The sequence below is a fragment of the Lontra canadensis genome, unplaced genomic scaffold (assembly GCF_010015895.1).
Source record: "Lontra canadensis isolate GAN:19392208 unplaced genomic scaffold, GSC_riverotter_1.0 scaffold62, whole genome shotgun sequence".
Taxonomy (NCBI): Eukaryota; Metazoa; Chordata; class Mammalia; order Carnivora; family Mustelidae; genus Lontra; species Lontra canadensis.
Genome location: NW_022631056.1, coordinates 3114447 through 3186535, shown reverse-complemented (window position 1 = coordinate 3186535; position 72089 = coordinate 3114447). Strand labels below are relative to the sequence as shown.

Genomic DNA, 72089 nt, shown 5'->3' with positions numbered 1-72089 from the left:
ATGAGATGTTTATTTGTTCATTTTGTACAAAATAGTGTTCTGGGTCATATTAAATTTCAAATCATCTTAGAATGACCTTGCCATGTTCCCGGAGCAGGTTGCACCCATTGCAATTGCTCAAAGTGGGCATTTGCACCTCTGCTCCCATTTAATTTTAGTGTTCGGTGCTGGTCTGACATCCTTACACTAGTTCAGTTTTGAATAGGCAAAATGTGTTGTTGGTGACATATCTAAGGTTGCTATGCATTGCAAAATAATTGGCATAGATTCTGAATTGTCATTTTTTCTGGCTCAAAGGTGCAGAGAAATCTGCATTTCAAGAATATGTATTTGAGCAAGACTGAAACTATAATAAGTCATTAAGACCGTGTTCCCCATATTTAACCCTGGATAGTTGTGGTAGATGGTAAGGCACTTCTATAAAAATTTATCACTTTATTTGTCCTTCCAGAGGAAAATGGTGAGATTGAGACTGGATTTCCCAAAAATTGTGTGTTTTGTTGTTTTTTTTTTCAGGGTGACTGATACATTTTTTTAAACTCCTCTAATGGAAGACATGTGGACATTGAAATTAGGGTACCAATTTGGTTCTATGAATTTGAGAGGTCACATGTTTCAGAAATTAAGTGAAATGAGAAAAAAGCCAAAGGCTATACTTCTTACTGATCAATCTGTAAAAATAAGTAAAGAGTGGTCTCTCTATTCATTGAAAGTGTTATCAAGCTCTTTTCTAAGATGAATCAGATCTTATTCTGAATGCTTTCTTTGTAAAGACAGTGCTCCATAATATATGGGCAGTTTGGGGGACATTCAGTCATTACTTCTTAAATGAAAATTGGATGAGCCAGCTACTATGTATACTAGCTTCTAGCAATACAAATTGAACAAGCTGGCCATGGAAACTGAAAAAGGGTACTAATAATCTTAAAGAAGAGATTGTATCTATGGAAAATAGGGTTCCCTCAGAGTAAGGGAAGAGTTTACTTATTCATAAGGCTGATATTTAGATATGTGGTCTCAGAGAAGGTTTCCAATTTTCACTTGAATTCTCAAGAAAATTATTTAGCATGAAGAAAATAAGGCTAGAGGAGACCATTCACAATTTGGGCTCATCCTCTATTTAGCTACAAAATCATTTAGTTAATCATTATCAGTCAATGACTTACTGATATGTCAAAGAACTCTCAAATCACATTATTGCTATCTTTTCTCAATCATTTAAAATTTTCCATCCTCCTCCAGGGAATTATTTCATTTTATAGTGTTCTAAAGAGCGATTTCAATCTTTGATCTGTGGGTCAAGCTGTATCTCTGTGGGAATCTGAGTCACTATTTGGAATATTTTGGTAAATGGGGTGCAAGGGTGGTTCAGTCAGTTAAGTGTCTCCCTTTGGCTCAGGTTGTGATCTCGGGGTCCTGGGATCAAGTCCCGCATCTGGCTTCCTGCTCAGTGGGGAGTCTGTTTCTCTCTTACCCTCCATCTCTCTCTCTCAAATAAATAAATAAAATCTTAAAACAATACATTTTGGTATCATTTTCCCTCAGTTGTTACCTAAAACAACTATGCTAGAAATGTTGACTGTTTCCCATCTGGCAAATGTGACAATGTGACCTCAGAGACGTAAGATTTAGATCTATTATGCTCTGATCTTATTTGTCAATTGTGGCACCCTTCACATTTGGCTGTTTCCTCTAGTCATAAGACAGCATTTCCCATTCATAGATCAATCAGTATTTTAAACTGTTGTAAGGTTTTATTTTAGTAAGCTAGAAGTAAATATGGTTGTCATGACTGGGCATAGTAGACATGAAATCCTGGACTGAGATTCGTTGCCAAGCTTTGAGTAAGATTCGAGAAGTGACACCATGAGTGGACATTGCTTTTGATGATACATATTTCCTTCCAGAGTCATGGCAACTACTTAGAATAATGCAGGAAAAGTGTTCCAGAAAAAGCCAAATTGAAAGCATGGTCACAGGCATGAACAGAGAAAAGAGCACAGGACATTTTTATTTTTATTTTTATTTTCTTAAATCTACAGGAAGTTCTGCTTACTGCTTAGTTCAACTTTTGATAGAACAGCCTCTTGCCCTTTTGTTTAAGGGCATCTTAAAAGCACAAAGCATCCTCTAATACCTTCATAACTTTTGTTTCTAAACATACATAACCGTGATTTTTTGGAAAAAATAATTTACCTTACTTAATATAGGGCATTTCTTTGCCATTTTATTTCAAACAATGCAAAGTTCTTTCAACTGCAACTGCTAGTTTTATTCAATGTTGTTACTCCCAGGTGTATTGTATTCCAAATGGGTTTTTCCTCTTGTTGATAAATGTCTTGGCTTTTAGTTTGATTGTGGAAATAGTGGAGAAGGTAGTCAATCAAAATGTACTTCTGTGCATTCAAATGAGCCTTTTGGAAAAATTAGTAAGATCAAAATCTTTAAAAATCCCTAGTATGTTCACTGACTGCAGAAGTGATTAATCTTTCTACCCTTATGTGGGCAGCAGTCATAAAGTGCATGCAATTAAAGTCTATAATGACATATTTCTATGGCATGTACTGTGAAGCTGTCCAAGAAATGATAGGCTAGAAAAAAATCGGATATATGCACAACGCTCCGCAAATAAGATTTCCTAATAAATGTGTTCAGCAGCATACAATTTGGACACATTCAATGATTTTGTCATATATTTGCTTGTAATAACTGTTTTCATGCCCCAAGACTGTGTTAACTTCTAGACTAATGAAAGGCAATACTTTTTTTAATCATCTTACTGATTTCTAGTTTAAGTGAGTAAACATCTGAAGCAGAATTTTAAATGTGGAGATGGGTGATGAGTAAGAAGCTATCAGTAAAAGGGACAATATTTTTGCTGTTTTGTACAAAAGAGAAAAGCTATTCCATAACATTTTATGTGATAAATATTTGGAAAATTATGCATGAAAAGATTCTTATTTAAGTCATTTACCGTTCTTTTTATCTTTCTATCTGTTTCATTTTGTACCTTTTGAAAAAACTGCTAGCCTTTGCCCAGTATCTATTCTACTTTTAGAGAGTATTAGAACACCCAGGGGTGCTGCCCTAAAGAGACGGCATTTCCCAATCTCCTTGGTGTTTGGCTGTGACCCTGCAATTAATTTCTGGCCAATGGGACATAAACAAATGGGCAAGCCATTTCTAAGAATGGGTAACCTTCTTTTCTCCTATCTTCCTTCTTGAAAGCTAAAATGTTAGCATAATGAGCAAAATGACTAGCATTAGAGCAGTCACTCTGGAACCTAGGAAGGGAGATAAAGATTGAGCATGACTGAGCAACAGCACACTCTGAGTCAGTGATGCTTGTGGAGCTGCACTATGAGCTCTAGACCACCATGTTTATGAGAAAGAGAACCAGTATTTCTAACATGTGTAAGACATTTTCTGCAGCTCACAGTTGAACTTAGCTAATTCAGTAAGGAAAACCTTGAAAAACTGTATCATGATAAAGAGACAGTTGGCATTACTTTCAAAGTAGCATTCTGTACTTGGCAAGTACCTTTCTGACAGAGAACATACACACTGAAAATGTTAAATTAAAGGTATGTTGTGAATTTACGACACTTATGTTCGAGAACGACTTTTCAACTCACTTTAACTAACATAATTATCTAGAATTTAGAGGAGGATAAAATATAAGGATATAGAAAAGTTGTTTCTTTTGCACTGAGAATAAACTTATCATAACTCAGACAAAAATGTGATAGCTATCAGCCTTGGAAATATGGTTTTATAATTCCAGATTACAATCTAACACAAAGATAGGAAGTAGGAGAGTGTATACGGCACTGAAAATGGAATAGAAATGTAGGCATATTACAGAAGGAGCAGGAGGTGGAAGTGGCCCAAGGCATTAGCGATATTGTCAGTAGAACTGGTTCTTCCAGGATCATGATACAAGAATAATTCAATTCCCTGGGATATTTTCTCCTTTTGTAGTTTCATTTCATATCAAATATTTTGCTTTTTATTTATTCTGTATTTTGAATTTCCATTTTGAAATAACTTTTGATGTATAGGAAAGAATATATACAAAGTAGAAACAGTTTAAAAAATTCCCAGACACATTTCATACTGCTTCTCCAAATGTTAACAATGTTGATAACCACAGTATAATGATCAGAAATGGATTATTAACACTGATGTAACAATATTCTCCACTCTATTGACCTTATTCAGAGGCAGCATTTGTCCTAATAAAGACCTTTCTATAGACCAGTATTTAACCCAGATTCATGCATTGCATTCGGTCATTATTTCTTCTCAGTCTCCTTCAATTTAGAATAGTTCCTTGTCTTTTGTTTTTATGATAGTAAAATGTTTGAAGAATATTGACTCAGTATTTAATAGAATATTCCTCCATGTCTGCTATTTGTTCATAATTAAATTCAAGTCATATATTTTTGACAAGAATACCACAGAAGAGATTCTGTGTCTTTTTTGGTATTTTATATCAGGAGGCACATGATATTGATACATTCTATTATTGATGATACTAATTTTGATCATTTGGTTAAGGTCAGGTATACTGGAAACTTATGTTGTAATTATCATTCCAAAATATGTTTCAGTGGGTTCATCTCTATATTTTTCCCCCATAAAACATTTAAAATAAGATGGCTGACTCCTGCAATTCAAGGTAAACTAACAGAGATAGGATTTTCCTGTCAAACTTAACTGACAACTGGACCAAATATATCAAACATTATTTTTTAATAAGTGGGCAATGGACGGTGCAACACTATAATTACTAAGGGAATGGAAACAATTGATGGAAGCCTTATGATTCCACCAGCTCAATTCCTGGAAAAATATTTCAGGTAACTTCAAAAACAGTGGAGAAAACAATTGGCCAGCTATTCTTATGTAATCAAGAAATAAATATTTACCGTTAGACACCAAAATATGGGGACTTATTTGTTAACCTGCAAAGATGACTAGCACATCAGGACATGTTTGTAGATAAGGATATCTTTTTAGCAAATTTGGAAATAGATTTTCACTTCTCATTTTGAAACCCCAAAGTATCATTTTGTCTGGAAAAATGGACCCTGAGTAGGATAATAACAGAATACAAAGAATCATGAAAGGTATGAAACAAGAAAGATATGCTAAAGGATGGCATGCTTGTCATTCCTTCTAGAAGGTATTCCTGAACGATTTAATGAATAAGTTACAATGAGGTTTATTGGAAATCTTGGGATCAATAGATTCTATGGCTCAGAAAACAATTCTGTCTAAACTTTTCCACATAGTTTCCTGCTGTTTCCCTCGCCACTTTCAATTGGCCATAAGATCTCCTACGATAACCATACTGTAGATTTTAAAACATGGCAGAGGTGTGTTGAAGTCTAATGAAACAACACACACACACACACACACACACACACACACACACACTGCTTTATCAACAATTGTCACTAACTAGCAGTGGGATTTAGTATATTTTTCAACTCTATGACAGTTTCCTTTAAAATATAGATACATTCAACAAGCGAATTTCAATACTCCACTTTACTTTAACATGAAATTTATTTTTCTTTTTATGAACTGGTTTTGATGGATAAATTGCTGTATTAAAGAAAGGAGTTGACATATGAAAAGGAAATATTGCACATTTCATTAGAGAAGTAAATTTCTAGTCTTCTTTGTGTTAATTCAAATATAACTGCCAGGAGTTATCTTCTCAGGCTGCATTGACTTTAAGGAAGTTAGAAAAACTCCCATCATGATAAATAACCCTTGACTTACCACTGAAAGATGATTTCTAAATAGTGCAATTAATGGCCAGCTGTAAAGACACACAAAATCATATGCAAAAGGGTTAAAAAATGAATTGTAAGCAATTAAAATAAAGCATTTTAATTACTAGAGAGAGCATAAAGTGTCTTAGGGAAAATTCTATGGTTTTGTTTGCTTCATTAAATTTTACATATAATAAAACCATTGATATATTACAATTTCCTATCTATCTTTTTTTAAAGACATAAAGCAGGTAATTTCCGGAGATTATAATAAAGTGCATACCCTTAGAAACCTTAAAACTGAAAGTATCTAAACTAACCTTCCTTCCTCCCAGTATTTAGGAAGAATGTAGGCTTTTATCCATCCTTCATTAAGGGTATAGAATGAAACCTTCTCTGCATTTAAATAAAACCCCAAAACCTTTCTGGGGATATGTATAGAAAGGTATCTGAGTGACAGTAGTTCAGGGGAACTTGCCAGACATACTTTAATGAGAAAAATTCAACATGAAGGGAGAAGCAGGGGATTCAATGGAAATTTCAATGTATACATACTCTCTAGCCAAGTTGAATTTAATCTCCTCTACTGATTTTTTTAATTAGCTCATTTACATATCAGTGGCTTCTTCTGCTGGCATTTTCTGGATATTTGTTTTTTACTCTATTAAACCACTTGCAGTAGCATCTCATTGAATGTAGTATATGAATCTTCTACGCTATCTTTTCAACTTAATTTAATGCTTTTTTTTTTCTTTCGCTAGTTTACAATTAAATATCCTTCAAGGGGTGCCTTGGTGGCTCAGTGGTTAAGCATCTGCCTTAGGCTCAGGTCATGGTTCCAGGGTACTGGGATGGAGCCCCTTGGGCTCCCTGCTCAGGGGGAAGTCTGCTTCTCCCTCTCCCACACCCCCTGCTTGTGTTCCCTTTCTTCTTGTGTCCCTTTCTATTGAATAAATAAATAAAATCTCTAAATAAATAAATAAGTAAATATCCTTCAAAATTTAGCTAAAGCATCACAGTTTTCAGGGATTCCTTCCAGAATAATTAATTTAATTTAAAATTGCTCTTTCATACTCTGATAGTAACCTGTATTTACCTAGGTGATGATCAGTATACTGTTGGTGGATGTTCCTTATTAAGCAAAGTTTAATTTACTCAGAATAAGAATTCTTAGACCCTCCAATTGTTATTTTCAGGAAAAAAATTAAAGTTTTATGTTCTAAAGTATTTACATAATTGAATATTATGGTAATAAAGCAAATCTTAATTTAGAGAATGACATTGTTTCTAGGCAAGATGGAGTAACAGAGGTGGATTTATACTCCTGCCCTGAATCAGTTATAAAATATATGTTAAAGCAGTTTTCAAGACATCAGATCTCATTAAACCTAGCATAGTGATCCTGAGAGACAGGAAACCAATCTGTGGAACCTAACAATTATGGTGTTCCTGCTTGATAGAGTTTCCAGAATGTTATAAAGAAGGACAAGAGAACTTAGAAGATATCCTGAATAGTTTTGGGTGCAGAGCTAGGGTACGAGAGAGACCATCTTGGGTAGAATTCATAAACCTGAGTGCTGGAGAGGAGAATTCAGCAGAGAGAGACAGAGAGAGAGAGAGAGAGAGAGAGGGAGAGAGAGAGAGAAGGGAGTGGAAGAGAGAACGGGAGAGAGAAAAAACACTGGAGACCTGAAGAGAGTCACCTGTTCACCTGTATTATTCAGGAGAGTACTGATTGTGATGTGCATGTGAGCAAGCTCCTCAAGGCTGGGAAGAAGGAGGGAGGGAAACACGTGAACAGATTACAGAGGATAGTACCCAGGGCTCCTGCAGAACAGGGAACAGTATCTGTCTCGATCACACGCACTGAGAACTGCATAATTCATGGATCATTGGTAGATTATTCAGTTCGTTAATGTAAAAAACTGGTGACAATGGAGTAAAGTCTGAGGTTTGGTTAACATTATTACGTCAATATTAATTTCTTCATTTTGATAAAGTTACCATGGTTATATAAGATGTTAATATTAGGGAAAGTTGAGGGAAAGGTGTAAGGAAACTCTTTGTTCTTTAGTTATTTTGAAATTGTTCTGTAAGTGTAAAATTATTTCCAAATATGATATCCAAAGGCTAATAAACATGCAAACGTACTCAATTTTATTAGTAATTACAGATATTCAATTTAATACTAGTATGTCTCCACTGGAATAGCTAAAATAAAAATTAATAATAATAATAGTAATGCAGATTTTAAAAAATTGACAATACCAAGTAAGGGCAAGGATGCAGAAACTGTTTTGGGGAATGTAAGTTGGTACAATTGTTTTGGAAAATTGCCTGTGATTATCTACCAAATTTGAACATAGGCTCTTACTATATAGTACTAGGTAAAGTCCTAGATGTACACAAGACATAAACAAATATGTAACCTATATGTTCTTTACAAGAATATGCATCCATGCATCAAAATTGCATGTATTCAAGAAAGTACCTGCACATGAGAATGTTGCTTGCATTCATACCCAAATAATACACAGCACTGTATTCAACTTTGATGGGATTCCAACAGGCAAAACAATTCCTTGGTGTTAAGTCAGGAGAGCGGCTATTATGAGCAGAAGGGTAAGAAATAAAGTGGAAAGGATTAGGAAGAGGGCTTGTAGGAGCTAGTAATGCTCTGAGTTTTACATTATGTGACAGTTACATGGCTCTGCCAGCTTCATGATCTCTTAACAAATATATATACATATATATATATATATATATATATATATATATTTATGTCTGTCCTTCTCTCTATGTATGCTATAATGAAAAAAAACTTAAATATACTTAATAAAAAACAAGTTTCTAAATTATTCAATCCCATCTTCAGTTTTTCTTTTTTGGTTTGTTTTCAAGAGTACCAATGTACTGCTTCAAAAGGGATGGATATTCTTGAATAATTATAGGCAATGATTTCTACAACTTCCTGGGATAAAAGATATTCTATTTGGCTTTATATAGATATCGCCTCTGATTACCTCCTATAGTTTAAAAATAAACAAACATCTACCTGCTTTAAATACATTCCTATCAGACTGTATTGGATACTGCCTATCAAACTAAGTTTAAATTAGAGCTAGATAAAAGTGGAAATGCCTCCTTCCCTGACTCATTAAAATGGTATTTTCATACATAAACCTAATTCTTTATTTCCATGAGACCATATTTCTGACTTGTTGACAAAAAGGGCAGGGCTAACCTTTTTATGTCTGCAGAAAGAAATAACATGTTGTGTAGGCAAACGATAACTCTATTTTATTTTTTTTTCAAATTCTTCTAGGAAAACATGGTGTCATTAATTTGTCAGATTTATCAAAGACTGTCTCCTGGGAGATTAAAAAAAAAAGCTGTCATTAGAAATTTTTACTCTATTCTGCCTGTAACTGTGATCAGAATTTCATTTTTACACAGCCAGTGTTGGATCCAGGTTTTGTGAGGACTGAAGCTTATGTAATTTTCCAGGGACCTTGTCAAAAAAGAAAAAAAAATAATCTAATTTTTGCAGATTTTAAGAAAAATAAGGTAATGTCAACACATTGCTAGAGCCCAGTCTGGGGAACCGGTCTAATTTGAAGGAAACTTCTGTTTAATAATATAAATATGCTTTTTTTTACTCAGCCTAGAAACTTGAGATGATCAGATGTCAAAGGGAGAACAGTTACAAGGAAGAAACAAGCCCTGTAAATAAATGAAGTGATCTATGTGTAGAAAAATAATGTAATAATGCAAGTGTGATTACAAATGGCAGCTTGCAGCCTCATTTCCACTGAAGTGATAATAAGGAGTGATGTGATTTGACACTCTGCCTAGGACAATGGAGAACTGCCAACATTCAAATACGCAGAAATTCTCATGCAGTTCATTTTTCCATATTGAACAAATCAAAAGAAATGTAGATTTTTCATTATGAAAGCTTCCATCTTTAAAAAAAATATTTAGCAACAAATTCAAATTAATTTTTCAAGAAAAGTATTTCCTTTTGAATGTAGAACATTGGACTTTCACCATGCCTAACACACTTGAAGCTAACTAGAACTCACCAAACATGACCCTATGACTAGTCCCAGACAAGGTTTGAGGCTAAAGTGGTGAGCTGGCACTGAAGATTTTACTTTTTATAATGATATATGAATATTAAGGTATGTACTGTTTTTGGTCTAAGCTTTCTCTCCCTTTGTTAGTTTTGTTTGTTTGTTTTCTTGTTTGTTTTCTAAAGAATCCAAAAATACTAAGTGGATTATGAATCCTTCTGTCTCAGTAGCAACCAAGAATGCATGGAGACACTAAAGATCCTAGGGCCATGTCTTGAGTTAGATGTGCCAAACTCAGTCAGCATGGTGACTTTAAATGGATAGGTACAACATTAGGAAAATGGAACAGCAACAGTATTTACAACATACTTCACAGGTGACGTTTATTCAGGGGTAAAAAATAGGGTAAGTGCAGGCAGATGGATTCCAAAGAAATCAAAAGCTTGTTTAAATGCAAATGTTTCCAAGAAGAAAAAGCATTCAGAGAAGAAATGATATATAAATAAATTTCCTCTCAGCAGAATGTTTTCTTCTTCAGGTTTACAAGAGGCAACCTCAGGTGTCTAATGGAGATACACTGAAGAGCTAAAAGTGGATACCTTTGCAAAAGGAGTTTTAGTGCCTTTAACAGCCTGCTGTCTGAGGCACTTTATCTACGGAATTGAACCTGCAACCAAATTACAATCTTCCGTCTCTGCATTTTGTATACCAATCTTGACTTCAAGATGAGTTGGCACTTCAAGGCATAAAAGTGTAATTTAGTCTCTTTTAATCCCCACTTAACTTCTGTGATAACAAGCAACTGCTTAGTGAGGTAATTAATGGGAGATTATGCTCTTCTATTGGCAACTTGGGATGTACTCTCTAGGACCAAAGCAGTAAGTGCTGAATCAAAAATTGTTATCAATTATTTTCTATCTCAGCTCTTTGGTCAGGCACTGATATTAATCAGTAACCTGACAGGCTGGAAAAGGACAACCTCTTGTCTATGAAGAGATTTTTTTTTTTTTTTAATTTTGGTTGGGGATGAGGAGGGAATAAGTGAAATGTATCCTTCTTATGAAGATATATGTTCAATGCAAATTTCTTATTTTTTGCATATGGTATTATTATTGCATGTGGTATGCATTTGTTAGATCATCTAATCTCATGGATTCTCATGCAGGAAAAATTGCTTAAGGAAAAAAATGATGAAATCTTCATACCTCACTCACTTTTCTGCAGTGGATAAAATGAATATTTAGCAAAGCGAGCTAGCAGTTTGCAAATGTGCAATTAAAATCCTGGCTCTTCTCTAATTATGTAACACTTAAGTTAAATGGTCTTAATAGACATATAATGATAGCTTTATAAACCTAGAGTTACTTATAATCAAATGTAATTTCTATTTCAATTTTAAAGCACCCATTAAATGTCTATTATGATTTTTAAGTAATTTGGCAGACATTTAATGAATACTTTACAAACCTAAATAGTAATTATTTCAAGAGACAACTGTTAACATATAGGAGTCACAGAGCTATTCATTCGAGTACACAGTTTAAAACTAATTAGTGAAGTATATATGCAACACCCAATGGATTTACTAAAGAAGAAAATCACAATTTTGAGCAATTTTTCTCTTAAAATAGAAACTGTGTTTTCTAATTTTGTTCTGTGTCCTGTGACATAACCTGTCACATTATGAAAATGTAACACTGGAAAGCCACATCTTCTCATAATTCCATGTATACTCTAGAAAACAATGATTTCTTTGCCAGGCAGAGTAAAAATGTATTTTATACATTAATTCACTGTTAAAATTTAGAGATGTTGCTAGGAAACGAAAAACTAATATAGACAGTTTTTTGCTGCAAGTCGTAGGTAAGGAGGCAATTTCCAATTTTTCAGAATATTCCTGCTAATTTTAACAGAAGATCACTATTTCTCACTATATATAACAACTATGAGTTGGCCACAACTTTTCACAGCTAAGATGCCTTAGATTCTTTGAAATGACAGAATAAAACTGTGTTATAGTAGTTATTGAAATCTCCTCATAAAAGAAATCAGTATTTTTTGGCCAGTGAAGCTTCATTCATAAGCGTTATAGAAGAATTTAAGGCCCATTTCATAGATGATGCACTTTAATTTATAAAAACTGAAATTCCTTTATTGTTTCCATGAGATATTGACATTTCAATAGTCCAAATTTCATATTCTGAATGATATAATTACATATATACAGATAATTATTTGAAGGTGAGACTCAAGTTTTAGTGTTAATGCTCTTTAATAAGTAATATATTTTCATTATGATTATAGAATTACAAGTTAATTTCATAATCTGATTGTTTCTTATATACATGCTTTCACAGCATTGAGGTCATTTGTGACATTTCCTGCCCTAATCCTCCTTAACTTATATGATAAGAAAAACTAATGTAAACATCTTCCCTCTGTACTGGCACTCATGCTTTTTATAAAATGAAATGTTTAATTATTAGAAACTACTACAATATGAAGTAACACACACATATATATAAGCATACACTTACATATGAATACATATAATATGTAAATATATATTTATTTATACATGAATATATCACATATATAAGCATGCATCCACCACACAAGGGAATATATAACTACAAATATGTGTATTAACATATTTCTATTACAGATTCAGGAAAATCTATAAAATTTATCCTAAATTATATGTAAAATATTGTTAAACAGTTTATAATTTTGTGTTAATCCTTATATGAAGAATATTATATGAAGTAGTACCAGTGTGGCATTTAGACACAGAGCTAAACATTAAACTACTATTTTATCCTTTTTTATTAATTACAATGTTGCAGATTAATAGACATCACATTTGTGATAAGCCTGGTAGTTAGATGGATTCTCTCAGCACAGAGATCTGCACGTGGATATATCAATCTGCCAGTCATTTGGCATCTAGATCATGATTAAACCCATACAATTACGTGAGATTAAATAGAAGTTATATAGCTAGAGAAAAGAAGAAGAAGACTGAGTTCTGTGGTATTCAACATTAAAAGGTCAGGAAGTAAGGATAAACCTTCTACCCAGACGAGTAGAGGGGACATCAGACAGAAATAGGAAACTGGAAGCCAAATGAAGCCACTCTTCCAAGACACAGGGGTTACATTATATGCTATCAATATATAAATAGTAAAAAGAATATGTTGATATGTGTTATATGCTGTTTTGTTATAAAAGCACAAAAAATGTGCTTATATGCTATTGATAGTTCAAGTTAAGAGATTGTGCATTAATCATTAGCTTCAACTTGACAAAAGGATTGCAGAGGGGTGAACATAAACAATTGATGGAGGTGTCTCAGGAGATAAAGGGAAATTAAGAAACTTTGGCACAAACAGCTCTTCCAAAGCATGTTCTTACAAAAGAAAGTTAAAAAAATGGGATAGTAGCTGAAGGTAGAATTGGAATTGAAGGAATTTTCTTAAGAATAGAGATACAATGATATATTTACATGCTGATGGTAAAGATCCACTAGATTGGGAAAATTTTAAAGTACATTAGAGGAAGAAGTAAAATATTGGAGCTAAATTTTTGCATAGGTAAAGGAGAGGGGATACTGTGCACAGATGGAAGTGAAAATTTTAGCTAGGAGTTTCGTAGTTTATCCATATGAAACAGAGAGAAAGAATAGAATTTAGACATAATTGCTGAGAGTTGGAATGATGTAGTGGGAAGATCTTGTAGAAGTTCTTTTGTTACCAATTCAATTTTCTTAGTGAAATGAAAAACAAGATCATTAGGTGAGAATGAAGATGATTGAGGTGGCTCTGGATATTTTTGGGAAAAGGAGGAAGTATGGGATAGCTTTCTAGTAGAATGAGATGAAAAATGAATTGAAAAGTATAGTTTGATTTCTGAGTAACAATAATGTCCAACTGTTCATAAGTTAGCAATTGCATATTTAAACTGAAAGCAATCAGTGCAATGTGTGTGTGTGTGTGTGTGTGTGTGTGTGTTTGTGCTTTCCAGTAACATTCAGCTGCACAGGCACTTTGGAAAAAGCAGACAGGGAATTCAATATTAAGATGGGATACTCACCGAACTTATGAGATAATGCAAAAAACTGTGTGTGTGTGTGTGTGTGTGTGTGTGTGTGTGTGTGTATTACATGCTTTATAATACTTTAGGTTGTCAAATGTTTAGTATATTTATAATAAGCATGGTCTCTCAGATTGATCAACCCTTGCTCACTCATTCATAGATCTAATTTGTGTAACTTGTACTTGCTTGAGTCTTATGGAACTGTCATGCCTTATGGATATACTGGGATTCTGTGCTCAGGGGACACTGCAAACAGTATATGTGAATCAAACAGCAAGAACAGCAGATGGGCATATCATACAAATCTCCTCTGCTCATTGTCATGCTCCAGTGGCCCAACAGAACTTCACTTACAAATCACAGCTGCAAAGGTCAAATTATTAAGAATTTCAAAGCAGTGACAGAAGAGCATTAAACCAAAAATAGGGCTCTTCTGAGCATGGAATCCTGTGTGACTGGGTCACAAGGGCAGGAAGTTGGCCCAAGATGAAACAGAATCATTTCCCCTTAAGTTCTAGAACAAAGCAGAGACATCTATTCCTATAACTGCAACTCAATATCATATGGAAGTTGTAGCCAGTACAATATGAAAAGAAAATAAGTTTACTTAGGTTACAACCCATGGCATTAATAATACCATCAAAAATATGAACACTTGGGGCACCTGGGTGGCTCAGTGGGTTAAAGCCTCTGCCTTCAGCTCAGGGCTCAGGTCATGATCTCAGGGTCCTGGGATCAAACCCCGAATTGGGCTCTCTGCTCAGCAGGGAGCCTGCTTTGCCCTCTCTCTCTGCCTGCCTCTCTGCCTACTTGTGATCTCTCTCTGTCAAATAAATAAAATAAAAAAAAAATGAACACTTAAGAATAAATTGAGCATAATATATGCTATACCTGCGTATGGAAATCTTCACCACTTGGCTGAGAGAAAGGTCAAAAGGAATTAAGATCTATAGCATGCTCTGATCGGGAGACTCATGTTATTATAATATTAACTCTCCCCAAATTGATCTATTGATTCAATGCAAAGTCAATAAAAATCCAAGCAGGTTTCCTTATAGATATTATGAAGATAACTCTGAATTTTATATAGAAATTCAAAGAACTATTATATTCAAAATGATTAGAAAGAAGAGCAAAGCCAGAGGAGTAAACATCTTTTTATTTCAAGGTCTATATATAGTCATGTTAAGCACCAGTCATCAAAACAGTATGGAATAGATGGACATACACATTTGTGTATAAGAGGACATATAGATAATGGAAAAGAAAAGGAAATCCAGAAATAGGTCCTGAGTTATATGCTTAGTTTGTGGGTTTTTCTTGACAGTGATGTCATGGTCATTCAATAAGAAAATAATGTTTTCAACAATGTGTCCTGGAAACAATGTAAACATATTTGGGGATGGAGGAAAAAGAGTGCTTACCTTACAGTATACATACACATGCACACAGAAGGACACACAAGAATAAATGGAAGGTAAGGATGAAGGAATGATCAACTCTGGCTTACAGAACAGTTATAGCAGTAGGGGTTACATTTCTTCCCACGTATTCTTCCCTTGTAGATATTTTCCGCCTGGAAGTTGTAACGAGCTATAATTTGAAGAATAGAGAAACTTATGGTGAATCCCCCTTAAATGGGAAACTTAGCATGTTGTCAGCACTCCACTTACATTCTTTGGGATCCCTCTACTATATGTTTGCATGAAGCCTCCATCTAGGTTGCCATTCCCAGGAATCAGCACCTGCAACTGTATCAGGTAACTATGCACAGGTGGCCAGAACCCATTATGTCCGCAGAAGCAGAGAACAACAATTGGCTCAGAGATTTTGTCCTGTGAACAGCTCTTACACAATGATAATGCGCACAGAGGCACAAATATTCCAAGCGCTTATCAGTCTTCACATTAGGAAAAATGCTGAGGTTTTGCCCATACTTTCTACAGATTGTTTTTGAAGGACTGAGCTAAAGCCATTCGTTGTGAGCTTTTTCAAATATCTGCTCTTTTTGGACACCTCTCATTTCCTGTCTCATTTCCTTATCTATCTGTGAATTTTTCCTGAAACCATGTAATAATAAATCACACTCAAGTCTGAATAAAACCCCACCAATCCTGATTCATGTAGGGCAGTCAGATTTTATGCTTATGATCTTGGTATAACTACTATACCAGTATATTTTCCCATTTCACTCTTAAAACTGCTCCAGTTTGTATGATAAATTTTACATGGTCACCATTTTATAATGTAAAGTTGTCACAGCCACAACCACATTCCACTCAGAAGAGTATAGGAAAATCAGTAAGATACTCTAGGACAGAAAGTATGAGGCAAGGCATGTTGACCTTGACATTTAAAAACAGGAACACACAAAAAAGCCTAGTAAATATTCCTTGTAAGAGCCTTCCTGATTACATTAAGAAAGGATGAACTCCAGATAGAAAGGGTAATTGTCAATCAAACAGATAAATAAAAAGAAGAATAGAGCTGATAGATTGGACCATGAATTGTACATGTTCTGACAATGTGGAAATCATCCATATAACACAAAATGGGAACAGATGGATTTGGTACATAGCTAGGAAGTAAAAATAGTTTGCAGATGGTCTCATTATAATTCCTAGGTGTCAAAGAGTATTATTTAAGGGTAGCAAATCAAATAGTGAAATATGAAACATATATATATAAACAAACATAAATTAAAATGATTAATATTGACTAAATGTGGGTGATTGTGTAATTTTAGGGGAGGGGAAAGAAAAGGATACAACTTCATTTTAGTTGGGTTTAAAATACGGAGTCAAAAAAGAAAGAGCATATTTCATTACCATAGAGTTATTAAAATAACTTCTAGAGCAAAATTACAAACTTCCCTAAACATTGGAAACACAGTAAAAGAAAACAGGAAACAGATCCATACTGAATGCTTTATATATCATGACTCTAGATTTGATGCATCAGCTTGACTAGCTATAATCCAGTAGTTTGGTCAAACCCTAGTCTAGATGTTACTTCACAATGAGATTAACTCTAATAATCAGCAAACTTAAAATAAAGCAGGTTACCCTCCATAATGTGGGTGGGCCTTTCAATTCAATCTCTTGAAGGCCTTAAGAACAAAGATTGGAGTTTCCTGAAGAAGGAATTCTGCCTCAAGATGGTGACATAGAAACCCTGCCTGAGTTCCACCTTGCTAACCTGCCCCACAGATTTCAGAACTACAAGACCCAACAATCACATGAGTCAATTCCTTGAAATAAATCATCCTCTTTCATTCTGTCTCATATTCTCTCTGTCTGTTGCTCTGAATTTATATCTCCCACAAATCCATATGTTGAAATGCCAACCCTCAATTTGATGTGCGAATGTGGGGTCTTTAGGAGGTAATTAGGTTTAAATGAGGTCATAAAGGTAGGGCCCTCATGATGGGATTAGTATTATAAGAAGAGGAAGAGAAAACAGAGCGTTCTCTCCCTCTCTCTCTCTCTCTGCCACAGAAGGATACAACCAGAAGCTTACCGTCTGCAAGGCAGAGAGAGGGCTCTTAACAGGATCCAAATCCACTGGCATCTGGATCTTGGACTTCCCAGCCTCCATAACCATGATACACAAATGTTTATTGTTGAAGCCACTCAGTCTATGTTTTTTGTTTTTGTTTTGTTTTTATAGTGGTCTTAGCTAAGACATGTATTTTCATTTTTGCTGGTGAAATTACACTGTGGTTAGCAGCTTTTCTTATTAACTATTAAAGAATGTAGGCACTTAACTTTAAGGTTCCCAAGAGAACTATGGGGATACTCTACCAACACTTTTTGCTGGGACACTTCAAAAGAGAGCACATAGAAATAAGTACTATGAAAATTAAAGTAGCCTGAAACCTTGAGATCAAGAAAAAAGAAACATAGAGCCCATGGGGAGCCAGCCAGAAACTGGGAAACAGTTTAATAAGCAGTCTAGATTTTCAAACAATAAGGAGCAGATAAAAACACCTGTGTGTTGAGGAAACAAAGTTTTCCACTGAGATATCAAGTTATTGAATACAGGATTTACAACAACATTTTCTTTTCGAGTTTCTGTGTGTACACGCCAATGTTTTTATTCAGCTTCCCTGTTTCTCAAAAGAATTGCCTCAGTTCTTCCAACAAGTGTTTATCTTTAATTGACCTTGATCCTTGTTCTTCTGAAGATGACCACACCCAATGAATAGAAATTCCATGAAAGCTCAAGCTTCTCTTCACCTATAGTTCAACCCTTGCAACTAGTAAAGAAAATGTAAGACTTTTATTCTCCACTTTTCATAGTTGATCTGGATTAATAACTAGAAAATGAACATTCTGCTCTCTTTCACACATGATATGCATTTAATGGGATAATTAGATCAACATCCCTCATATTCTCCTCTGTCATTGTGACTGCATTTGGTAGAAGTAAATGTACCATTATTAAACCATATTTTAGTAGATAAATGCCGTTTTTTATTTACATACTAGTTATGGAGCTATGAAACATATCCACTGTCAAGGAAATGCTAATGAACATGACAGTTATTCCTGACTCCATGTTCATGCAGATGTATGCAATCATTTACTGTTATTTTAAATGTTTTCCTTATAATAATTGTTGATTGATGTCTTTCTACAAAAGTTATGTTTTATTAGATTTATCTTGTAGTTTACCTTCCACATGTATTGTTAATATTCACTTTGAAAATATTTATGTTTTAAGATATATGTATACAAGAATAATAAATCTTCCATTATATATCAACTCCATATAAATAAATAAAACACAAACAATATGGCTGAAGCTTATTGGCTACTTATTTTTAATTTAAGAATTTCCATATTTCATTTCATGTGTTTCATTATACTTTTAAATATATTTGTTGTTAATTGATATGTTTTGATATTTTATGTGTTGTGCTAATGTCATCATACTGTGTGAATTCCTTGGTGACTTTATTTCCCTCAAAACTGTGAGTATAATATTCATAGTTAGAGCCCTAGTTCATTCTTTTATACACCTGTTTTTTTTTTTAAGATTTTATTTATTTATTTGACAGAGAGAGATCACAAGTAGAGCAGCAGACAGAGAGAGAGGGGGAAGCAGGCTCCCTGCTGAGCAGAGAGCCCGATGTGGGGCTCAATCCCAGGACCCGGAGATCCTGACCTGAGCTGAAGGCAGAGGCTTAACCCACTGAGCCACCCAGGTGCCCCTTATATACCTGTTTTATATTGTATATGTTTCATATTGTACATGTGAAAATGCCATAATTTATGTGGATATTTTTCAGTTCATGGAATTTTAAGTTATTTCCAGTGTTTGGCTATCCCAAACAACGTTGGTTTAGACATTATAATATATGTATGCTAGTGTTCTAAATTTGACATTTCTCTAAGGTTATCTGGAATTGCTGAGTCTTTAGGACTAGAATATCTTTTTTTTCCTCAGATTTTGTGACATTGTTCTTTAGAGCATTTGGGCAAATTTTCACCCTACCACCAATCATACAAATAATTCTATTATATGAAGTATTTGACATTTCATTAGTTTTTGTAATAATTTAAGCATTTTACTTTAAAATAAAATAATTTTTGTTTATTTTTATTAATAATTGATGACAGTAAATTTGGAGTTAAATGCAAAAAACTTGGTAGTTCAAATGTATATGTATGTATATGTATTGGGGTATAATTGTGTGTATGTGTGTTTAAGTTCCACCCAGATTAAATTATTGCACACTTCTAACATTACAGAAAAATTCGCTCATTCTCTCAACTTGGAGACTTTAATAACAATTCCAAGTTGAAGCAACCCTTATTCAGATTTATACCATTGATACAATGTTGCACATTTTAAAATTTATTAGAAATGAAATCATATAGTTGGTGATAATCTATGTTATTGCATGTAGTAGTTTACTTGAAATGGTGTTTAGTTGTGTTATATCCCGTCACATGAAAATTCTAAACATATTTAATTCAGTATATTGGTGAAGGATATTTATATTATTTCCACTTATGGATATTATAAATAATGCTGCTATGAACATTTTTGCATGTGTTTTGGTACAAATGAAAATATTTACTCATTTCTCTTCAGTTTATCTACAAATACTAGTTTGTGGGTTAGATTTATTCTTATGGTTTAGCTTTAGGGTTTTAGCAAAAATCCTATTGCAGATTTGGGGATAGCTTGTTCTATATTCATATTCTATATTCATATTTTTAAAATACTTTTTTTTAGAGCAGTTTTAGGTTTACAATAAAATTGAGAAGAAAGTATAGAGGTTTTCCGTATGTTCTCTGTCTTATAGCTGCATAGCTTCCCATATTATTAACATCACGAACTATACCAAGTATGAACATATACTGACACACTATAATCACCAAAAGTCTCCACAATTTATCTTAGGGTTCACTCCTGGTATTTGCATCCTATTGGAGTTCATTAAAGTATAATAACATTATATATATGTGTGTGTGTGTGTGTATGTGTGTGTGTGTGTATAAAACATTATCATATAGGGTATTTTACTGGGCTAAAAATCCTCTATCCTCTCCCCATTCATGTCTCCCCATCTATCCCCTGGTAACCACTGGTGTTTTTGCTGTCTTTATAGTTTTGCCTACTCCAGAAAGTCATATATTTGGAATCACACAGAATGTAGCCTTTGTTGATTGACTGTTTTTACTCACATGCATGTAAGTTTCATTAATGTCCTTCCATGACTTGATAGTTTATTTATTTATTTATTTTTTAAGATTTTATTTATTTAACAGAGGGAGAGACACAGCGGGAGAGGGAACACAAGCGTGGGGTGTGGGAGAGGGAGAAGCAGGCTTCCTGCCCAGCAGGGAGCCCAGATGCCATGCAGGCTTGATCTCAGGACTCCCAGATCATGACCTGAGTCAAAGGCAGATGCTTAATGACTGAGTCACCCAGGTGCCCCAATAGCTTATTCCTTTTTAGCACCAAATAATGGTCTATTGTCTGGATATAACTTAATTCATTTATCCATTCATATGCCAAAGGACATCTTGGTTGCTTCCAAGTTTTGGCAATTAAGAAAAAAGCTGCTATAAACATCTGTGTGAAGGTTTTTATGCAAACATGTTTTCAACCCTTGTGGGTAAATACCAAGGAAAATTACAAGATTGTATAGTGACAGTGTGTTCAATATTGTAAGGAACCACCAAACTGTCTTCTAAAGTGGCTGTTCTTTCTGCATTCTAGGCAGCAATGGATGAATCTTTATTGCTCTACATCCTTGCTTACATTTGGTGTTGTCAGAGTTCAGATTTTGACTCTTAATATTTTAGTGTAAAATTCTATATTGTATTTTACTTATTTTTAATTTTTAATTATTATTTTTTTAACTAAGCTCTATGCCTAACATGGGGTTTGAACTCAGGAGCCTAAGATCAAGAGTCACCTGCCCCACAGACTAAACCAGCCAGCTGCCCCTTCAGTGTAAAATTTTCATATTATTTCATGTTATTTCTTTATGTATATGTAACAATTTTAACAGGAAAAGAAATATACTGTACAAATTATTTTAAAAGATTTTTTAGAATTAATATTCACTAATACCTTCTCATTCTGTTAATGACTTGATAATACCAGTTCTCCTTTAAAAATTTTAAGATGTTATTTCCATATAATATGTTTAATCAATTAAAAAATTGCCAACAATTTCACAAATTTGGTGGAAAAATCAACTTATAAATCCAAGAAGCTCAGCTGAACCAAGTAGCGTAACACAAGAAAACTAAAATATATAATGTCATAGTCAAAATTCTGAAACCCACAAAGAAAGGAATTAAAAAAAACAAAAAAACAAAACAAAATATATAGCAACCAGAGAAAATGTTTATATTTGGGGCAAATTGTGATGAATAAAATTCAATCAAAAATAAAACAAAAAATGTGATGAATGACATTTTTTCATAAACCATAAAGCCAGAGGACAATGTCAGAATATCATTAATGAAGTAAAAGATATATAATTCTAAATCTATCAAAATATCCTTCAAAAATAAAAGTTAATTAAAGTCATTTTCAGAAGAATGAAACCAAGAGAATTGGTCACCAACAGCATTGAACTATGTGATTTATTCAGTCTCAAGAGAAATAACATGAAATGAAAACTGGAACCTACAATAAGGAGTGGAGAACATTAGAAATCATAAAAATAGGTGTGGGTTTGTGTGCATGTATACTCATGTGTGTGTTTCTTCTCAATTTCTTTAAAGTAAGACTATTCATAAAGCTTTAATAATAACAACTGGAGATATCAACTTTAGTAACATCATTTATGAAGAAAAACTAATAGGAAAAGAACTATAAACAAAATTTTATTGCTTTAAGGTTTGGGGTTTTGTGTGCTTTGTTTTTAAGTGAAGTGCTACAGTATTATGTTTAAATAGACTTTGATAAGTTAAAGATACATATGATTGGTGGTGATTCCCAAGTGGGACTTTTAAAACTAAAGAGAGATATGACCACAAAACCAACAGAGAAATTACATGGCAGAAAAACAAGAATAAAATAACAAAATGAAAATGTGACAAAAAGTGAAATGGTCAACTTAAACAAAAACATATTAGTAAAATATATCTTACTATTTATATATATATATATATATAAAGTTTTAAATATATATGGATTAAGCATGCATATTAAAAGCAATGATTGTCAGAATAAGTATTTACACTCAAAAACATGTCTACAAAGAACACATTTTAAATATAAATATCCAGATAAGCTGAAAAGCAAACCTAAGTAAAAGATATGTCTTGAAAAAATAGGAAAAAAAAAGGTGGATTGGTTATAAAATGATCATAAAAAATATACTTTAAATATAATAATGGTATATTATCTACTATGCAGAACTTTATTGAATTATGATAAAATACTATTTCAATAGAATTAAATATATCATAAATCTAAGATACCTAGCAACTAAACTTCAATATATGGAGAAAAAAATGGCAGCACTGAAAAAAATAATTTAAAAAATCATAATTTAGAGTTAGAGATTTTAACACAGTTTACCAAAAATTGATAAATCACCTAGACAAAAATTCAGTAACAACAGAGAAGATTTGAACAATGAGTACTAGAATGTGATTGATAAAGAACACTAATTCTCAGACTGAAGAATACACATTCCTTTCTAGAATGTTTGGAACACTTTGAAATAGAGACTGCATGCTAAGCCATAAAATAATTATCAATAAATTTCAATACTATGACTTCATATTGAGTATGATTTCTGGCCACACCATCATTAAATTAGAAATCAATGAGAGAAAGATACTTAGAATGTCACCAAAATTATAAACAAAATTTCAAAGAATCTATGAGTCAAAAATGTGACATGACTATTTAAATATATTTCAAACTGATTAATACTGAAAGTATAGCACATTAATATTTGTGAATTCCAGGTCAAAAAGTGATTGCAAGTTTGCAGAAAGAGAGAATTAATATAATAATCTTAAGTTTCAAACTTAAAAAAAATAGAAAATAGAAGAAGTGAAAGACAAAGTATGAAGGAATAAAATAATACATATGAGAATAGATGCAGGGAAAAAGAAAACAAACAATAGATAAAAATTAAAATAGCACTTTTTTTGTTTTTAAATGATTAATAGAAGTTACTTTTATATAGAATGATGAAAAAAAGAAAAAACTCTATCAATATCAATATGTAAGGGTGTGAATATCACAATGAATACTAAAAATTAAAGGAATAATAAAAAGTATTATGATTAACTTATGCTTATAAATTTGATAACATAAAATTTGAGTATTTCTTTAATAGGAACAAATTAAAACTGACAGAAGAAGGAAAGTATAATCTAGACAGCTTAATATCTATTAAAAACAAGATCTTGTAATTCAATACATTCTTACAAGGAAATATAGACACTCTGATGAATTTACTGAGGACTCTTCTCAAATTTTAAGTAAAACAATACCAATCCCATGAAACTCCCTCAGAAGTTAGAAGAGGAGGTATGACTTTCTAGCTTTTTATAAGACATTTTATTTCTGGTCCCCAAACTAGTATAAAAACGCTTGAAAAAAGAAAGAAAAACAAACAAAAAAACCCAAAACAACAAAAATCAATGGAATCCAACAGTATATGGAAATAATAGTATGTATGACTTGGTGTGGATTATTTGTAGGAGTAAAAGGTTGATATTATGAGAATAAAGGAAGATAATAAACAATGGCAGATAATAAAAACATTTGACAAACTTAAACAGTTATGACAAAAACTCTGACAAAACCAGGAAAATAAGAGCATCTGTGAAAAACCTACAGATAATATTATATACCAAATGCTATTCTCCAAGATTGGGAATAAAAAAAAGTTGTCTCCATGTATCATTCTGTTTACTGTTAAACGGTACTGGTCTTATATAGTGTGATAAGAGAAGAAAAATAAATAAAAGTCATGATGATTAAAAAGAAAGAAGCAAAACTGCCTTTATTTGCAGACATGATTATATATGTAAGCTTTTTTTTTTAAATGTACATAAAATAAAACTAGAACTAGTAAGTGTATTTAGCAAGATCCAGAGAAACAAAGTAAACATTATTTTTAAAAATCATCCACACTTCTAGGGGTGCCTGGGTGGTTGAGTCAGTTGAGCACTTGACTCTTGATTTTTGTTTGAGTCATGATCTCATGGATCCTGGGATCCAGCCCTGTGTGGGCTCCTTGTTCAACAGGGAGTCTGCTTGAAGGTTTTCTCCCTCTGCCCCTACCCCTATACACACACATGCATGTTCGTGCTCTTTCTCTCTCAATAAATAAATAATTTTTTTTAAAGTCATGTATATTTCTAGGCATTGGTGATGCATAAATAAAAAGTGAAAATAAGTAAGTATCAAAAATGGGATACCCAGGGGTGCTTGGGTGGCTCAGTGGGTTAAAGTCTCTTCCTTCAGCTCAGGTCATGATCCCAGGGTCCTGGGATCAAGCCCTGCATCAGGCTCTCTGCTCAGTGGGGAGCCTGCTTCCTCCAATCTCTCTCTCTGCCTACTTGTGATCTCTGTCTGTCAAATAAATAAATAAAAATCTTAAAAAAAATGGGATACCTAAAATACCCTTAATAAAAAGATTTGACAAATCTCTGTGCTAGAATTATAATTATTATAAAATATTGTGGGATAAATAAAAATATGTACATAATAATAATAGTTTTATATATTTTATAATCTGTCTAAGAGAGGGGATGATAAATAAATGAAAAATAAAAGTGCACAAGAGGTTCTCGAAATAAATCCTAACTTACCTGGTCAAATTACTCTAACAAGTTCAATGCAATGAAGAGTAGAAAGTCTTTAACAGATGCTACTGAACCAATTGGATATATATGTAATAATTTCATAAATAGATACATGTGTATCTATATCTAACATGTATCTAGTAATGATTTAAACCACTACTTTACATAATAAACAAAATAAGAGAAATCCTAGACTTAAAGTTTAAATCTACAAGGCTTCTTAATAAATTTAGTAAGTTACCTTCAATATCTTGATGTTATAAAGTTTTCCTAGAGAGTATACAGAAAGCAATAATCATAAAAGGACAGTTGCCAAACTATGTTTTGCCCTACCTCAAATTTCTATCCATTAAAAAAATGAATTGGCAAGGCACAGACTAGGAGAAAACATTCATAAAATATATATCTGAAAAAAGGACTTATATATAGAATCGATAAAGAATTTTATAACTCAATAAAAAAATTATAAAGATTCCAAGAAAGTGCAGGTAAAATAATTGAACACTTTCCAAAGAAGATGATTAAATAGCAAACAATAACAACAAAACCAAAATAGATAAAAGAATTCATAACATCATTAGTTATCACAGAAATGCAAATTAAAACCACAAGGAGATATCACTACACACCTACTAGAAGGGCTAAAATTTAAGTCTAACAGTATCGACTGTTGGTGATGATATGGAACAATCAAACTCACACATTTCTTGTGGAAATATTAAATGGTACAGCCGTTTTGAAAAAAAAGTTTTGCAAAAAAAAAAAAAAAAAAGTTTTGCAATTTCTTTAAAAGTGAAACATAAACCTACCTTATGACCCAGTGATATCCTTCCAAAACATTAAATCATGTATCCACAAATGATTGTGTACCATGTTAATGATGCTTTAATTTATTATAGACAAAACTGGAAGCAATTTAAATGTCCATTAGCAGGAGAATTATTAAACAAATTATGACATAGTTATACAATTGAAAAAAAACTCAGTGATTAAAAAAAGCAACATGGACGGGACTGGAAGAGATTATGCTGAGTGAAATAAGTCAGGCAGAGAGAGTCAATTATCATATGGTTTCACTTATTTGTGGAGCATAACAAATAGCATGGTGGACAAGGGGAGTTAGAGAGGAGAAGGGAGTTGGGGGAAATTGGAAGGGGAGGTGAACCATGAGAGACTATGGACTCTGAAAAACAATCTGAGGGTTTTGAAGGGGCAGGAGGTGGAAGGTTGGGGGAACCAGGTGGTGGTATTGGAGAGGGCATGGATTGCATGGAGCACTGGGTATGGTGCAAAAACAAGGAATACTGTTATGCTGAAAAAAAAAAAAGTCAAAAAAAATTAAATAAAATGAAGTGTCAAAAAATGATAAAAAAGAAAAGAAATTATTGTAACATATAGCAGTATGGATTAATGACATATTGTGTTGAATGAAAAAAATAAAAAAAGAAAAAGTGCATTCTGATTGTATGATCACATTTGGATAAGATTCTAAAACCAGGGTTGGGTATGGACTAGAGGGAGCCATGAGGGAAACTTCTGGGATGATGAAATTTATACTTTAATCTAGGTAATGTTTACATTAATGGATACTTTTGCCAAGAGTCACCATATTTTACAATTAAAATCTGTGCATTTTTTGTATGTAACTTTTAATTGAATAAAAAGTAAATCAAGCAAACAAAAATTTGTTAGAAAAGGAAATAAGATAGTGAGGATATAGAGTCATAAATTTGTGGAGTTGGGCTCCAGAGCCCGGACCTCTATTCTATAAATTCAATCAGTTCCTCCTAATTTACACACTGAGAATTAGACCAACAATGCCCTTATTCTAGAACATTAGATAGAGTCAAGAATTCTTAAAGGATAGGAAATAAGGAATTGATCTTGAAAAAAATGTACTTGGAATTAATATAAACTTTGCATGCTGGGGAACATTAGCCACTGGTATAAGTGGAAATGAAGCTCATTATTTTTTGCATATTAAAATGAATGCCTTTGCTACAATTATATCTCACTTTTGTCTATACCCATCCTATTTTTATTTTTTTTTTAAGATTTTATTTATTTGTCAGAGAGGGAAAGAGAGTGAGACAGTGCACAAGCAGGGGGAGCGGTAGGCAGAGGGAGAGGAGAAGCAGGCTCATGAAGGCGAGGCAGCCCAATGAAGAGCTCCATATGGGGATGGCTCCATCCTAGGACCCTGGGATGATGCCTGAGCCGAAGGCAGATGTTTAATTGACTAAATCCCCAGGCACCCCTACACCCACCCTGTTTTTAAATGACTTTAGTAATAATTGGAGGAAAGATATGAGCTTTACCAATTTTCTTTAATTTGAGACTTCATTTGATCAAAAAGACTCTACTTGAATTCCTCACAGTTAATATGGTAATAGGAGGAGCGCCTAGGTGGCTCAGTGGGTTAAAGCCTCTGCCTTTGGCTCAGGTCATGATCCCAGGGTCCTGGAATCGAGCCCTGCATCAGGCTCTCTGCTCAGCAGGGAGCCTGCTTCCTCGTCTCTCTCTGCCTGCCTCTCTGCCTACTTGTGATCTCTGTCTGTCAAATAAATAAATAAAATCTTAAAAAAATATATGGTAATAGAGGAGAAGTACCTTCCTAGGTATCTTCTTTTACTATTTCAGTATTCTAAATGTTTTACTGAAATGTATTTATCATTCCAACTTTAAAAACTGTATTATGAGCTCCTTGCAGAACAATTTTTAAAATAATATATAAGGAATGAATATACAATCCATGACATATTTTATCTTAAAATTAAAATTCAGTTATAATTTAACAACGAAGTTGCATTTTTTTTAACCTTACTGTGTGTGAAAGGTAAAAACACAGAGAAAGAAATGTGTTCATGACTTTGAGAACAATTTTGCATTAGGAGGAAACTGTTGTTTACCTTCTTCCAGACATTTATGTGTAGTCAATAAATCATTTAATCTATTTTAAATTATTTTGCACAATATGCCTAACTAAGGTAGGGATAAGGTTAAGCCTTCTATTGATAAGTAGTAAGTCTGCTTATTAAACTTAATCTATTGTACTGTAAATGTCACTCCCCCAAGCTCTTCTCCTAATCAATAGCCTCTACTATCTTTCCCTGTCAGATGAGGTAAAGTCCACCTATGTAAGAATTGACTCCATTCCTACTGTAAGATGATAACATGCAGTTTGAGCATTTTGTACTCTTTTAACCCTGATGGATGACTGTATCTTATAATTATTTTTTAATTAAAGATTTACAAGTTTTAAAAATAACAATGGATTATTTTTGCCATTTTAACATACTGACACTTTTTGAGAAGGGTACTGTTTATGTGTGTGTGTGTGTGTGTGATTCCTTTCAAAACATTTTCATTTTATTCAAAAGATATTTATATTGTCAATATATTGTCAATTAAGATAGCATATTATAGCTTTCATATATTTAAGAATGTAAGTATTGTGAGTTTGACTTTTGGCACATGGAAGAAATCAGACTTAGTATAAAAATATCAATATTAGCTGTAATAATCAATATGTAAAAGGACCTCTAGGTCCCCTGCTTTTCCCATTAAGAAGTAGTCTGAGAAATTTGTTTGTCTACCAAGAAGAGTATAATTTCCAAAGCCCTCTTCAGAAATGGTCAATGAGAGAAATGGAAACATATACCAGGGATGGAATAAAGAGCCCAGGGAATCAATGGATAGGGACTCACTCTCAGAAAAGAGAACACAGGCTTAGTAAAAAGCCATCCTCACCCTTAGAATGGGGCAGAGAGTTTCTTACTCTTAGTGCTATTGATATTCTGGAATTGATAACTTTTTGTTGAGGGCAACTGTTCTATTCACTACAGGACGTTGATCAGCATCCTGTCTTCTACACACTGTATATCTGTAGCACATACCCCCGATTTTTAACAACTAAGAATATTCACTCTCATAAGTCCCCTGAGAGCAAACCATCCCCAGCTAAGAAAAACTCAAATAGCAGAGTTGAGTGAGTGATATTTTCCCTGAATATAGTTATGTGAAAACATGAGACAACTCAAAGCATATTGCTGTTTTTCATTCTTCCTCTTTTTAAATAGGATTACTTATTGCACTTCTGGTTTTGTTGCTCCATGGTATGTTGGGAATAAAAGGACCACATAACTTGTCTTCATTTCATGTCTTTCAGGACCAGGAAACGATTGAATTAAACTTCTGAGATCCTGGGATGAGATTCCAGGTGATCATATCTTACACACAGGAGGAAACTATGGCCAAGATGGCACACTCTAGTACCTTCCATTATTGGCCTGAATATGCTGCAGATATTCTTTGCCATATGATGGCAGTTCTTCCAGGTATAGATATATATTTCTCATTCCTTCAGCTTTGGCCTGTTTTGGCCAGTTAAAACATGGCAGAGGAGACCATGTGCCAGTTGTATTTCATGTATTTAAAAGGGATTCTATGTTTCCTCTTTTGCTTCCTTGTGCCTTCTATTGGAGAGGAATATGACTAGACAATTCTAGTAATTCCAGAGGGGACATGAGAGACATTTGAAATGATTACTGCAACTGAGTTACCCCAGCAAAGACAACACTGACTGGCCAAATTGCAGGTGTATTACCAATGCTGTCATGATCTACAAAACTACCCCAGAGAAAGGAGTTAGGCGCCAACAGCCCATGCTATTGATTCCAGTTTAGATTAAGTTCGAAGGCAAATTTGTTTTATGGTGTCACAAATCTGAATAGTGGTAGGTGGATGGAATTGATTGAAAGAGAAGACAAGGGAGGTCAGTGGATGATTGGAATGCTTGATATATTAACCCTAATTTTGCTAACATATTATATCTATTTATTAACTCATTAGATTACAATCTTTGTAAAAAATCTTTGTAAAAAAATTACTTATTTGAGAAAGAAAAAGAGCACAAGCAGGAGGAATAGAAGAGGGAGATGGAGAAGCAGGCTCCCTGCTATACAGGGAACCCCAAAGCAGGGCTCCATCCCAAGACCCTGGGATCATGACCTGAGCCAAAGGCAGAGGCTTAACTGATGGAGCCACCCAGGCGCCCATAGGTTACAATCTTAAGACCTATTTGTTTCACTGAATTTTATCTCAATTAGTTTTCTTAATTATAATAATAAAGCATTATATATGAGGTTTCCAAGTCATAGAAATTTGGGAAAAAGAAAACAAATTGATTAGTAAAACACAAAGATATTAGGAGACAAAATAATAATGAAACATAAAAGTAAATTGAAAGAAAAATGACATGATAGAAATAATTCCTGGTATACCTGTAATTCTGATAGATATCTGTAAATACGTTAAATGTAAAGATTAAAGCAAGAGAGACTCTAATATTGTATAAAGATACAATTCAGTTCTTCTCTCTGTCCTTTTATTTTCCTGATCAATTCAGTTCTATAGCATTTAGGTGTAGGAGAATATTGGAGGTGTCTTTATGGAAAGGCGTCCTGCATGGAATGTTGGAGAAGTTCCATAGACAGGAAGGATTTGTAGGAAGAATTTGTTTGGCATGGGCTTTCAGAGACTGAGTGGTATGGAGAGGGCATCAAATGATGACGGATACCTGTCAGGGGATGCCACAGACAAAGCAAGGTGAAAAGGGAAAGTGAGAGAAAGCTCTTTGTGGGCTATCGAAATCCTACAGGGTGAAGAGGATATTAAATTCAGTCAGAATCCATCCATTGTTGGAGTCCTGTGCACAGATTCACAAGGACTTAATCTGGGCTGCCGTGGGACCCTGTCAGATGAGCATGCCGGGGTGATATCCGTTCTAGCCCAGCAAGCAGCTAAGCTGACCTCAGACCCCACTGATATCCCTGTGGTGTGTCTAGAATCAGATAATGGGAACATCATGATCCAGAAACACGACGGCATCACGGTGGCGGTGCACGAGATGGCCTCCTGACGGCTCATGGTGGCTCTCTAGCAGCCTGTCGTTGGGGCTTGATCCCGCCTGTGTAAATTATCTTAGACAACTACACCAGTCCCAATAGTCAGGCCATTTATTTCATGTGCATTGGGCACTTTTCTCTTAATTTTAGAGTAAGCTTCTTTCGTACACTCAATGGACTGACTTATCCAAATATTAGTAAGAAAGGATCATGTTTTGAAGCAGCAGGTCCCAGTCACTTTGTACATAGAATTTTCTTACATTCAATAAATCTGGTCAGAGGAAAAAAAAAAAAAAAAAAAAAAAAGCTTAGAATGCAAATTGAGAGCCTCAGCAGAGGGAAGATGGGAGATACTGGGGAGCCTCAACAGGGTGTGTCAGCCCAAGCAGAGAGTACAGGGGTAAACATGGCTAGAAGCCCCCAAGCAGGTTTTCAAAATCTAATCAGAATGAGGGATGGAACCTAGAGTGGATATTAGAGTCTAACCAGGAAGCAGACTAACAGACATCACCTTCATCAAGTATCATAGTGAACGTTATTGGCAATGGGGGGAAAAAACACTATGTAATGTAAATAGAAAATAGAGAAAAAAATACGGCATCACTGTTTCTGCTAATGATACGTAACTTGAATCTGGGTGTGAGAAAACATGAGACAACTCAAATTAAAGCATATTCTTCAACATATCTAGCTGTAAACTTCAAAGGATCAAGGCTATGAAGGTTAAATTAAGACTGAGACATTGTTTCAGACCGTTCAAGGCATGGTTTACAACTGGATCCTTTTGCCTCTAAAAGACATTATTGTCAAAACTTAAATGCGGTTCCAGAATCAGATAGTGGTAGTGTATCTATACCAATTTCCTGGTTTTCATAGTTGTATTATGGTTCTGTAGGAGAAAATCACATTGTAGTAATGGAATTAACCGATGGAGTAGTAATTCACAAGTAATGGAACATCAGAATAGACTAGAATAAAATAAGCAAAAGGTCAAAGAGAGCTCAGATCTCAGGAAAAATTTTCAGTATAAATGAGAAAAAGGCAATTTCATCTATTGTAATAGGAGTATTTGCATTCCGTTTAGAAAAGACATTTCCTTAGGAAATTTTGGTACATAATTAACTAAGTATACAGCAAAAAAATAAATAAATCCAAGACACTAAGTTGCATCATAAGCACAAATAAATTCCCAATGCATTACCATTTCAGTACTACCTGGGCATCATTAATTCAGGCCTCAGAACATGGGCAACCCAGAGATAGCCATGCTTTCTCATCCTTTCTCATCTTTTTTCCTGACTTCACTACTTTGGAGGATTTATAACAAATATACTTGCTGTTTTCCTAAACTTATCTGAAGAAGCTTTTCCTACTCCTTAGTGACTTTCTGCTATTTGGGGTAGCTTTGTTCTATTAGCCTAAGTACTAGAGAATAAGCTCTTCCCTACAGACTTAATCTGCATACTTCGGGTTTTAATCATAAACTTGTACATGTGTCTGTGCCTCCCTTATGAGTCCTTAGACTTTAGTCCTTATTGATTGTTACCATTTCAAATTTCTCTTTGTTTCTTTCATTGAGGTGCTCCCTTTGTTTTTTACAAGTTTAACTTTTTCTTAAAAACTATGCACGAGTGTGTGTGTTTGTGTATGTGTGCATATGTGTGTGTGCCTGAAGTCAGTCGAAGATTCCTGTAACACCTCAGTCCATATTAGTAAGAAATCAGTTATGTATTAAATTGTTTCTCATATTGTTTCTGTAATTTCTGTTTATTTGAAAGAGAGAGTTTGCAGTGTGTTCTAAGTCTGTCAATTTCAAAGCATCCTATTAATTTTTAGTCATTTATTTGGATTATGTAGAGGTGGCAATTGCCAACTGTGTAAGAAAAAAAATGACTTAAAAAGCTGAAAATGGAGAACATTTTATTGGCTGATTATTTCTGAGAATTGGGGAAATATTACCCTGATGCTATTTTAGTGAAGTAGCAGCTCACTTTGGCTCACAGGATACCTGCATTTTCTGGAAGCAGTGGTTGAGAATTGCTGCATAGCCATTTATGTTTATAGAATATATGTATATGTATGTATATATATAATATGTTACATATAATATATGAATATATATACACATATATGTATGTATATATATATATAATTATTATTTCTTTTGCTCTTTACAAGAATCTGTTGATGTATTATTTCTGCAAATTCTCACTATAAAAGAATGTGGCACAAAAGAAAATGGCTTATCTCAAATTGTTTTTCCCAACGAATGGTAGAGAAATCATTCAGAGCTGAGAGAAAGATGCCATGATATTTCTACCCAACCGCATGTCTTTCAAGCATAAACTATAGTCAGGCTTCCTTCCCTCCTCCTTCTTTTCTTTGTCGTTCATTTTTTTTTTTTCCTTAATTTAGGTAACTTTCCTTTTAAGGAAGTTAAATGACTTTCTAATGCAAACAGAAGAGGCATTTAGTAGTTTACTAAGCTGATTGTAAATTAAAAGCCAGTCCTACTGCCCTGAGACTTAACTGGTTATAAATGAGTACAAAGTAGATCCATTCAATAGAGTATTGAAAAGCAACCACATTTTCATTCTTCTTCAATCAATATATAACACAAAAATATTATCTGCCAGTAAGAATGGACTTAGTCTATTTGTTTTCTGTTTAATAACCATCCTTTAGGCATTGTACAAGCCAAAAGCTACATCTTTCTTCTTAATTTCTATTCTTTACGATAGGATGTTTTAATTTTTAAGAGAGAAAGTGTCCGTACAGATGAAAACTAATCACTACACAACATTTGCAAGGGAGAAAAGAATAGTAAATGTTTAAATGACTAAACAGTGTTCTTGGTCTTTTCTGAATAATTATCTCTGCTCTTTTCTGTGGTTGACTAACTATATAAAACATGATTACGTCTAATGCTCTATTGATGTATTGCAGTCTTAGGCAGAGTTAATGGTATACTTAGCTTGGGCCTGCTTTTCTTTCTTTTCTCATTTTCCAAACTGCATTGTGGCATAGCCCTTAGTCAATACAGCAGCTCCCTCCTGAGCAAGCATTAAATTGAACAGATGAATGGCAGCATTTTAAAGTAGATCTGATAACCCAAACAGGCTTGTGGGTTTTAAAGAGGCCAGATCAGATAAAAGGAACTACTAGACACTTGAGAGCTGACATATTCCTTCTAAAAAAGAAAGGATCTTGAGAAATCAATTGGGCCATAGAGAATATTCTCCAAAAGATCAAATAGGGCAAACGAATCTTTCTATGTCTCTAAAGAAACATATAATGGTTAGTGGAAATATGCTTTCGAATAGTCAAACAGATTCATTGTATTGTAATTTTACATAAAAGGAGTTGAGCCTAATACTTTTAAAAATGATTTTAAAATCTCTTATATTTTGTCAACAATCTAAAACCTTGATTTAAAAAAAAAAAAGGATCTTGAAATATTTTCCATTGCAGTAGGTGCCCAGAGAAAAAATACACTCCTCAAAAAGTCCGTTCATAAATCATTTACTTTCTCAGTACTAATAAAATGGAATAGCATTTCCTGAAATCTATAGGAGAGGTATGTGTATGGATGAATGTTTTAGAATGTGTGTGTATGTGTGTGCAAGAGAGAACAGAGAATTTCAGCAGAGTATTGTATATTTGAAGTTCAACAATATATTAACAGTCATCAGTTTTCAAAAGGAAATTGAAAAAAAAACCTCTTTAATGATACTGATCTTTTAAATCTAGCATTTTGTGTGAAAACTACTCCAAATTAGAGCCATATTTGTCATTATCTAAACAAACTGTCAATCAGTGGACTGCATCTCTTTATTAACTTAAACCATTTATGTGATTCCTTTTATGATTAAAAATCTATGTTAATTTGAGGAACTAATTAAATGCAGTAAGACTTTAAACAAATTGAAAGAAGGAAGGAAGGAAGGACAGATGGAATGAAAGAAGGAAAGAAGGACCTTCAAATGTTTAGTTCATTGTGAAGCTAAAGAAAACCCCACAATTTCCAGGAAACAAAACTAAATAGAGTTGAGGTTAAGTTGAACCAGTATTTTGGGTGAGAACCATCACGTACCAAGTCAGAGGTATACAAAAATTTCACATTAGTGTCAGGAGATATGGCCTAATTTGGTACAACTCTGTGTATTTTTTAAATGGGTACAAGCAAACAAGTGCTGTATGACATTTAACCAATTAAATAGGAAATTGGAAATTTGTAATTACTCAAGGGAAATGAGTAATTAACAACTGAGCACATATGCTGATTCTTGTGAGTATAAGATAATAAAAGTCTATGCTCCTAGAGGGCAAGAACTGTTTTAAAATTATTTTTCTCCCCCAGACATTAAGATCAGTGGGGTGTGGGCAGTTGATAATAGATGGCCAATAAACATAATTTAAATGAATGAACTGATATTTAAAAAAAAAATAATTACATGAAAACTACAGTAATGATAGAGAAAATGTTCTTTCACTTTTTGAAGTATTTTTGTCTATTCTTTCTTCTCCCATGCACTTACTAACAATATATGATGAAATTGTTAGCCCTGATACAGTTTCTCTCTCCGGACAGTCCTATTAATACTCTACCTCTTTTCTTTCCCAGCTTTCCTCATTCTCTCTCTGACACCTCTGTCCCAGTCCCTAACATAGAGCTCCCTTGAAATTTCCTAAGTGATAAGAAAGATAAAGGCATCTTTTGTTAATTATTAAGGTCTTTTTCAACCACTCTTGAGTTTTTGTTAATGAAGTGACTCTTGTAAAGACCCTAAGGATGAGAGTGTTTTGTGCCTGAGGTAACACCCCTATGATTACAGGGTTAGAACTTTCAGCCTCACCCATACCCCCTGACCCCCAGGCATGGAAAATGAACTGCAAATTGACTTAATCAGTAGTGGTCAATGAATTAATCAAATATGCCTGTGAAATGAAGCCTGTATAAAAACCCTTGAGTAATCAGAGACCTTTGAGGGTGGTCAGTCAGTCCTTGGAGGTCCCAGTGATGGTGGTTCACCTGTAGAGGGCATGAGTGCTCTGAGCCTGTTCCCATATACCTTACCCTCTGTATATCTTCTAACCAACACTTCCTGAGTTGTATCTTTTTATAATAACTTGTCATCCAGTAAGTAAACTGTTTTCCTGAATTCTGTGAGAAACTCTAGCAAATTAATTGAACGCAGTAAAGAGGTCCTGGGGACCTCTAATTTATATCTGATTGTCAGAGGCACAGATAAAAACAACCTGGGCAATTGCAATCACAAGATTGACATCTGAAGTGTGTGTGTGTGTGTGTGTGTGTGTGTGTGTGTGTGTGTTTGTATGGGGGGTAGTCTTGTGGGGCTTTATATTTAACCCATGGAATCTAATGTTAACTCCATGTAGATAGTCAGAACCGAATTGACTTGAAGGATACCCAGCTGGAGTCAAAGAATTGCTTGGTGTGAGAAAAAACAACCAAAAAAAGACATCACACAAAATATCAGAAATAAGATTCTGTGAGTAGAATGAGAGTAGAGAAGTAAAACAGGAGTTTTTTCTTTTCACATCTTTTAGTAAAAATCTATCTATTCTACTCAAATTCCACCCCTGATCCCAAAATAAAATCTCAGGAATTTAGTATAAAGAGAATTTAATATAAAGAGAATTCTATTTAATATTAAGAGAATTCCAATTAGTAACTCAAAATAGCTCATAGAATGTTGCCATCTTTTCTTTTGCTTATTCTATGATGGGTATATTATTTGGAATTTTTCATCTAGATAGACCACTCATATTTGCCATTGTAGCTTTTGGACAGAATTATTGTCTCTTTAATATGTTGCATGTTGGTTTAAACTTCTGGAGTCTACTTTCTTAGTTTAAAAGGCCTACATTTACATGACAGTCATGTATGTCAGTCATAAGTATGTGTTGTTAATTCTTCCTTCCTTTGCAGGCAATTAAGGTACTCCATCCTCCCCCAACCACGTAGGGACCTGATAACTTCTTCTTTTATTTGTTATAAATTAAATAGTATCATGATTTTGTTCAATAGTGAAAGATCATAATTTGTTTTCCATAAAAAGATAAGCACAGCATATAGAAAATACTGATTGAAATGTTCCCTCGTAAGTAGGTAAGAAGCAGTGGTTATGATATATTGCTAAGTTCAAATATTTTGTTTGTGATTTCCTATACTTAAAAGACAACAAATTGAGTGGCTAGAAACAAAAGGCTGCAGATAGTATTAGTAGACTAAATATGATGCTAATTAAAAATGTTATTTTTCATTTCTTTCCTATGACAATTATTCCAAAATCTAGCATAGAAATCAAAAGATAGAGTTGCTATTTATTTTAATGATTATCATAATAAGGAAACTAATAGAGAAGGAAAGGACCAAAGAAAAATATTGAAAACATTGCATACATCAAAATGTTGCTCTGGTTGTATTGATCTTACCCATTCTTCTAGGCTTGACAGAGAACATTCAATAATCAGAATTATCCATCTATCATTTTGACATTGCCCTTTGGAGAGTAATTAACAGTACTAATTTATGTAATTTATTTAGCCCATCAGGAGGTTTCAGAACTCACATATGCTGTTGAACATCTGTGTATTTAAACTTTACATCTATGGATGCATTTTATTTACATTTTAGGCAATGTGATATGACTGGCATAATATTTTAAGAAGTTATTTTTTCAAAATGGAAATGAGTTTCTTCTCCAGTAACATTTTTTTGAAGAAGCTTGGGAAAGGATTTTCAGATTTTAAGTGAAATGAGCAATTTTTTTTCCTTTCTGTTATAGCATGCATAAGGTTATCTTTGCAAGGAATGGAATCGGATAATTTAACAAGAAATGATGTGCTGAAAAAAATCTTTAGAAAATCTAGAATAGTGTTATCCAATAGAAATATGATGTGAGCTACACATAATTTTTTAAAGTTTGCAATCTAGGTTGTCAGAAACCATTTGAAATTTCAAGAATTTGCTTTTATTTGAATTCTTATTTCATTTATATCATGCTTCTTAGAAATAATTTTGCTAATTTTTTTGGATAAGATTGCTTTCCTTAGAAAATTAAATTTGTTGAAAAAGTAAATCTGTTCTGAACCATTATATGTTTCTTACCCTTTTGAAATCTTGTTTATACTCTTTTATTTTACCATTCCCTTTAATGCTCCTACCTCTGAAATTGTGCCTTTTCTTTTATGGCACTTTATAACTTTACAAGACAAAATTCCAAATAGCCAGAGGAGGGCTGGCCACCCTATTTCAGTCCATGGATATGATTAGCTGTAGATGTTCCATACAGAAAAATTCCCACAAGTTTATTGAAGCAAAGTCCCAAATCCTAAAAATTGAATGAGCTAAATTCATTCCAGATAACACAGATGGCCCACAAGAAAAGGGGAACAGACATGCCTTTGAGCAGATTTCTTTCAATGATTTGTTTCTCGAAGGTTATACTCCTCTGGTAGGCAGAGTAGAAGATATTACCCTAGGCATACCTAAAAGTCAATATGTGGTTCAATACTCTTTCACTTTGAGGTTTGAAGTACTCAAGTTTGAAGTACTCATAAATCTGAAGATTTGGTGATGAAATTTTTGAATTACTTAATCTATGATTATTATTGTTCTCAAAATACATTGCTGGTATCCTAAAGAAAGTTGATAATTATGCAGACTTTTCTTTTCTACCTATCCATCTTATTATCTAAGTAAAATGTATGCTCTCTGTCTTAGTTTGTTTGGAAGCTATAACAATACTACAGATTTGGTGGCTTATAAACAACAGAATTTCCTTTCTCACAGTTTTGAAGCCTGTAAGTCTGAGATCAGGGTGCCAACATGGTTGTGTTCTGGTGAGAGCCCTCTTCTAGGTTACAAAGAGCCAACTTGTCGTGTCCTCAGCCGAAAGAGGGAGAAATAGCTCTCCAGCTTGTTTGATAAGGCAACTAATTCCATTTATGAGGACTCCAGCCTCCTGACTAATTATCTCCCAAAGTCCCCACTTCCGAATGCCATCATATTAGGATTCAATTTCAACATATGAAATTGGGACGGACACAAACATTCAGTCCATAACACTGCCCAAACATCAATTTATTTGGTGGTTGTTGTTTGGGTGTTATATCAACATCAATCACCTCCACCAATTTTTGATTCTTGTTTTCACAATCAGGCTGCAGCAAGTACTAATCTCTTACAAACTCAGCTGTACCTAAAAAACAAAAGAAACAAAAACAAAGCCTACCACCATCACCGCAACAAAAAACAGGTGTGGCCCCAAGTAACTTCTTGCTTTAGGGAAGTTTCACTTAGCAAAGAAATATTGGTCCAACCACCTTGAAAAATATATCTGAAAGGAAAATGAAATTGTTATAGCAGATTTACTACATAAAAAATGTTCCTGGATAATGTTTTAGATATTCATGGTACTTTTTTATGTGTTTTCCTATATCTCATTATAGGGATTTCGATTACGTTACATAGATAGCATCCTAACTGGGCAACTAGGGAAAGGCCTCTAGGTCAGGTTTTCACAGTAGTCCTGCTTCCTGGAAGCTCCCAAGAAAGATGACAAGTGCTCTGAAAAAGAGAGGTATGTGATCTGGTTGGAAGCAGAATCATAGCCAGAATCTAGAAATTTTTAGATTCCTGATTATGGGCCAGAAACTAGATAAAGGTGGAAGCATTAAAAATATTGTGCAAAGGTGCAAAATCAGTTGTCACTATACAATTGGATGACAGATGACAAGAGAGCCATCTCTTCAAATGCCTTGGAGCTTTGTAAATGACACTGCTGCTTACACTCACGGGTTGGGGAGGGAATTCCCCCAAATTTTCTGTGATTCCAGCAGGATAGGGCTGCCAAATGTTAGAAGATAAAGACAGATGATATTTCTTGCACACCTGGTTTGGGGGCCTGGGAGTCACACCTATTAAAAATAAATAGTGGACAGAAGAGAGAATTCTATTGCAAAACAGAAATATGGTGAAACTTCTTTTCCACAGAGTCTCATCATTTTTCTTGTGAATATCGGCTCTTTTGCAGCTCTGTAGGAGTCAGTCCATTCTAGCTCAGCATGAAAGGTCTCTTGAGTCTTCTTATAAATAAAAGCCCAGGGCAGAACCAGTTCCTGAAAAGAGGTTCAAAGTTTTTTAAATTATTTAGTACTTCCTTCCTATACCACTCAGTAAGACAGAGCACATAAAAAGTATGTTTTACCCATATTGTGGATTTAACTCCCAAATTTCTAGATTTTTACTCCTGAATTTTCAAACTGTCAGCAGAACTCTGTACAGGGTTGCCCAGTCCTCCTTGTAAATATATGCAAAGAATTGAAGTCTTCATAATTACAGGACTAAAATCTTTATGTCCAGTGGTTTTCTTTAAATTAGGGTAAGGTGTAGTCATAGAGCTGGAAAGGGTACATTGAGCCACGTGTGTCTGAAGGTGGCCCAAGCATATTCAACTCTTTCATTTAATATATAAATGAGAGAAGTAACTTTGACTAATTAAGAGTACAGAGTCTCTCTGAATCTGTCTTTGGTAAGATACCCTGAATCAAATAACTTACTCAATGAAATGAAAATGCTGCAGTGTCCCCTGCTCTTTGTATTAAAGTCTCTTTTTTATTCTTATTTATTTTATTTTGTTTTATTTTATTATAATTTTTTAGAGATTGAGATAGTTGAAGAGTAGGGGCAGAGGGAGAGGGAGAAAGAGAATCCTAAGTCAGTTCTATGCCCAGTGTGGAATCCAATGCAGGGCTTAATTCCAGGACCCTGAGTTCATGACCTGAGCTGAAATCAAGAGTCAACCACTTAATTGACTGAACCACCCAGTGCTCCATAAAGCCTTCTTTTTAATTATAATAAAGGAATATATATATTTCAGTTTTGTCTGTGACCACTAGACCATTAAGCATATCACTATTCTGTTTCAACAACACATACTTAAATGTGCTATTAAAGACACATTTTCTCATTCTGGATTTAGAATTATCAAGGTTTTCTCAGTGTCTCTATTTTTTTAAAGCAATTATATCAGTACCAACTTTGTAGGGCTGGTGCAAATAGTAAATGAGCAAATAGAGGCCCAGTAAGTAGAATTGAGATGTGCACATTATAAGGGCTCCAGTTGCTTTTATTATTATAAGTATTGCTGTGATTATTATCCCATTTACAAAAATGATCCAGCTAATAATTATTAGAAAGGAAACACTAAGTAAAGTTAAAACAAACTTCATAAAATGACTTTATAATAGTAAGAGTTTCAAACTTGTATTGTTTGAATAGATTAAGACAATGAAATTGTAATTATCTATTTTCCATTTTTTCAATTAATAAAGATTTATTTATATGGAAAATTTTAATTAAAAAACCAACAAGATTTATGATTGTTGATATGCAGATGTCTTGATTTAAAATGATAGCTCACTTTAATGCACTAATATACATCCCCATATTCTTGCTTGGAAAATATAACTCTGAGTCCTTCAAATACATACTGATAAGAATGTGTTATTTTCATATATTGCCAATAAACAATCTTATTTTATATCCTCTAATTAAGAAAAAAAATACAGTAAACATTTCTTATCCAGGGGAATTCTTATCCTCTTAAGGTAAAAAATTTTATTAGAATCACTTGAAATCCATTAAAAAAGCACTCTGTTTTCTGTAACTCATGTTCAAAGTCAAATGATAAACATATGTGCCAACCAAACAAAGACAAAAATTTTGGCTTTTTTTCCTGGATAAACTTGTTTACAAACATGTCACCTATTACTTATATACATATGCAGACAGTCACTGGTGGAGCTGGACAATCACAGGCTTATTGAAAAACTTTATAGATTCAATGGTGTCAGCAAGAAAGGCCACGCTTGCTCTAGGAAGATCATCAAAAAATAGAGAGAAGGAGCTAATCTGCCCAAGTTCAGCTCCTTCCCACCATCAGGGAAGTCATATATTGGCCCCTGGGTAAGAATGACAGAGAATAGCAAAAGGGAAGAGATGTGGGTTCTTTAAAGTCATTTAAAGGGTTCTGGGCAGAAAACATTAAGCAGAGGAAAGCTATACAATCTAATAAAAATATATATACAATGAGGGTGCCTGGGTGGCTCAGTCATTTAAGCAAATGACTCAATTTCAGCTCAGGCTATCTTGATCTCAGGATCATGAATTCAAGCCCTGTATTGGGTTCCATGCTAGGTGTTAATCCTATAAGTACAACGAAATACATGTATATATAATGAATACAATCAAATAGTTTTATTAAAATAGGTACCATCCTTATTTAGGTATTTTGATTTATGTTTTGTGAAGTTGCTAGTAACTGTTTCCTTAAAAAGCTATTTCAAGTCACAGTGTAAAAAAATTAGCACTGATAATCACTAATTTTCACTCTGAAACACAATCTTGCCTCAAATTTTTGGAACATTGTTTTTTATAAAGTATATCACTTTATAGCTAGCCACAACTCTCAAACAAGTGGACTCAGGAAAGGAAGATTTAAAAATCAATAATTCCTCTGAACCTTTATAAGATTTTTTTTTTCAATGACAGGAAATAAGACAAGACACTGGCTTTCACTTTCACTAATCAGAAAATAATAGCATAAATTATGTAAGTAACCTCTGATTTAACAGGGTTATGTCATCTTCTCAATGTCCTTGTTTAGGAAGGCAAAACTTTATTTCCCATATTAATGGCTTTCAAAGGGTGTGATTTCTCCCCAGAAGACATATGGCAATGTCTGGAGATAGTTATGGTTGTCATAAGGGGTTGGAGGGTTTGCTACTGGCATCTAGAAGGTTAAAGCCATGTATATAAACCATACATCCCCCATTCACACAGTAACCCTTGTACTAAATAATCATCTGTCAAAAATGTCAATAATGCTGAGTTTGAGAAATCCTATTCTAGATGAATGTTACTTGACATCAAGGTTTGTGTTGGGAGGGATTTGCAGCTTTAACAAAAATGTTTATTTTATTTTAAGTTTTTCTTGAGGAGTTCTCTTTATTTTCTTTCCTCTTTTTCTTAATGTAACTTCTACAGCAAATGTGGTGCTTCAATTCACAACCCTGAGATCAAGAATCACATGCTCTACTGACTGAGCCCGCCAGGCACCCCAAAGTGTTTATTTTTAATTCCAGTTGATCATTTACTGATTTGTACTTTCACCTTTTTCTTTATCGGGTGAAAAAATATTCAAAGATTATTACCAGCCAATGAATCAATGCACTACATACAGTTAATTTGTGCTCAACAGAGGCATGCTAGCTTAGAAAGATTAAATAATATACGTCTAGGATGGCCAAACTAGCAAGTGGCAAGTTCATGTTTAAAATGTAAATTTATCTGGCTACAACATCCATATACTTTTCATGATGCTGCACTTTTGAAAGTTGCTAGGTGCACAAATTTAGTGCTTTTCATTAGTGTGTTCATTATATACTATCAATATTTTACATTCCATCAAATAAAATTCCAGAGAAAATAATAGACTAAGCTTTCAAATAGAAAAATGAATAAGAACAAACAGACCTTAGCTCATTTAAGATAAATTTCTCCTTAAGATGTTTTCATAGAGTTAGGAAATACCTAGGGCTATTTTAAAATGGAAAATATTTTTCTAAAGTTTTTTTATAGTTATTTTCATTAGGTGACAGTAAAACAATTTTCTGATATATGGCATCATTTAGACCAAGGTACACAATGATTCTTTTTCTAGCAAGAGCAACATCCCACCCCCCTTATAAAATATGTTCTTAACTTAAAAAGAAAAATTATTAAAATGAAACCTATAGGTAATCTACAAAGTTTTTTGTGTTAGTGAAAGGACAAGATTTTAAAAAATTCCTTGCCAGTTTAACCAAAATACATCTATTTGCTTATACATATTCATTCCCCTTGAAATATATATATTTTATATTCCACCTAAAATATTAAGGTGATTAAGGTTTGTAATTATATGCATTAATAAGAACATCCAGAAAATAGCTTAATATAAGATAAAATATAGGGATGCCTGGGTGGCTCAGCTGGTTAAGTGGCCGACTCTTTGATTTCAGCTCAGGTCACAGTCACAATGTCCTTGGATAGATCCTTGCCTCCAGCTCCACTTTCAACAAGGCATCTGTTTGAGATTCTCTCTTTCTTGTCCCCCCTCTCACCCTCTGCCCTTCCCTTTACCCCCACTCCCTCTCAAATAAATAAATAAGTAAATAAGATAAAGCATAAGAATTCATATTTCTCTATATACTATCAAGGATTTAGAAATTAAAAGGAAGAAATACATACTTTAAGGATGAAACTATAACACATCTAAGAATAAATGGTTGAAAGGTACACATTATAAATATGACAGCTAAGAACTTTTACTAAAGAACATGAAGAAGCTCAGAGCAATGGAAAGAAGTACTGTGACATGGGACAGGCAGAGGTAATGTTTTGAAGAGCCTAATCTGAATATTAGTTGGGAGTCACATCAACAAGATGGCAGGATAGGAGTTTCTAGCTCTCATCCCCTCACAGAGACACTGATTCTGACAATCACCCATAGATGAAAGTACCTTTCTGAGAACCCATGGGTTCAGTGGAGAGATCCCAACAGGGTTGTTGAAGGAAAAAAGACAAACAAGGTTGGACACTTTGAAGAGGACAAGACGATCAGTTTTACTTCTTTTTGTCACTTCTCCTCTAAGGCTGCACAGCTCAGTTCTGAGATAGACTTTGTTGGCCTGTGACTTCTCCCACTGGGTAAAGAGTGCTCAGATGAATGGATACAGATTTGGTACATATACGTGAAATATTATTCAGCTTTAAGAAATAAGGAAATCCTGTTAATTTGGGACAACATGGATGAAACTAGAGATCATTATGGTAAACAAAGTAAGCCAGGCACAGATAAATACTGCATGATCTCACTTATATGTGGAACCTAAAAAAGTTGAACTCATAAAATCAGAAAATGGATTGACGGTTGCCAGGTTTTAGGGATTGGAAGAAATGTGGAGATGTTGGTCAAAGGGTACAAAGGTAAATAATGTGAATGCGTTCAAATTTTTAAAAAGCATTTAGAAAAAAATATTAAAATTAGAAAAGCATATATAAATTTTTACCTATCAATTGTATTCTATTACTTGATCCTTTGAAAGCAAATTCACTTTTATTTGAGACTCTATGTGTAAGGATATGTATTACTGCATTTTCCATAAAATCCAAAAAGAAAAAAAAAATACAAATACAGTATATATCCAAATATAAAATATCAAGGAATTTCCTAATAAATTGTTTTATCTACATCATGGAGTAATATGCAAATGACCAAATGATCATCAATGTGTTTTGTTTTCTTCTTTTAGACCTGATAATTGGTCTGTTTTTTTCCCCTGAATCTTTATCTTAAAAAAATATAAACTAACTTTAATTTTCTCAGCTCCACTTCTCAACATTCTTTGCCAGAATCCAGCTTTATTATTGTTATCATTTGTTGTTTTTTCTCCCCCAAAATGCTCTCCCACTATTGCTGCTTGTCATAAACCTTCCCCAAACTTATGTTTCCTTTATCAAAAAAAAAAAAAAAAAGTTGTCAAAACAACAAGTAAAACAATAAAACTTCCCTCTACTATTTTGTTACATTAAAGTGAGTTTCTCCCTCTCTCCATTACCTTAGAGCCATGCTGGATTTCTTGAACTTAAAAAAATAAATTTCCAGGGATTGGTCCCAACTTTGCTAAGAGTAATATTTCCATATACCCATGGAGTTCTCCACGGCACCAAATCCAGTGATTCTGCCAATCTTCATGATCTTTGACCACTATGCCTATAACACGATTGACCATATAATCCTTCTGGAAAAGAAGGCATATGGACCAGGGCCTTGGTAGTAGAGATAGAAAAGAGGAAACACATTTTAGAAATATTTAAGTGCTAAGCCATGACTGGTTAATTGCTTGGATAAAGGAAATTGATACCTGCCTGAATATCAAATATTAAGAAGAAGAGTTATGTGTATCTTTTCTTATGGCAGCAACAGAATTATACCTTACAAAAGAAGAATAATATTTGTAGGGAAATGATGAGGCATTTGCAAAGCCAGCTTTGGGATAATTATGACACGTTTTATCTGTAGGACGCAAGTTCAAAGATCATTACAAAATATGATAACATCTATAAAATGTCTAATAGAGTGAGGTGAAAATCACCAGGGGTAGTCTCTGGGAATACCAAAGTTGTAGAAATATATAGATGAAAAGAAACCCATGGGAAGAGGGAAGATGAATGGAGAAGTTGAGCTGAATAATTTTACTTGCTTCTCCCTAGCCACTTATCACACAAATCTACACCATCTTATGCCCAGTATCAAAATCTGAGGCCCAGTTTATGTCCTTGCTCTCTGGCCTCCCTTTGACTTTGCCCAAAGGAGATTAGATAGCAAGAGAATAATGAGGTCCAGAAGTTTGTTTCTGTGGCATCCTTTCTGACTTTCTGACTTGTTTCCTCAGTCTCCCCAGCTGATAGTAGTCAATGGTGGGACAAGTAAGGTCCCTTCCATTTCCTGCTGTTTTGCCTTTCCTTTTTAATGGAAACTTTATTAAATTATTCTCAGTTGTACCATTGAAATGTACCATGTGTTTTTGGCAAGACACAGATTGGTGCAGGGATATGGGAAGAACAAAGTCTGTGGTATAATGAGAGGCAAGAAAGCATTTTCAAAAAGGTTTGTGTGTTGTGTATGACTGTGGGTAGGGGTCGGTGGAAGGAATGCCCCAGAGTGATCCACCTAGACTTGGAAAAGATGGTAAAAATAATGAGAAGAATGCAGGATGACATTTTACGCTGGTTAAGGACAGAAATAAACATATATTGGCAAAAAAGTGTCCATTTTCTACTTAATTTAGTTCAGCAATCATTAATAAACTCTTATTTTTGTTCTAGAAAACAGAGGACATCATCTGACATATACTTGGGGGAGAAATTATAGAAAGAAGAGACTAGGGACATCACAATATGATGTACTATATTTTACTTGAGCTTGGCTGTGTCTGTACTTAATCATGTTTGAGAAAAACAGAAGCATTGGAAAGAGAATTTTTATTGGTTTATTATTCTGACCAAGCATACTTTGGTTAAGCTTATAAAGCCTTCAGTTTCATTAAGGCCATACAAATACTTTAGCATCGACAGACTATCTACAGACATAGTAGGTAAGAAATGGTTTGTCTACGGTTAAATCCTGCCCTTGATGTGCTTGTTGACTTATTAACTGAGGTAGCAAATATTCAAAGTGAAATGGACTTTATATGGTTATTAGAAACAATACCAATAACTCCTGGAAAGCTAAGACAGGAAAAAAATACCTAAGAATATGGCAAATTTCCAGAGGATGATGAGTGTAAAGTTAAATAAGCAGAGTGTAATAAGCCTGACATTCTCAGAAATTTAGAAGCTAGAGTAATTAGCCAGTCAGAGAAAGAGTTAGTTGCTGCCACCTTCCTGCAAGTGCCCACCATTTTTCAAGGGTTTTGTACATCTGTGGATTCTGATAGCTGAGCCCAGTATCCAATTTAGAAAGAGCATCCCTAATGTTAGCTGAAGGCAGTGGAGTAGAAATTTATCACTAAGGAATGGAATACATGCCTTTTGGCCAAAAGCTGCTTAGAGAAATAGAATTTGTGCAATATAAAAGTGCATGGAAATCCTAGTTGCATTTTTCTTTAAAATTGTGAAAAACTTTCTATGCCTTTAGGGACAGAAACCCTAAGCCATTCTTAGAAAAATGGGAGTCATCTTAAAGAAAAACAAACATTTCACAGGAAGATTTACAAAATTGCTCACTGTTCTGTTTTTTATTTTATAGGCTAGACCACCTGGAATTTTGTAACTCAACCAAACTTCAGGATCCCTGTATTTCTACCCAGGTTTCCATGGCAGCATGTTCTTTCTTACTAAAGTTCAAATTCAGGAGTATCTGCTATGCAGAAGCTATTCTTTTGGGAAACAAGCAGAAGCAAGGACTGTAGTAGATATTGTGCTAATCAAAATACATTTAACATAATTTTGAAGAGACCTCTATACCACTCAGTCTTTTGGCTTTGAATTAGAATACACAGCCCATGAATGAAGAGAGCAAGAATGGAAAGAGAACAATGTCTGGCACTTAAAGTTCATGTACGCAGCAGAGTGTTTCCTTTCTAAATAAAATGGATTAAGTTTCAGATTAGCAAAAATAGTTTCAAACATACAATTTCACTGTGCCAAAATGAAAATTTTATCCCTTGATTAACAAATATAATTAGTGGCTACTCTTCTATATTTTTGAGAGAGGAAAGAAGTGTATAAGAAATGGTTAAATAGGTAATAGGGTAATGGTGAAAATTCTGGTAGAATGCTCCGTGTTTAGAAGAGCAGGGAGCTTTCCACGTGTCCCTAAAGTTACAGACATACACAATAAACTTTTCTTTTCTTTTTCTTTTTCTTAGAGGGTTTGAGCATACCATTGTGGTCCACTCTTGCGGAGGGAAAGATACGGGAAGAACATTTCCATTTTCTGTTCACAAGTCACTCACTTGCCACTCATTCCTTGTTAGAGAACTTCTTCTTTTATCTGGGAGAGAGGACTGAACATGTACCACATGCCCATTGCAGATTGTCCTTTGCAGAGAACTTGGCTCAGGGCTCAACCACTAATGCAATGCAGGGGCCTTTCAGGGGTCCAGACTTCCTGTTACTCAGAGAATGAGCAAAATTTGGAGAAAGGAAAAGAACAGGTCATTTTGAAGTCCAATACTCCTCAAATATAAGACATGTTTTATATTATTTCTTTAGTAATGGATATGATATTTAATCTCTACCCATCTGATTTCCAAATTTTATCTGTCAATTTGTGTGGAAGTTGTCACAGATTTTAGGGTCTGAACAAATTATCACTCCTAAAATTCTAGCACTTTGCACTTGGTGTCAATCACATGTTTTGTGCTCTTTTTTTCCCCCTATAATTTCTAAAAGATATTCATGCCACTTTTCTGGGGGGCATGTTGGTGGCTCAATCAGTTAAGCTTCTGCCTCTGGCTAAGGTCATGATCTCAGGGTCCTAGGATGGAGTCCCCGTGGGGAGTCTCTGCTCAGTGGGAAGTCTGCTTCTCCCTCTGCCCCTCCCCAGGCGTTCCTGCTCTCCTCTCTCTCTTTTTCTCTCAAATAAATAAAACCTTAAAAAAAATCATGCCACTTGCCCAATTTAATCAATATCTATTAAGAATAGAAATGCTAATTTCATAAAGTTCCATCACTAGAAATCAGGCTATTTCATAGAGTTGATCACTTCATTTATTTTGTTTTCCTCATGCTGGATAGTCCTTTCTCGATTATGTAGAATGATCCACCACAAATAAAAGCTCAATAAGTTTTGCTGATTTATTTTAACAAGTGCAGGATATTTTCCTTTTGCCACCAAAACTATTTATTTAGATAAAATATTGATACAAGGAGGAAGTTACTACTTATGATCCAAGCATTTCCATTATTAATGTGCCTAAGAGAATACAAAATACAAACAACTAAATTATAAAATGATTTTGTCTTACCCTGATCAGGAAAAACTACCATAAAATGTAGTAAAAACAAATGTGTAAACTGAGTAAGCATATAGCCTATTGCCATTTTATATTTCTGCTTTTTTTATATTGAGTCAAAATCTGATTCACATAAGAACTGTATAATACCGCATTAGGAAAACAATAATAGATCAGTAGTTACAAAAGAAAATCTGATAATTCCACAAAGAATGCCCTTCTCTGTGTATAATTTTTTAATTTGAAAGGCTCTTTGAAAAATGAGATTTTCAGGCACACGGGTGGCTCAGTTGGTTGAGTGTCTTACTTCTGCTCAGGTCATGATCTCAGGGTCTGGGATCAAGTTCCACATTGGGCTCATTGCTCAGTGGGCATCCTGTTTCTCCCTCTTCTCCCTGCTTATCCTTTCTGTCATTATTTCTGTCTCTCTCTCTCTCAAATAAACAAATAAAATTTTAAGAAAAAAAAATGACATTTGCTATTCAATGTATATCCCAGGAGAGAATCTAGGTTCGCCAAAATCATTTCAATGAAAAACAGTAGCTATTATGTTGCCATAATGGAATTTATGAAACACATACACACACACACACACACACACACACACACACACCATGGAATGGAAAGATAAGGTCATTTTTTTCTAATCCCAAATGAATAATATTTTTGTCTACTTCCTTTTGTTTTTTTAAGATTTATTTATTTACTTGAGGGAGAGAGTGGGAGGGAGGGAGGGAGAGAATCTCAAGCAGACTCCCCACTTTGTGGAGCTGGAGGTGGGGCTCTATCTCAGGACCCTCAGATCATGACCTGAACCAAAATCAAGAGTCAGACTCTTGACTGACTGAGCACCTAGGGGCCTCTGTATTCTCTTTCAAATAATACATATTGCCATACACTTAAAATCTGCAAATAATCTTGCCCTAACCTTGTCCTTGCACATGTATAAACACTCTGTTTTTCAAAAAGAAGACACACTTTACTTTGTGACAGAAAAGGGCACAATACTTTTCTTTTTTCAAGTATCATAAACTACAACTAGAGGTCCAGCCACAGTAATAATGGGAGATCTATGGACTTTTGCCCACGGAAAGTCTCCATGAGTCAATTTGAGGAAAATTTCATTAATACACATAATTGAGTAGCAAAATCTAATTTATTTATTTATTTATTTATTTATTTATTTATTTATTTTTACATTTCAATGTTTCACTTATCCTTTACTCATTCTCTAAGGAGACCAAAAACTTGCATCCAAAATTTTTAGGAAACCTAACACAGAATGGCCCTCACATGCTTGCAAACTATGGTTTTTATACAACCACTGGGAAATAGACTCTCTACCTCTATATTTCTCCTGTTTCTCCAAGCTTGTCTACCCATCCACTCCTCCTTCCTGAACATGATTTCTCATGTTGAGATCTTAACTCATTTCTTGCCATTTTTCTACTTCACTCTTTCTTCACAATTATGTCACAGTAACAAACACCTCATTGCAGTCACAGAAACTCCTATTTGAGTCCATCTGCATAGACATGTTTGCCTTCTTTTACCTGTCTTTCCTTGATTCCTAATTTACACTTTAGTTTTCTCTTTAAATAATAATGTCTTTGAGAAGCCATCTCTTAGAGTCTCCCATTCTGTAGGCAGAAAGTTGACAGTTAAAATACAAGATGAACAGTTAAATTTCAATTTTCGATAAAGAATGACTAATTCTTGGGGACACCTGTGTGGCTCAGTGGGTTAAAGGCTCAGGTCATGATCTCAGGGTCCTGGGATCAAGCCCCGCATCAGGCTCTCTGCTCAACAGGGAGCCTGCTTCCTCTCTCTCTCTGCCTACTTCTTTGTCTACTTGCGATCTCTCTCTCTGTCAGATAAATAAATAAAATCTTTTTTAAAAATGAGTAATTTTTTTAATATAAATATATTCCAAATACTGCTCAGGTACATACTTTGCAGATAAACATCTAGTGGGTAGATGGGCAGAGAGACAAATAATGTGAGCTTGTGAGCAGAATAGGGGATAAGGAGGCTTATTAAATTGTTTTAATGTGAAGTAATTTTTAAAATACAGTACAAGGGGCACCTGAGTGGCTCAGTGGGTTAAAGCCTCTGCCTTCGGCTCAGGTCATGATCCCAGGGTCCTGGGATCGAGCCCCGCATCAGGCTCTCTGCTCAGCAGGAAGCCTGCTCCCCCCACCCCGCCTGCCTCTCTACTTATGATCTCTGTCTGTCAAATAAATAAATAAAATCTTTAAAAAATAAATAAAATAAAAATAAAATACAGTACAATGGCATCTCTAAATAAAACTTTGGTTTACAAAGTGGCTTTGTTTTCCTTGACCTTAAAAAACCAGGCTCTTAAGCACTCATTTTGAGAAAAATCCATCCATTCTCCTCCCTTTTGTGAAATCTGTTTTGAATTATATTTGTGAATGATCTAACCTAGTTATGCTATATGCTGGTACAAGAGACTGGGTTCTCTCGGGTTGACTAGTAACTGAAGAATGGAGGATTTTAAAAGCCATTACTATTAAGCATCTAGAGTGAAATTTCACTCCTGTTATGTACACAGAATGAGAACAGAATCATTTAATCAGAGTAAGAGATACCCGCTCAGAGGTTGATAAAATATTAACATTATTTGAGGGAAAATGATATTTCATTCAAATTGACATGTGTAACTGAAAATCACAGGACACACACACAAATATATATATATATATATATATATATATATATATATATATATTTAATGTTACTGTGGTGTTTGCCATTCACCAATGTAAGGGCACATGATTCCCTATTGGTTTTATTAAGTCCAGACCAAGTAAAACCTAATATTATCTACAGCTTATTTGCTTATTTTTCATAAAAAAAAACATTTTAAATTTTTCCTTAAAAATGCTAAGTATAGTGGTGAACAAGATCACAAAAGTGTGAATAATTCTTCATAATATTTTTATATGTATTTTTCTTTTTTAATTTGAGTGAGAGGGGCAGAAGGAGAGGGAGAAGCAGACTCCCCACTGAGCAAGGAGCCTGATGTGGGTGGGACTCTATCTCAGGACCTTGGGATCATGACCTGAGCCAAAGGCAGATGCTTAACTGACTGAGTACCCATGAGCCCCTTCATGATATTTTTATAAGGCAGATATATACTTTACATACACATTTATATCATACCCACCCAAAAGAAAAATTTTAAAATAATGATGCTGAAATAATTAGACACAAATCTTACAAAATATCATCAGTTGTTTTGGTGGTTATCTCTGGTTAGGAGCACAGAACATAGATAATTTTCTTCCTTGCTGAGTAACATTTACTAGATATTCCTTTTTTAAAATTTATTTATTTTGACAGAGAGCAAGAGAGCACAAGCAGGCAGAACAGCAGAGGGAGAAGGAGAAGCAGGCTCCCCACTGATCAGGGAGCCCGATGTGGGGCTCGATCCTAGGACTTTAGGATCATGACACTAGCTGAAGGAGTTGCTTAACCAACTGAGCCACCCAGGCACCCCTAAATATTCTTTAACAAAATATTTTTATTAGGTTAAAAAAAAACACTTTTAGAAATATTATACTTTTAAAGATCTTTTACATTTTATTACTTCATAATTTTCTATAGGCTCACCTAAATATAGGCTCTACTGAGCTGTATAGTGCTTAGAAAATCTAAAATGCAAGACCTGCTGGATGATGAAACAGCATTCAAGGCAATAATTTGTTTCTTAATAGGTTACATACAAGTCACCTCTTGAGTGAAGAGTTGGTCAAATGCACTTTGCTTGCTATTGTTATTTATATCTTCAAATGAATATGTTTAACATTTTCCCCAGGGTCCTTCTCTGTAGTTATTGATGATTTCAGCCACTCATTGGCATATGCACACATGCTGAACTAAAATACACCTGGGGATGAATCTTTCACTTTTAAAAAGAAGTAGATTTGTTGAAGAAAACACTGCCCTACAGCCTGTGCGCTGAGAAATTAATCTTTATGAACACAGAGAAATCCCCACTGTGCAAATGAGTACTCAGGACATAAAACATGGAAAATAACTTGAACTTCATCATCACTCCTCAAATATTTTCCCCATGTTCATCTATTGAAAATTACATAGCGTGTCTAATAGAGCACTTTCTAAATCTATAAAATACTATGCAGTTTTAAGCGAAGTCACTTTTACTGAGATGAACTACCACGTGACAAAGCAAGAACATAAAAATCCATCCAAAAAGTCTTTATGAAATAAATCTGTTAGAAAATGTATTACCAAGAAGTGTATTACTAAGAGACAAGGCAGGCATACATAAAGTATGGCATATAATCCAAATTATTATTGTGTCCTATTAAATTGTAAAATACTCAACCAACACAATATTTATACACACAATAATTTTTAATAACTCTTACTGTACTCACATTTTAATAGTCTCACATGCTATAGTGTGATTATGAACAGAACTTCCTCAAGTACATTTGTTTCTTCCAAACCACTTGTTTACGTTAAAATGAGATGCAAAACAAATGATTAAGATAAAAACATTGAAGTCCAGGGTACCTGGGTGACTCATTCAGTTAAGCAGCTGACTTGTGATTTTGGCTCAGCTCATGATATCAGGATAAAGGAACCAAGCCCTGAGTATGCTCAGTATGGAGTCTGCTTGAGATGCTGTCTCTCTTTCTCCCTCTGCTTCTGTTTGTGCTCACTCTCTCACTCTCAAAATAAGTAAATAAAATCTTAAAAAACAATTAAAACCAACCAAGCAATAAAAAAAAAAGTAATTGAATCCCACTTTCATTAACCATTACAAATTGTCCTCACTCTCACTAAAGTTTCACAACTATTGAGGACTGGAAAAATTTTGTTTGTTAGAATTCTGGCCTCTGGATAAGAATCCTCTAACTTCACTGACTTACAATCCCAGGTAGGATGAAATTCTCTTTTCTGTTGAAGGCACTCATTTTGGATGAAGGTACTATACACCTTGTCATCATTTGCTTATCTGCCACTTACTGTCTGTTCATTTCAACCACTCAAGTCCGATTTCTCCATTCAGACTCCTTCTTCCAAGATGGTAGGTTAATTCCACATTGGAGAAGTTTATGGAACTATCAGATCCAATGTTAATTGCTGGAAACATCTGAAACTACCTCTTCTTTGATATATTCTAATCTTTTTAAATTACTGTGAGAAGAGTGTGTGGCCTTTCCCGTTTCTCCTTTTGGGCTGCTTTTGCCCTACCTTCAGTGCCTGTGTCCAGGCTCTGTGGCATCCTCTTTTCTTTCTGTTCTGCATACTCTTCCTGGGTGATCAGACCCATTTCAATGGCTCCATTGTTGTTCATGGTTGTTGAGGTCCATATTTATTTGTCTATTTTGAATCATTCTCCTCTCCATTTCTAGATGTTTATTTTATGAATATTTCTATGAAGAGCTTTCATTAGGCACCTCTTACTCCACATATTAAAAATGGGCTGTCTCCTCTCTTCATTCACAGTCTGCTCAGTCTATGACTCATCAACCAAGAGGCACAAATCAGCATTCTGGGTGTAATCTCTGACTCTTGATTTTCTCATACTAGAGATAATCAATTCACCAAGTCCTCTCAAGTTAATTTTCTGAGTTTGTACACTTCTGTAGCCTACTGCCACCTCTCTGACATATTTTAAGTACCACTCATCTTAAAGAAGTTACCAGAAGCATATAAATCTAGCTATATTATTGTTATTATTATTATTATTAAACATTATTATTATTATTCCTATGATCAGTACTAAACCATGTAAAATTCTTTAGGCCCCAAACCTTATAGTTTAGTTGGCTATTTCTGAGCTTACCACTTTCAAAAATCTTTGCTATTCCTCTTTCTTAGTATGTCCTCTTTTAAACAGGAAACTTCTGAGGGACTGTTTCCCATTTAACTACATCCATAAAAGATAAAATTTCACTGACACTGCCAGTAGGATGATTCATTTCCACATTTGAAGAAAAGATTGATCTCTGAATCTTATTTTCTTGATAAATTGGTTCCAAATAATTGTTTCTATTTTCTGATCTTCAATATAAATATAAAGAATATAACTATGTTTTTATTACTTTTACATTTTGCTTGAAATACCTTTCTGAATTGTTTGGAATCTTAAAAGTGTAACACACATGTACCTAGTTTTACTTTGCCCCACTGCATTAATTACAATCCTTTTCACCCATATACAACATGAAGAATAAATAGGGAACTTTAGGAAAAAAATATTATACATCAGCATCTAGTTTTAGATATGAAATAATAATGATACCTTCGAAACCTCTCCATGATCACATCCCAAGCTTAACCCCCAGATCTAACCATAGTTCTAAATATTCTATTTAATATTATCTTTTTCACTGTAGTTTTGCAAACAGACTTATTTGCTTGTTTTTACATATTAAATAAATAGGATTATCCTGTATGAATCCTTTTACAACTTGCTTTTTATTGTTCAGTACTATGTTGTAAGAGCCACTCATGTTTATGTATGTGGCCATAGTTCAATCACTGTACAGTATTCTGTTGTATGGATAATAAAGTTGATCTATTCTACTCTCAATTGAAAATTCAGTTATTTACAGATTTTTGCATTTACAATTCTACTGTGCTACATCTTACTATGATCCATAATGAACACTGAATTTACATACCTAGGAAAGAAATTACTGTATGAGGAAATATGCACATTTTCCATGTTACATAAAATACCGAATTGTTTGCTAAATTATTTCTACAATGAACTCTTCCATAAGGAGAATATGGTCTCTAGGAACTCCAGATCATCACTCACTCTTGTTATTATTCATCTCTTACATTTTTAAAAAAAATTTTATTTATTTATTTGACAGAGAGAGAGAAAACGCTTGCACAAACAGGGAGAGCGGCAAGGAGGAGAAACAGGCTCCCCATTGAGCAGGGAGCCAGATGTGGGTCTCAATTCCAGGACCCTGAGATCATGACCTGAGATGAAGGCAGATGCTTGACTGACTGAGCCACCCAGGTACCCCACAACTCCTACATTATCAATCTGCTAAAGGCCGAATTGTGAATAACGGTTTTTAATTTTTATTTTCCTGATAACTAATGAATTTGAGCATCTTCATTCAAATCTTCATGATTTATATGAAGATTTTACTTGTAAAATATTTGTCATCATCTTTTATCTACTTTTCTATTACTTTGTGTAATTTCTATTTATGGTTAAAAAGTATGTTTTGCTTGACTTATTTCACTCAGCATAATCTCTTCCAGTCCTGTCCATGTTGCTACAAAAGTTGGGTATTCATCCTTTCTGATAGAGGCATAATACTCCATAGTGTATATGGACCACATGTTCCTTATCCATTCGTCTTTTGTCAAGCAGAGAGAGTCAATTATCATATGGTTTCACTTATTTGTGGAGCATAACAAATAACATGGAGGTCATGGGGAGATGGAGAGGAGAATGGAATTGAGGGAAATTGGAAGAGGAGGTGAACCATGAGAGACTATGGACTCTGAGAAACAACCTGAGGGTCTTGAAGAGGCGGGGGCTGGGAGGTTGGGGGAACAAGGTGCCCTAGAGAGGGCACGGATTGCATGGAGCACTGGTTGTGGTGCAAAAACAATGAATACTATTACGCTGAAAAGAAATAAATTTAAAACAAAGTATGTTTTGGCTACTAAAGATTTGTGCATTAGCAATGTTCAAACTATCCTTCCAGTTTGTAGCATTTTACATTCTTTATAGTAGACTTTCATGAGCAGAAGTTTTAATTTGCATGTGATCCAAAACTTCTATTTATTTTATTATGTTCAGTTAGCCATTGTATAGTACATAACTAGTTTTTGATGTAGTGTTCTGTGATTCATTCATTAAGTATAACACCCAGTGCTCATCACAGCATGTGTGCTCTTGAATACCCATCATCCTGTTCCCCCCCCAAACCCTTCCCTTTGATACCCCCAGATTGTTTCTTGGGGTCCATAGTTCCTTGTGGTTCATCTCCTTCTCTGATTTCTCCCCCTTTGGATTTTCTTCCCTTCCTCTATGGTCCTCTGCGCTATTGTTTATGTTCCACATATGATTGAAACCATATAACTATCTTTCTTTGCTTGGCTTATTTCACTTAACATAATACCCTCCAGTTCCATCCATGTCAATGCAACTGGTGGGTATTCATTTTTTCTGATGGCTGAATAATATTCCATTGTATATATATACCACATCTTTATCCATTCATTTCTCGAAGGGCATCTCAGCTCCTTCCATAGTTTGACTATTGTGGACATTGCTGCTATGAACATTGGGGTGCACATGCTCCTTCTTTTCACTATGTCTGTATCTTTGGGGTAAATACCTAGTAGTACAATTGCTTGGTCATAGGGTAACTTAACATCTTCTATTCTTAAGATCTCGAGGAAACTCCATATGGTTTTCCAGAGTGGTTGTATCAGTTTGCATTCGCACCAACATTATAAGAGGGTTCCCCTTTCTCCATATCCTTGCCAACATTTGTTGTTTCCTGACAAAACTTCTTTTTTTTTTTACTTGTCATAAATAAATTTATATTCAGAGTTGCAAAGATATACATACCCCCCAAGAGTTTTCCTTTTTCCCTAAAATCATAACTATGGTACATTTTTCACAACTAAGAAATAAATGTTTGTACATTATATTAAGCAAAGAAACTCCATATTTTATTTTAATTTCTCCAGTTTTTCCACTAATGTCCTTTTTCTGTTCTGGAATCAAATTAAGAACACAACACTTTATTTTGCTATCATGCCTACTTAAAATTCTCTGATCTGTGACTTTTCATTGTCTTTTTGTTTTTGATGATATTAACAGTTCTGAGGAGTATTGCCAGGTATTTTGTAGGATGTTTTACAATTTGGATTTTCTAATGTTTTTATCATTATTAATCTGAGGTTAGGGATTTGGAGAAGAATAACACAGAGATGAAATGTCTTCTCATTTCATCATACCGGTAAGAATATATCTACATTAGTTACACTGATGATGTTAACCTGGGTCACCGGTGAAAATATTGTTTATCAGTGTCTTATCTGTAAAGTTAATTTTTACCTTCTTCCACACTTACTTATTTAAAAGCAATCACTTGGTCCAGCCTCAAGGAAAGATGGGTTATACCCTATATATTGGAGTGGGGAGTATCTACATAAAATATTTGAAATTATTCTGTAAGGAAGACTTGTCTGTTATCTCAGCTATTCATTCATTTGTCCATCCATCCATCCATCCATCCATCCATCCATCCATCCATCCATCATCCATCCATCCATCCATTTATATCAGAATTCATTTATTCATTCATATTAGACTTAATTATGTGTATTTTATACTTTGGATTGTAATGCTGTACTATGTTATTTATTTTGCTGCTCAACCTCTTCCAGCTTTGGTCATTGGAAGCTCTGTAGGTGTGGTTCCTATGTCCACTGAGCATATCTCCATGATTTGTCATCACTCATTGACTAATGGGTTTGAACTCAGTGTGCACAGATAGCAGTTTCAGGATTTTTACTCAGATTCCCAAGTGAAACAAATTAATCAACTTAGAGCTATACACAGTTTCTTGTGGTTTAAGACAAAGTTTTTACTCAAACACAGTTTCCCAAAGTTACTGAGGTCAATCCTGTTTTCCCCCCAGACCCACTTCTTTGAGGATATCTCACATATTTACAATGTATATTTTTATTTCCTTATGTTTATATTTATATTCTTTAGATTATTTTGTCATAGTCTGCATTCCTTCCTGTGGTTCCCATTTAAAAAAAAAATGTGTATTCACCTAATGCTTTTAACATCTTATTTAATCTCCATGTAATTTGTAGTCACAAAAATTCCTCTTTATTCTTTCCTGAGAGTTTACAATGTTTACTTGTTTTAAAAAATTTTTGTTTTTAATTTTTATGTAATCTCTACACCTAACGTGGGGCTTGAATCCACAAGCCCTAGTGAAAAGTTGCATGGTCCACCGACTGAAGCACCCCTACAATATTTATTTTATTTTACATTATTTTATTTTGTTTCTGTATTTATTTATTCACCTTGGTTTCCCTATCATAGCTAAGACCAGAAGTACATATTAATTCAAAGTGGTGTTGGGCATTCTGCCTCAAATTATTTATAATCTTACTGGTAATGCTACCAACATACCACCAGTAAGTATTTAATTGATAGCAATGTTTTGCTCTCAGATTATGGCACTTGAAATTGTTGCCTACTCAAAATTAATTAGGTTTTGGAACACACGGCAAGTGTGAATTTAGCTGAGTTCTCTATGGACCTAGAGGGTTTATTGTCGTCATAAATTCTACTTTTCTTCTTCTTTCCATCCATAGCAATAGTCCAAATAGACAAGTTTCTTTTCCATCTCCTTTTGTATGGAGGTTTTTATTTTACCCTGAAGCTAAGACTCTGGGGTTTTAGCTTGTTCCAAAGGCCTGAGGCTCTGTCTCTTGTCTACTCTCTTCTCTCCCCTAGGCTACTGAAACAAAGACATTTATCACTGGGAACTGCCCACACCCCCAGGGCAGTCTTCAGCTCTACTGCCTGGCTATATCTCTGAAGTCCTTTCCTTCTCTTATTCTGGCCTGATGATTTTCCTTTCATTTTATCAGGTCAGCCATGAATTTAACACTTCTTTTTAAATTTTTTTTTTATCTGGTATTTAAAAATTTTCTGTGTTGTAATTATTTTACAGGATCAGTAATTTGCTATCTTTTTATACCTTTAATGATCCTTTTCTCTTAAAAGACAACTTAGAATTTTAAAATTCATTATTTATCATATTGTGTTGGATATCTTTCTTTTCTTCTTTTGATTAATTTGTTTCAGGTGTACAGGTAAGTGATTCATCAGTCTTACTCAACACCCAGCACACACCACAACATATACCCTCCCCAAAATCCATCACCCAGATATTCCATCCCCCCATACCGCAGCAACCCTCAGTTTGCTTCTTAAGAGTAAGAGTCTCTTATGGTTTATTTCCTCTCTGGTTTCATCTTGCTTTATTTTTCCTTCTCTTCCCCATGATCTTCTGTTTTATTCTTTAAATTCCACATATGGGTGATATCATATGATAATTGTCTTTCTCTGATCAACTTATTTTGCTTAGCATAATACCCTCTAGTTCCATTCATGTCATTGCAAATAGCAAGATTTTTTTTTTTTTTGATGGCCGAGTGGTATTCCATTGTATATGTATACCGTATCTTCTTCATCTACGCATCAGTTGATGGACATCTGGGTTTCATAGTTTGGCTATTGTGGATATTGATTATATAAACTTTGGGGTCCCTTCAGATCACTACATTTGTATCTTTGGGGTTAAAAACCCAGTACTGCACCCAGTAGTGCTACTGCTGGGTTGTAGGGTAGCTCTATTTTCAATTTGTTGGGGAACCTCCAGACTGTTTTCCAGAGTGGCTGCACCAGATTGCATTCCCACCAACAGTGTAGGAGGGTTCCTCTTTCCCTGCATCCTCACCAACACCTGTCATTTCCTGACTTGTTAGTTTTAGCCATTCTGGCTGGTGTGAAATGTTATTTCATTGACGTTTTGATTTGTATTTCACTGATGTCAAGTGATGTTAAGCACTTTTTCATGTGTCTGTTGGCCATTTGGATGTCTTCTTTGCAGAAGTGTCTGTTCATATCTTCTTCCCATTTCTTGATTGTATTATTTGTTCTTTAGGTGTTGAGTTTGATAAATTCTGTATAGATTTTGGATACTAGCCCTTTATCTGATATGTCATTTGCAAATATCTTCTCCCATTCTGTTGGTTGTCTTTTTAGTTTGTTGACTGTTTCTTTTGCTGTGCAAAATCTTTTTATCTTGATGAAGTCCCAATGGTTCATTTTTGCCTTTGTTTCCTTTGCTTTTGGAGATGTGACTAGCAGAAATTGCTGTAGCTGAGATGGAAGAGTTTGCTGCCTGTGATCCACTCAAGGATTTTGGTGGATTCCTCTTTCACATTTAGCTCTTTCATCCATTTTGAGTCTATTTTTGTGTATGGTGTAAGGGAATAGTCCAGTTTCATTCTTCTGCATGTGGCTGTCCACTTTTCCCAACATTATTTGTTGAAGAGACTATCTTTTTTCCACTGGATATTCTTTCCTGCTTTGTCAAAGATTAGTTGACCATAGAGTTGAGGGTCCATTTCTGGGTTGTCTATTTTGTTCCACTGATCTATGCGTATATTTTTGTGCCAGTGCCATATTGTCTTGATGATTATAGTTTTGTAATAGAGCCCAATCATCTTGGAGCTTTTGTTTTGTTTTAAAGTGAGGCGAGGGGTACAGGGAAAGGGAGAGAGGATCTCAGGCAGGCTCCACCCCCAGCATGGAGCCCAACACAGAATTTCATCTCAGGACTGTGCGATCATGACCTGCCCCAAGAATCAAGAGTTGGAGTTAACAGACTGAGCCACTCAGGCAACCCTAAACAATCATTTCCAACATATATTTTGATACATTATTGTTTTTTTATTTAAGGTTTTCCCATTAATTATTCTAAATAAAATGAAGGAAGGGAAACAACTGAAGAAGAGCAGAGAAAATGAAATATTAGCTGTGATAGAAATGAAAGAAGAATAAGAAAGGATTTGAAAATGAAGGTGAAGATGCAAACTATTACAGTGAAAGACATGGTATTCTTAGTATTAACAATCTTACATCCTAGTTTGAATATAGCTTATAATTTTCAGACTGACAAAATATCATCACATGTTTCACATTGCTAAAATGATGGAACATCTGGTATTATTATAAAATACATACGTCTAGTTCTTTGGGTTTTATTTATTTATTTAATTTTTTTTTAGCCACAAAATGTGTAGGATTATGGGTCTTAGAAAAGTATGCCAAGACAAGTTATTAAAATAATTAAATATGATATGCAAACTTAAATGAAATCATATGCACATAATTTTTTTTTATTCAGAGGCTGCTAAATTTCAGCTTTCTGAAATTTTATAACTCCCAGAAAATCATATCTTATTATGAACATCATTATGTTGAAACTGATACAAATTTAGCAGCTAAATGGGCAGATTTAAAAAAAATGCTAATCAGCCTTACTAACTCACTAATTATCCATTTTTTCATGTAGAAGAAATAAGAAACTGCTGAAGGTTTTTCATATCAAAGTTGAAGTCTGTTATAATAGCAGGAGGGAAATAATGAACAAATACATTCATGATTAGTTTCAGTTAAAAATTCCTAAAGTATCATGTTTTGAAAGGTGTCAGAACATTGAAGGCAAGGCTTTTTTTTTTTTTTAAGATAACAAAATTGACGTTGTTATATTAGATATGAAAAGACAATCTACAAAGAATAAATGATAATTCAGTTGAAAACTTTAAGTCCACTTTGCTCATTCATATTCCTGAAACATGTGGACATATGGAGTGTGTGTGTATCTTTGTGTCCACGTGTGTTTCCCCTCACATTTTGAAATATTTTAATTTTCTTTACTTCCAATGCAAACATTCACTACTTGTTTCTATTAAAACATTCTGCTTTAAAAAATAATTATAATAATTCCTGCCCCTGCTTCCCTTACCTCTTCCCACTGCTTCTGTCCCTTGAAGTAAAATTCTTCTGTGATATGTGGTAAAAGAGGTAAAGATTGGAAAGGCCAATTCTATCCACAGTTCCATGGTAACTGGGCATAAGGGTGTGGACCAATGACTTAGACTGCTGAGTCTGATGGCTCAGACTTTGCCACTAGACTGAATGAATCCAAATCAAATGGATTGTTAGTGCTGTTAAATTAATTAAACATGTGACTGTTAAACAGAGATGACTCTAATGCCTTGGTAGCTTACATAAGCAAGCCAAAACCTAAGCCAGGATCAATTCCTAAATGTACTCCTGTTGGAGAAAATGAAATGTAAGAACAACCAATCATAAACAGCCCAGCAGGCTTTCCCAAATAAGACAGCTACTTAAGTGATAGCCAGTCAAATAGTTTTCTTGCTTTTCTTCCTAATCTGTCCTATAAAGGCCTTCCCCTAGCTCCTGTAGGCAGAGCACTCCCAACCACTTTTGGTTTAGGTGTGCATTCAAATCTTACTTGCCCAAATAAACTCTCACATTTTAATGTGTCTTGGTGTATGGTTTAACAGAACTTGTCATTACATAAAATTGAAGGCAGCCATATAGTTGGGGTTGGGGTATGAGAACAAGGGATAATGTCCCTTAGACCAGATTCACATGGCTCTGTCTAGCCTCCAAACTCCTTGTGATTACCGACCATTTTCTCTCCAGCATACCTTTAGTTCTGTTACTTTTTTTTTAGCTTAAGACAACCAGTGTGATTTTTCTAGTTCATACAGTCAGAAACCATTGTTAATGTGCCATCATTTTTCTTAGATTCTTCCATCAGTTATCTCTCCTTCTGGGCCCTAATTAGCACTATAATTTTTTTTTTAATATCAGTATTCAACTCCTTATCCTTTACACTCATAGAATCAAGTAGTTACTAGATATATCTATCAAATGCTCAAAAACAAACCCCTCAACATACACTTCTTCTTAAAAATATGACTCTTGTGTTTTTACTTACAAGTCATAATGATGTCATTCATTCATTTACCCCAGATGGAGATATTTGATTTCTAAACTATTTCTTATTTCAAACAATTTGCCCTAAACCAGTTACAAAATTGAGCCTAATTAAGTTCCTAAACATTTCAATATTCTTCATCTTTGTCATCTTTCTTATCAGCACTATCTTAATTTATATCCTCTAATATTTTATCTAGTGTTTTAAATTTTCTTCTGCCTAATGTCCTTGCTTTCATTTTTAAATTCTCTGCCAAAATAAATTTATTCTATAATATATTATTATAAATACATTCTGGCCATAGGACTTTATTGTCTAAAACTTGAAATAATCTCCGTGGTTTAGAGTACATCAAGCCAGAACCTCTGATTGTGATATATAATGCCTTCCATGTTTCTCCTCAATCTGGCTTTAAGCATGACCACTTCCTGTCATGAACCTAGTGATCTGGAAGACTTTTGTATACACCACACCTTTGTTTATGTTATTGTTTTTACCAGTCACATCTTTACTCTTGTAGATAAGTTCCACTTCTTTTTAATGAGTTAAATCAGGTGCTATTTCCTCTTCTATGAATTACCTTTATACTCCGTGCATACCTTCATATATATATATATATATATATATATATATATACACACACACACACGATATATATATGTCATTCTCTATTAGTATTTTAATATATTCTTACATATTTAAAATAAATGTCTATATAGTTTATAATATTTAAATATATGCATATTTGTCATTCTTTATTTTAATTTTCATTTACATGCTATCACCCAGAGCAGACTGTGGGGTTCTGGAGAGTTGGTATGCCAAAAGTATTTTCTGAAGGAGTTAAAGAGTCCTGACAGGAAAGGTATCAATCAAAGCTGTGATGTCAGTGGGAGATAAAGAAAAGAGGAAAGGATCATAGTGGTCAGTAGTAAAATCAAGTAGGATGATAAAAGGATGGTTTAGATAAATTAATTTAGAGTCAAAGATGAGCTGTTGTAGGGTACTGGCAATGGGATTGGGAAAACCAGACCAGGTCTTTTCATTTTTTAAATGTGAGTCAATAATAATACCTACTTCACAATACTTATGATCCATTAACAAAATTAAGAAATATTTCTTTTTTTTAAAGATTTTATTTTATTTATTTGAGAGAGAAAATGAGAGTGAGAGTATGAGGCGGGAGAGTGTCAAAGGGAGAAGCAGACTCCCCACTGATCAGGGAGCCTGATGCAGGGCTTGATCCTGGGACTCCAGGATCATGACCTGAGCAGAAGACAGTTGCTTAACTAACTGAGCCACCCAGGCACCCAAGAACCATTTCTAAAATGAGGGACTGTGGACTGTGAGAAACAAACTGAGGGTTTTGGTAGGGAGGGAGGTGGGGGTTTGGGTGAGTCTGGTGGTGGGTATTATGGAGGGCATGTATTGCATGGAGCACTGGGTGTGGTACATAGACAATGAATCTTGGAACACTGAAAAAATAAAATTAAACTTAAAAAAAGCACCATTTCTACAGTCTAAATGTGAAACAACAACAACAACAACAAACAAACATTAAACGAATCTGTTCCATATGATAGACACCGTGTTAACTGGTCTTGTGTGTTTACAAATGCCAAGTATGGAGCCTGATAGATAAAATTTTTCAAAAGAGAAGTCAAAGAACATTAGCTTAAAAGCACACATTTCCTCATTTATTTCACAGATTGTTGTTATGTGGTGACTATACTGCAATTATTTACTTGGCTCAGACTTCATGGTTGATATAGAGAGTTAAATAAACAATTACAAAACAACCTGATGCATGATAGGGTAGAGAAGGTAGAGTCCTGTATAACCAAAGGGGAGTGACATTTAACCAGAACTTAGTTTCATATCTTGCTTGGTTTTTGGCACTATTTGGAAATCTGGAAATAAAAGATGACATTGAAATTAAAACTAGAAGAATAAGTAAAAGAGATGTGACATTGATGAGAGAATGCAATTTATATAGCTTACACTGCCAGGCATTGCTGTTAGTGGTCTGCTATATTAACTCAATCAATCCTTATAATGACCTTAGACTACTATAATCTCCATTTAAAAACAAAAACAAAAACAAAAACCCTCAGGTACAAAGATTTTCAAAATATGCCTAAAGGCACACTCTTGTTAAGTGGCAGAGCCAGAATCTGAACCAAGACAGTGTGGTTCCAAAGCCCATGGATTTATGAATATATCATGCTGCTTTCTTTCTTTCTTTCTTTTTCTTTTTCTTTTTTTAAAAGATTTTATTTATTTATTTGAAACGCAGAGATCACAAGTAGGCAGAGAGGCAGGCAGAGAGAGGGGGTGGGAAGCAGGCTTCCTGCTGAGTAGAGAGCCTGATGCCGGGCTTAATCCCAGGACCCTGGGATCATGACCTGAGCTGAAGGCAGAGGCTTTAACCCACTGAGCCACCCAGGTGCCCCATCATGCTGCTTTCTTGTCAAGATTAAAGCAAGGATTAATAACACAACAAGGAAATGAATATACTACCATGAACTTAATAAAAAAAAAATCTACATAAATGGTCAATAATCATGAGAATCTTTAACTCACTGATGAAACAAATACAAGCAAAATAAGACAAGAAATTAATTTTAATCTATCAGATAGACACAACCTTAAAAAGATTATACCGTCAATGGTATTGAGGGTATGCAGAAGAGGATGACCCATATGCTGAGGCTGTTTTTACAAAATTGTTCAATATGTAATGAATTTTGAACACAATCTACTAAAATTCCCAGCATGTTATGAGATATAAGCAAATTCTATACTATTTCCACACCTGCTTTACAGATACCGCTCTCTAAATGCTTCCCAAACATTTCCCCTCCTATTTAAATCTGCTCCTTCCTCAGGATACCCTTTATTATTTAGTGATACCAGTGTCGCCTCATTTCCTCTTCCCCAAAACTTTGAACTCTTTCTTATTTGGTAACTCTCTTACCCGTGAACTGTCAGTTACGAAGCTTGATTGTGTCACCTTTAAAACATGCTCCCTACACATCTATTTTTAACTTCATGGCCCTCATGCTCCTGTATGCCCCCAGAATTTCTTTAATGTACGGGCAAGAATCTTCTAACCAGGCTTCCTTCTTCCTCGCTTGCCCTCCACACACACGGAAATCATTTGCAATTGCAAATCATACCATGACACTCCTCAGTTTAACCTCTTAATTTGGCTTCCCAAATGTCCTGTAAGGGAGGTACATATTGTAGACTCTATACCCTGAATTATTTATTTGCCTCTGCAGACTTCTTCAGATGCATGCTGTGCCCTTCTTCCCCTCCATGGGTACACTGTGCTCCTTCCTGATCACTGCTATTCTTTAATATCACCATTTTCTCTTTCTTCTGAGGGCTCTTGTAGTCGTTGCTTCCTGGGTTTTTAACTCAGGTGTCATTTCTCCATGGAAAACTTGCCAAAAGACCCTTTTGTCTGCTTATAGTACCTCTCTCAGCACTTATGATAACTTTAATTAAATATTTTGTATTGGATTTTTGAAAATTTCTTCTCAGTCTTTCCTAATAGATTATAATCCCCAAATGAAAAATCAGAGCCACTGAACCTCAGCCTTCCTCAGGGCAAGAACTGTATTCAACCAACCACTCAAAGTCAAAGCGAGATAAATATTAGGCCATGAGGCCCCATTATTTCCTACAGGGATCAAATCACATAAGCTTCCATTTCCTATGCCCCAATATGCCATACCACTTGTGGAAAGGAAAGGGGAAAATATAAGACATAGTAAATATGGAGCATTTATCAGAAGGAACCTAAGTCATCTGTATTAGTCTTCTAGGACTGTCACAACAGTATACCATAGACTGGGCGGCTCCAATAACAAATTTATTTCCCACAGTTCTGGAAGCTGGAAGTCCAATATCAAGGTACTAGCAGGGTTGGTTTTAGCGAGGACTATATTTGTTTATAAATAGCCACCTCCTTGTTATGTTACTATGTCTTCACATGGCCTTTCTGCTGTAAGTACATAATCCTGGTATGTCTTCACCCATTTATAAAAATACCAGTCCTATTAGATTAAGGGCCTACCCTATGACCTGATTTGAACTTATTGCCTCCTTAAAGTCCTTATCTCCAAATGCAGTCACATTGGAAGTTAGGGCTTCAACCTATGAATTTGGGGGAGATACAGCTTAGTCTAGAATGGTCATAAAAAGGAGACAATTTGAACCAGAAGAGGCTAAGATATCATTACTTACTCATATTCATAAGAAATATTAGATCAGTTATAGAAAACAAAACCATCACGTTTTAAAATCTATGAATAGAAGTATATTCTAAAATTTCAACCTGGCAACAGTTATTTAATTTGTAAATGGATCCACAAGTACATAAATATATGTGTATGTAGATTTTTATGAACAATATTATGTGTAAATAAAAAAGATTCAAAACAGTCTAAGTACTCATTTAGAGGATTTCATTTAAATGAATATTGCACATTCATGCATTACTGGAATTTTTGATATGCAATCAGTGAAATTGTGGGCAGTGACTACAGGTATTGAAATGGAGATATATCACTGCCCCTGATATTTTACTTAATGATATATTTCATCCAGATTAAGAAAAGAGTTGTCTATTGGTCTATATTAATATGTCAATCTATAACAATATATAAATCACAAAATATGGAATGATGTATAACACACATAATAAAGGGTTATAATTGTTCTCCCTGGGGACATTATTGTAATAAACTTGAAGTCACAAGCTTGGAAGCAGCAGAGGGTCATGGTCAAGGATAAAATTTAGGGAGTTCAAGAGCCTGGTTCATCAGCTACAATTGAGGGGTCTCTAGCAGATTACTTAATCTTAGGTTTTATAATTTTCCATTTTCTTAACTATAAATGGGTCCAATAATCATATCTATGTGAGAGAATTATTGTAGAATTAACATTTTATTATTTGATGCATTTCCAATAATTTTATTTCGCATTTTGTAAGGAGCATATAGTGCTTTTTAATTACTCAAATCAATACATATACACTCATTTTGAAAAAGAAATGCATAAAAACTTTAGACAATCTCAGTTTTTCTCGCTGACTTTCTTAACATTGAAAAAGGATGTGAAGAGGTTATCTCCTTCACAAGTAGCCACGTGTTTGGCCAATTATTTTATCCCTTTGTTTTTCATCTTTAAGCTTGTCCACTAACTGCTGTATATGTAACAGATTCAAACAAAAATTCTTTGTCTATGCAAACTGTCTTATTCAATTCCTAGAGACCAAGGAGAAGACAGGGAAAGGATTCTTTCTATGACTTAAGGAGACAGACTGTATGTTGAGCCTTTTTTCTCCTGAAAGATTAATATCTTTCTGTCTTAAAGGAGAATTGAAATATGCAAGGAGATGCCCATAAATTGATGTCCAATTTAGTGTAACAACAGATTTGTGCACTCTCATCTAAGACAACTGAATTAAGAGACCTATATCATAATAATCCTCAATGAGCAAAACTTAATGGAAAAGAATGACAAAAATCCATAGTGTGTTCTGTTTACAAAACCCACTCATTCTGATTTCTTTGTTATGCATTCCTTCTCTTAGATTTTAAGTTTGAAGACTTCTAAGTGTTATCAACTTTGCCATTTTAATACCATTATATATGAACTTGGAAGATACGCTTTAAATATTACAAGGTGGTTTGTGAGTTTGTAAAAACAGAATAGATAAAATGGACCTGGCATTCGTGACGTAGAGTTTTGATTTCAATTCTATGAATTCATGGGAAATTTGTAACTGCAATTGGATCACTGACCCTTTGAACCCATCTCAGTCTCAAGTGCGTAATCTGAGTTCCCCTACTCCAGCAGAAGCTGCTCAGAGACAAATTACTTTGGTGTCTGACTGAATCCACCTCAGTAGCTGCACAGGGATGGCATTTCATTCAGCTGCAGAAGCCTTGCAAATTTTGCTCTTTGACCTTCTGGATGACATCTTCTGCCAGATAGTCATTATTTTCTACCTCCAGCTCACTAGGTTTCCTTAGCAGAGCAGTCATTAGACCTCCACAGGCAACGTAAATGACTAGATATAGATGTTTCTGTTTTCAGAAATTGGAAGGGGGGGAGATGAAAAAAAAAATCTCCAATCTTGCTTTTATTCATGACTGCACTTTTCCCATATTGACTCAGAAGCCCATTGCTGTTGATTTCCCTGTGATCCTGTATTTCCCTGTGATATTTCAAACTATACCTGTCTCTTGGATGCAGGTATAAATCACCCTTGTTGTGGGATTATCCCAGGGACTACTGCATGGCGTTTCTGTCCTACAATTCTGAAAACTGCCTTTAAACAAAGGTTAAAATTCAGTTAAATAAGGCATGTAAGGAATAAAGCAGAACCAAGCCTGGGGGATGATATAAATCTCCTGAGCAGGTTAAGTATGCCATAACAATGTTTCCAGAGGGAGAGATCAGTGGGGAGCAGGTATTGATGTAATGGAGAGTAACCCATTTTTCTTAATCCCTTGATGCTTTTCACTGCTGTTTTCTTACTCCTTCTCTGCCCTCCCCACACTTCTCATCTCCTCCCTTAATATCCTCTTCTCTGTCTCTCTCCCTCATTTTCTCACTCTCTATTTCTGTGTCTCTTTCCCTGTAAAGCTCTTTCACAAATCAGAAATGTATTCCAAGAATGCTGAAAGCTTCCTAGTCTTTGCTACCATAGAAATGGTTTCATTCTCTCAATAACACCATGCTAGAAAAGGTAAATTATTCCATAAATTTATTTTTCCAGTTCCATTGGTTTCACCATCACATTTAATTGAGAGCAATTGTCTCTTATTTGCAAGAGACTACTATGTGCTAGAGAAATTAAGAAATATAGGACTTGGTCTCTGCCCTAGTGGTGTTGAGAGTTTTGCTCTCAGTATGGAATAAAAATCTAAAAATTTTCATCGAGAATATGGTGGCATAAAGTAAGTGCATGATAAGTGGTACAAAATAATTGATCAAGATTACATTTTCATTGTATCTTTTTTTTTTTTTTAAATAATATTACTCTGTCCTCACACCTCCCCATTCCTCTCCTTTCCAATCCACCTCTCTGTTTTCTGGCAACATTGCTCTGCTTTCTGTTACTGCATTAGTTTGCATTTTCTAGAATTATGCATAAATAGAATTATATAGTTCATACTTTTTAAATGTAAGTTATTTCAATCAGCACAATTGCTCTATGTTTCTTCCTTTTTCTTGCTGAGTAGTACTCCATTTTATAGATCTACCACCTTTGCTCTCCATTCATCTCTTGTTGTACACTTTGGTTGTTTCTGTTTTCTAACTCCTATAAATGAAATTTTAATAAGCATTTATGTACAAGTGCTCCTATGGATACTTTCTCTCTTTCCTTCTTTCTTTCTTTTTTTTTTTCTTCTATTTTTGGTAAGTATCTAAGGGTGGTAGATTTATGTTTAATTTCCTAAAAATAATGACAAAAATAGGCAATCTGGGTGGCTCAGTAACTTGAACATCCAACTCTTACTTTTAGCCCAGGTCATGATTTCTGAGTCGTCAGATCCAATAATATATTGGGCTCCACACCTGTAGTTTTTCTCTCTGCTTCTCCCTCTGCTGCTCCCCCCACAACTCTCTCTCTTTACAAATAAAAAAAAAATAATAAATAGTAAGAAATGACAACAACCAAAACGCAAAA

General features: G+C 34.4%; 1 long non-coding RNA gene across 1 annotated transcript; it reads right to left on the bottom strand.

Moving 5' to 3' along the window:
- Nucleotides 1-48685: 48685 nt before the first annotated feature.
- On the bottom strand, nucleotides 48686-63412 carry LOC116879608. Its single transcript, XR_004385069.1, has 3 exons — nucleotides 63374-63412; nucleotides 51317-51403; nucleotides 48686-48916 (listed from the first exon to the last, which is right to left on the bottom strand). It is a non-coding gene; the product is annotated as an uncharacterized LOC116879608 (long non-coding RNA).
- Between the last annotated feature and the right edge of the window lie 8677 nt (nucleotides 63413-72089).